The sequence below is a fragment of the Canis lupus genome, chromosome 1 (genome assembly GCF_048164855.1).
Source record: "Canis lupus baileyi chromosome 1, mCanLup2.hap1, whole genome shotgun sequence".
In the NCBI taxonomy this organism is placed as follows: domain Eukaryota; kingdom Metazoa; phylum Chordata; class Mammalia; order Carnivora; family Canidae; genus Canis; species Canis lupus.
This window is the reverse complement of record NC_132838.1, coordinates 3,042,214-3,109,653: the sequence shown is the minus strand read 5'-3', so window position 1 is coordinate 3,109,653 and position 67,440 is coordinate 3,042,214. Positions and strand designations below refer to the sequence as shown.

The 67,440-nt window shown below is 41.9% G+C and overlaps 3 long non-coding RNA genes across 3 annotated transcripts; 1 reads left to right on the top strand and 2 right to left on the bottom strand.

The window, feature by feature from the left end:
* Positions 1-20,208: 20,208 nt before the first annotated feature.
* LOC140610538 (uncharacterized) lies at positions 20,209-29,708 on the bottom strand. The gene is made up of 4 exons (XR_012012159.1): positions 29,366-29,708; positions 22,588-22,667; positions 22,301-22,441; positions 20,209-21,871 (listed from the first exon to the last, which is right to left on the bottom strand). It is a non-coding gene; the product is annotated as an uncharacterized lncRNA (long non-coding RNA).
* Positions 29,709-33,868: 4,160 nt separating this feature from the next.
* LOC140629096 (uncharacterized) lies at positions 33,869-35,279 on the top strand. The gene is made up of 3 exons (XR_012026981.1): positions 33,869-34,405; positions 34,683-34,875; positions 34,996-35,279. It is a non-coding gene; the product is annotated as an uncharacterized lncRNA (long non-coding RNA).
* On the bottom strand, positions 35,002-36,270 carry LOC140629126 (uncharacterized). Its single transcript, XR_012027001.1, has 3 exons — positions 36,052-36,270; positions 35,700-35,843; positions 35,002-35,241 (listed from the first exon to the last, which is right to left on the bottom strand). It is a non-coding gene; the product is annotated as an uncharacterized lncRNA (long non-coding RNA).
* Between the last annotated feature and the right edge of the window lie 31,170 nt (positions 36,271-67,440).

The following is a 67,440-nucleotide window of genomic DNA, read 5'->3' as shown; positions in this document are numbered from 1 at the left end:
TGAAATAAGTCAATCAGAGAAACAATTATAGGATCTCACTCATATGTGGAATTTAAGAAAAAAAAAAAAAACAGAAGATCACAGGAGAAGAGAGGAAAAAAATAAAACAAGATGAAATTAGAGAAGGAGACAAACCACAAGAGACTGTTAACCATAGGAAACAAACTAAGGGTCCCTGGAGGGGAGAGGATGAGGGATAGGGTGACTGGGGGATGGGCATGAAGGAGGGCATGTGATGGGATAGCACTCGGTGTTATAAAAGACTGATGAATCACTGACCTCTACCTCTGAAACCAATAACACATTATATGTTAATTAATTGAATTTAAATAAAATTTAAAAATAAAAAAAAGGTGGGAAAAAAGAAGTAATCCAGCATAAATACAATGTAGTATATAACCTACAAGGAATGTTACTACAATATAGACGAATGAACTTCAAAACACTATGTTAAGTGAAAAAGGTCAAAAATAAAAGACCACGATACTATACGTATCCATTTTTGTGCAATGTCAAAAAAGACAAATCTGTAGAAATAGAAAGTAGATTAGTGGTTTCCTACAGCTAAGAGTGAAAATGGAAATGACTACAAATGAACACCATGTTTCTTTTTGAAGTGATAGAAACATTCTAAAATTTGATTTGGTGATGATTGCACAATTCTGTAAATATAGTAAAAATCACTTAAAATGGGTGAATTATAAGGCATGTAAATTATATCTCAATAAAGCTGTTAAAATAAGTAAAAAAAAAAAAAAGCCTAATTTTCTGCAGATTCAGGTTTGGTGGCCACTAGAGGGCCCTGTGGATAAGAGAAAATTCTTAAAATCATAGCTTTTGAAGCTGTTTCAAACATATGCCATTTTGCCAATTATAATCTCTTGGAGATTTTGGCTTAATACTCAGAGATAACTTATTTTTATGGAACTAAGCTGTAGTAAAGTCTAAATATTTACAGATACTATGTTTGTTCTTATTTCTTGCCTGATTGTTAATAGTTACTCTGAAAAATGTTTACACTAAAATAAATCTTTGTCCTTTTCTTTATTAGGAGTTACAATCTAATTATTCTTAGATTTGAAATTTTTTGATGAATCAATGCCTTGTTGATAGTTCAAACCTCAGATCTTTCATAATTCAATACTAATCCAAGATGACTTTGAAAGACATTAATAGCAGCGTATGACACACAGAATATGAATTTAGATGGGATCTGCACCCAGTCCTACAAATTTCAATATTGACTTCTCATATAATTTTAGATGGCAGAGGAAAATGTGGAGTGAATTTCAGAGGTATTTGTTTTTTACATAAACATCAGCATATGTTTATATCCATCAATGTATTTAAACAAGAAGGATTTTGAATTTTTAGTGTTGATGTTACGAGTTCCACGGAAAGAAGAGAGGAGCCATCACCCAGTATCACTACCATATATTCTCTAAAACATCAAGTTTTCAATTACAAGTATGAGGCATACAAAGAAACAGCCCCTCCTAGACACAGGGAAGGGCTGAAGCATATTGCCTGGGACAGCGATCTGACTCCAGATTTCAGAGACAAAGATTTCCAAGCAGAACTTATAAATATATCCCAATAACTTAAGATATTAAAAAAATTAAAAAAGAAACATATGATGGCAATGATAATCAAATGGAGAATACCAATATAAGGAGATATAAGTTATATAAAAAACATAAGAGATGGAAATACCAGATTTCGGAAGCACAATAACTGAGTTGAAAAATTCACTAAGGGGCTTAACGGTAGATTCGAATTAGAAAAAAAAAAAAAAAAAGAATCAGCAAACTTGAGGATAGATCAATAGGTATAGAATCCAAAGAAAAGGAGAGGAAAATGGATGAAGCCTCAGAGACACATGGGGCATGGTTAGTGCAGCAACATCATGTACTAGCAGCACCAGAAGGAGAGCTGAGAGGAGAGGTTGCAGAAAAAATATTGAAAAAGAAATAATGGAAGCCTGACCTGGAAGCCTGGCCAGACCGACCAATCAAGGCATAGAGTCAGGCCAGTGGCATCTCTCAACTTCAGACAAAATTGGAAGAGGAACCAAACACTGTTCTGGAGCCCAAGAATGCAATGACTGATATGAAGAATTCAACAGAGAGCTTCAGGCTTGGCCAAGCAGTGGAGAGGACCAGTGAAATTGAAGAAAACTCATAAAGAAAACCAATCAAAGAAGCAAAAAGAAGAAAGAATGAAAAAAGTGAAGAAAGTCTACAGACACCAATAAAAGAAACGATTTACTTATTGTTAGAATTCCAGGGCCGGAGTGGGGGAGAAAGGGATAGAAAGCATAATTGAAGAAAGAAGGGTGGAGTGGCACCTGGGTGGTTTAATCTGTTAAGCAGCCTGACTCTTGATTTCAGCTTTGGCCGTGATCTCAGGGTCATGAGATTGGGCCCCACATAGGATTCCATGCTCAGCACAGAGTTGGCTTGTCTCTCTCCCTCCCTCTCTGCCCCCTCCCATGTACACTGTCTCTGCTGCTTTCTCTTTCAAATAAATAAATAAAATATTAGAAAAGAGAAGTAATGATGTAGAATGTCCTAAATATGGGGAGACCTCAAAAAGTTTCAATCCCAAAAAATCTTCTCCAAGGCACATTATGACATAGCATCCAAAATCAAAGAAAAAAAATTTAAAAGCAGCAACAGAAAAATTAATTTCTCACATACAAGGGAACACCCAAAGGGTATTAGCAGATGTCTCAGCAGAAACTTTGCAGGTGGGAGGGAGAAGGACAATGTCTTCAACGTGCTAAAATAAACAAACAAAAAAACCTGCCAACCAAGAATATTTTACCTGGCAAAGTAATATTTCAAAATGAAGAAAAGACTTTCTTAGACAAATGGAAGCTAAAGGAGTTTGTCATGAGACTTGCCCTACAGGAAATGCTTCAAGGGGCTCTTCCAGTTGAAATGAAAGGATGCTGACCAGTGACATGAAAACGTATTAGACATACAACACACTGGTAAAGTGAGTACAAAGTCACATTCACAACACTCCAATAATGCCATATGGCAGTGTGGTAATCACTTATGCCTAGCGTAAAGGTTAAAGAACAAGAGTATTAAAAAAAACTATAGCTGCAGTAACTTTAATAGATATGCAACATAAAAAGATGTAAACTGTGATAAAAGATAGGGGGCATAAATGGGTTGCATCGTTGTATGCAAAGTTGTTACCAGCTTAAAATAGACTGGTATTTCTATAAGATGCTTTATGTAAGACTCATAGCAGCCGCAAAGGAAAAGGTCAAGGAGACATGAGAAAGATAGAAGGGCACCAAAGCATGCACACCGTGATGGAAAATCACCAAATCACAAACAGGAAAAGCAAAAGAGGAAGAAAGGAATAAGGGAACCAACTGCAGGACTGCCAGACAACAATAAGACGCAGTAGGAGTTCCTTCCCTATCAGTTATTTTACATGTAAATAGATTAAATTCTTCAATCAAAAGGCAGAATGCTAAGTGGATAAAAACGAGATCCAACTCTTGCTGCCTACAAGGGAGTCACTTAGGCTTCAAGGATCATAGGCTCAGAGTGAAGGGATAGGAAATGATAGCCCTCTCAAGAGAAGCCAAAAGGGAGCAGGAGTAGCTATACTTACACCAGAGAAAATAGACTTTGAGTAAAAAACTGTAACCAGAGGCAATAATGGTCTTTGTATAATAATGAAGAACTCAGTTCATCAAAAGCATATAACAATTAAAAATGTGTGTACATAATGTCAAAGCACCTAAATACATTAAGCAAATAATAGCAAATCTAAAGCAAGAAATAAGACAATATAATAATAGTAGGTAACCTTAACATCCAACTTTCAACAAAGGAAGGCCATCCAAGCAAAAAATCAATAAGGAAATTTTGGACTTGAGCTATACTTTAGACCAAGCAGAGCCACCTGGCATACATAGAATATCTCATCTAACAGCAACAGGATACATATTCTCCTCATGTGCAGATGGAATGTTAACTGGGATAGATCAAATGTTAGAGCACAAAACAATTTGTAATGATTTTAGTAAGATTATCTTATTATTTAATAGTTTATCTTATTATTTAATAAGATTTAATAAGAAATCTTATCAAGTATTTTTTCTGATCACAACAGTCTGAAACTAGAAATCAGTAACAGGAAGAAAACTGTAAAATTCACAAATACATAGAAATTAAACAGCCCACTCCTTAATAACCAATGGTTCAAAGATGAAATTAAATGAGAAATTAAAAATCATCTTGAAATAAGTAATAATGAAAACAAAGTGTAACAAAACTGATAAGATGCAGCAACTGCAGTTGTAGGAAGTTTAGTGTTATAGATATCTACCTACATCAAGAAAAAAGGAAGATCTCAAATAAATGATGTAACTTTACACCTAAAGAACTAGAAAAAGAGGAACAAATACAGTTACAATTTGCAGAAAGAAGGAAAAAACAAAGATCAAAGAGGAAATAAGTGAAACAGAACATAGGAAAACAAAATATTAATGAAACTAAGAGTTGGATTTTTGAAAAAAATAAGTGAAATTGACAAACTTCTAGCTTGACTTACCAAGAAAAAAAAAAACCCAAAGAATTCAAATGAATAAAACCATAAATGAAAGAGAAGACATTATAATTGACACGACAGAGAGACAAGGGGTCATAAGAGACTATTCTGAAAAATATATACAAGCCAACCAACTGGATAATGTGGAAGAAATGAATAAATTCCTGGAAAATCCAGGAATTAATTATCCACTAATAAGTGGATAATTCCATGAATCATAAAGAAATGGAAAACCTGAACAGACCAATACCAAGAAAGGAGATTGAATCATTATTAGAAGCATCTCAACAAGAAAAGCCAAGATCAGTTGGCTTCACAGGTGAATTCTACCAAACATTTAATGAAGAATGACAATCCTTCTCAAACTCTTTCCAAATATTGAAGGAGAAGGAACACCTCCAACCTCATTTTATGAAGCCAACCACCAAAGATGAACAGAGAAGGATCTCAAGGTTTAAAAAATGGGTGCTTGGCAGAGTGAGGTAGGCCAGTGAGGAATGAGAACTAGAGACCCTATCTCTCTAAAGAGAGCCCTTTATCTGAGGCTCTTATTTATGAAGAATATTCCTCAGCCATTAGAAATGACAAATACCCACCATTTGCTTCAACGTGGATGGACCTGGAGGGTATTATGCTGAGTGAGGTAAGTCAATTGGAGAAGGACAAACATTATATGGTCTCTTTCATTTGGGGAATATAAAAAATAATGAAAGGGAATAAAGGGGAAAGGAGAGAAAATGAGTGGAAAATATCAGAGAGGGAGACAGTACATGAGAGACTCCTAACTCTGGGAAATAAACAAAGGGTAGTGGAAGAGGTGGATGGGGGGATGGGGTGACTGGGTGACAGGCACTGAGGAGGTCATTTGATGGGATGAACACTGGTGGTATTCTATACGTTGGCAAATCGAATTCCAATAAAAAATATACAAAAAAAAATGAAGGGTGTTTTAGGGTCTAGTAGGAGAGAGAGGGAGAATAAAATAAAATCAATAAAAAAATTTAAAATGCTAATTAGTTGACTCTATTATAGGACTAAAAAATTATAACAATCCTTAAATACCAGGATCCAAATATAGATCCAGTTCCTGAAATGGCTGCTAATTGACAGTCTGGGTTTTCTAGAATTTACTGGATGCTGAACTATATGGATAGCAGTACTGGATATGTTAGTATAAAAATTTGGAATACATGTTTTAATTTTGTACCTTCTGTTTTTAAATTTGGAGATAACACATTGTAGACTACTTGGTCTGGCACCAGATGAGTGCATTATAGTCTATTCTAGCTGTGGCTCATCTGTGTGCCTTGGAGTGATTTCAAGTTTCACAGAATCTCTGTGTGCTGAAAATACTCGTGTCTCCCTTGTGGATCAGATGAAACAATGTTTATGAGATATATCTTTTGTAAGTCTGTGTACAAAATAAATGTCCTTCTATTGCCTAGTTGATTTCTTTGGACCATCTCTCTTATTTTTCATCCATTTGTGTTGTGTGTGTGCTAACGTTTCAATTTTTACAACCCCTGTCTCTGTCTGTCTTTCTCTCTCTCTTTCTTTGGCTCATAGGTTGTCCTCTCTTTTACAGCCTTTGGATATGAAGCCAACTTGATATTTTCTCTAGACTTTTTACCATCAGCTTTTAGGAAAGTCTAATGCTCATGTACTTGTGTTACATGTATAACTAATAGTTGGGGAACATCGTCAATTTCTTCCAAGTCTCTTGTGGCTATCATATCACCAAACACTACTTGGTTATTATTTTTCCAAGAGTAACAATAGTCTTCTGTGTTATTGTCTTCTGAGAGTTCCTGGTTATCTTAATTGGTCCATTAAATCTGCTTCTCAGAAGTACTATTTGGGTAAAATTCTTCTTTTCTTTCTGATTTCAGTTTAAACATGTATATACCCAACAACCATGTGAATGTTTTTTATGTGCCAGGAACTTTCTGGGGAGCTTCTGCCAATATTTCTTTTGCCCTTCAAGTAAGAAAAGGTATCGTCATTCCCATATGTTTCATGGGAGAAACCTGGGCCCTGAGAATCTTGGCCACATGCCCACAGCGGTCACAGACAGACCATGGATGGGAATTTGGTCATCTGATTCCAGCACCACTCTTTCCCTCTACATGATCACATAAGAGATGGAAAGTTAACAGCAAAATGTAATGTTTCTGAAAGTATGAAGTGACCAAAAGTAAATACAGAGGCTTATTTTCATTAAAGCTAATTTGCAAGCCCTTAGAGCATACAGAACAGAGATGATACAAATATTTTAACTCACTGGACATTATTGACCTTTAAGTAAAATGGCATATATCATCTGGTGACCAGGTACTTAACATTGTCATTTCTTTCTTCCTTATGGTATTATGGATCATTGGATCATATGTAATTACCCATGAAATTGCCGGTGTTGTTTCATGACAGATACTCAATAAAACCCCTGTGGTTGCCTAGAAAATGATTAACCTCTTCATGGAACCACTTGGATGTGATATTTAATATATGTGACACAATATATGCATATATAATGCTAGTGTGGGACATTAAAAAATATTCTATTTATAGGTCAAGGTGTGTCCAGTATGACCTCAATGACTAATTCCATTAGTTTAAAATTTCAGGCCAAAATAAAATAGTTATCTAAAATTATATAGCTTTTATCCACTGTACCACATGGATATTCATACCACCCCTCTATAAATGTTTGGTCCAGATCTTTCTTCCATTTAATGAAGTTTGACAATTTGTGACAGGGTAGAAAGGAAATTCATTATATTTAGTAATAGAAAACCTATTTCTCATTTTTCACGAACCAAGCAGCTACAATGAAATTGCCTAAACCACTATATCACAATTCTCCACCTTTGTGGTTCTTAAGGTCACCCTCAAAGGTCTTCAATTTCCTTATGTTCACAGCTTGGCATCTGGTAATTTTCAGTATCAGAAAATATAAGGGGGCTATATATTCTTTCCTAAGAAGAAATATTTCTGATTCGAAAAGAAATAAATCTGTCAAGAGGAAAATATTAAAAATAAAAAGCACGACTGTAATAATCACATTGGTGTCACAGCCAATTTTGCTTATCCAACTCGGTGAAGGAAACTTCCCTGCCCCCCAAAGGAACTGTCAATGTAAGAGAAATGGATTTTTTTTATTTCAATAACCACTGTGGTTTAAGGGTAATTTATGTATAAGGAAGCACAACAGCCTCAAGAATCAAATTTCCTTAAAATATTATTTTGTATTCTCTCTGCTACAAAGCTTACTGAAATTGATAGATCAAAGTGGAAGAATGACTAAATCTGCTTCTCCAACTTATAATTCAGCACACACTAGGCGCTGCTCAGATCACTTGCAAACATGTAAGATTTTGCATCTGGTGTAGGAATTGTACTTATAAAGTCACATTGCCTCAAATTAAATAATCCTTCTAATTTTAATATTAAAACAAGAAAAAAAAACTTAGTTCCATTTGACCTCACTTATGAAGGGTAGCAAATCTTCTATGGCACATACCCCACCTTCAGTCATAAATTCTTTGGCTCTGTCACTATTATTTTCAACAATAATAAATAACACTACATGTCATTTAAGTTGCTTTTTAAATGAAAGTCTCCCCAGAGAAGGTAGAAAGGATGTTCAAACATCCAAAAAATCAAATTTAAATTCTTACTTCTTTCTAGAATGGTCTGTGGCCATACCCACAACTATCTGCCTTTAGAATTAAGAAAATGAAGGAATAAGAATATATAAAGCAACTAAATCAAAGGCTTCTTTTTTACTCAGTTCCAGGAAATAGCCATCACTCTCTTGGGGGTAATTCTTTCCCATCATGACCTCTAAGTCAGGATGCATTTGCTGAATTTGTGGTTGTGAACGTGTCATCAATCTGCAAGTGCATCTCATGCTCATCTACCTTCCCCACCCATCTTTTGCTAATTAGTACATTTTTTTTGAGGTGCTCTATTTGGCCTTAGCACTATGGGATTGTAGGGTCCTCCTTCTGCACATGTAATACTTTTTCATGACAAATACCATTATCCAAAGTTATTGAAGACTGGTAACCACTTAAATATAATACATTCCCAGCAAGTACTCAGGATTTTCCCACATTTAGAAAAAAAGCAACTTTTGGAAAGGCAGATAACAAACTTTTGCTAATTTGTAGGTGCCAGGCAACTTTAATTCTAAAACAGATGACAAAAAAATCCCCCACAACAACCCAGCTTTCATAACTGTGATAAGAAGAGATTAAAAGAAAGAATACCTTTTTGAACTTCATTTATGACTACCTCAGTTACCACTGAGGTTACGTATTTGATTATATTTTACTTTGAGGAGAAGGACTCATGCGATATTAATACATATAAAACAATCATCTGTTAGCTCTAAACATTTTTTTAAAACATATTCTGCTCTTTATTAATCTCAGGAGATCAGAACATGAGCCTGACGTTCATGCTCCCCTGATACTGGTTTGATATCTGATCTCATTTCTCAGTATTGACTTCTATCAAAACATAGAAAGGATAATCCTCCTCAGATAGGCTGTAGCTCAAATACACACATGTAGAGCCACTAGAGACCACTCCGCTCAGGGTTAAGGATATAATGAGAAAGAAACCATAGTCTCTGTCCTCAAGGTGGCTACAATCCTCAAGACCAGTAAAGGAGCAGAGAGCTATTGATATAAAATGAAAGCTTCGGTTCTCTGGTAGGAGCATATTATACTCACATGGTTTTTGAAAACTTAGTTTCCTTGGGCGCTCTTAAACCAGGCAAAGAAAGTGACATATTTTCCCTCTAAAATTAAAATAAATAAAAAATAACTCTTAAAAGAAATGTAGAAACCATGACAAGGGGAAATATCAGAACTGGATGACACTCGTAGCCTGGAAATGTGGAGATTCAGTACCATGTCATGAACACAATAGGTACACAAATAAGAATCCCTGAGCCAAGCAACCAAGTCTGCTTTTAGGAAGAACCATTATCAGTGCAATTTATAAAGTCTGAGATTTTCCCTATCTTCCCTTCCTCATATCTCCTCTGTCACAGGAAATGGCTCAAAGGTAAGTAGTAGGAAAAAGGCAGACCAGAAACAGCAATGCAAAATTCAGATAACTTATGTTTGGGTCCTACCTATAGTTTTACTCACAGAACTGACCTTACACTGTCCAAATATCAAATTATTTCAAAACATTTATATTATTTTCTCAGCTGTATCAAGTAAGATAAAAATCTCAGAAACACTCGAAAGAAAATGAAAAAATTGCCTTGTACAAATTAGTCATTAAAACATGTACTGATATTATTAATAATTATATCTTCTTATTTATAGAAGAGAGAAAGGCAGAGACTTTAACATCCGACTGTATCAGCTTAGGTGCCAGCTGCTGTTTACAAGCTACAGGTGATACTACATTTAAAATTGGGATAGAAATGGTACTTGGACTCCAGTGGGGAGTGTGTGTGTATGTGTGTGTGTGTTTGTATATACACATATCACATGCATTTCATATATGTTTCCTATGCAAGTTTACCGGAACCACGATGGCTTGTCTGATCTACAGAAATGGGTGCTCAAATTTCTCTCAGAACTTATTTTGAACAAAAACTAACCAATGTTGGGCTTTTAGCCCCTGCAAGGCTCTGTCCCAAGGGCTTGTCATGGATGAACTCATCTAGTCTTTCCCAAACCATGAAGTAGCTCCTGCTATAGTCCCCGTTTGAGAGATGAAGATTGAGACCCAGCAGAGTGGAATCACTTGCTAGGATCATAAAACCTTGGGCTTTCTTTACCCTGTTGGCTGTCTTTCGACTGTTGAACAACCCTACACACACACACACACACACACACACACACACACTCTCACACTCACACTCATACAATTCTCTCAGCTCAAAGGATCCAAAATCATATCAAAAATGTGTTTGATTGCTTGTAATTGTTGCACCTTGGGGAGCATGAGGGGTCTCCTTTTCTTTGCTCTCCGTGTAACGCTAGACTAGAAGCTCTGAGAGAATGTGCTTCAGGCGGTCTCCAGCAAGAGGCTATGTGTGACCCAGTGCAAGGAGCGATGGGGGTGCTCGGTGCTGAGTGAGTGAAGTGGGGTCCATGGGAACAGCCTGCAAGGGTGAGCTGAGCAGCAGATGGCTGCACTCAAATCTTGATAAACACAGGTTAAAATGAAGCAGTTAATACAATCCACATCTCTGCTTATTCTTAAGTCCCTGTCCCTTAAATTCAGTTGTACATCCATCCATCAGGTTCTTGACAAAATGTCCTCCAATTCCTTTTTCAAGGAATAATTTCCTTCCCTGGACATCAGGGACTCAATCAATTTCTCTCTCCTTACATTTTGGCTATTGTGGCCATTTATTAAAACTACAATCAGAATGCTATACTTACCATGGTGAAGAACACTCCCTAGGTTTATCTATCTATGGACATTTCTCACATTTTTTCACCCATGGACATGTAACTTCCTGTCCACACTGCTTGTTCTTCAACCAGCAGGTGTTCCCCTCCACCCATGTTCCATCCCCTGTGGCAGCTGCTGCCACCATCATGCCCAGCACTGTGCTTTGTTCTTACTTATCACTTTCCTCCAACGATCTAAAATAATCTACTTTTATGAAGTCTCAGTGAATCGCACCTCCTTCTAGCAACTTTTCTGCCTAATCAAATAGCTGGAATTTGCCTAAAAACACAAATCAAAGAGGCCCTGAGTCTTTATTTCTCGCCCACACCAACACCTAACACAATTCTGGTGTGTCAGTCTGAACACACTAATCCACAGTTGCTGCGCAAATTCATGAAGGTCACGGTTCTGGAATTTCTGTATAGGTTGGCCTTCAAGACAAGTGATATTGTTCAACTAGGTGACTGTTGAAACACAGCTTATTTTTAAACTCTGTTTGTATAACCCTTTATGTAAAAATAGAGTCCACATACAAAGGGACTCCTCCAACAATTGTCCTACTGACAATCACATGTTGGTTTAGATTGTGTCTTAGTGAAGAAAGTCCCTATAAACACACTTTATATAAAGGATCCAGGGAAAAGATGCTGGGCTCATGTGTGAGTGCACAGACAAGTGTTTCTTAATATCATGAGATGCAATTGCAAGAAAGTAGAGTGAAGAGTCCTGGTCTTGGCATCAAAGCAGGTGGAGTTCCATGCCAACCTGAGATATCACAGCTCTGAGTTATTGGTGTGCACCTATTCTTTGAGTCCAGCTGATTTCCCGTAAAATCATATCCTACATAGAGTCACTATGTGAAGTGCATACACTGCTTGGTATTAGGAGTATAGATAATAAATGTCATGTTGCCACTCCCAGTATCCACAGCGGACCTTTTCTGATAGACTTGCTGGGAGCTGTTCTACGTGGAGAGTAGCGTAGATCACAAAAACTATTCAGAGCAGTTTGCAGTCAGGTAAGAAGGGTATGGATGGATATGTGAGCAGTCTACTCATGTGATTAAAAGAAGGTGATTTCAAAATACAGGAGGAGGAAGATATTTGCCTCTCTCCACATATCCCCACACACATCGAGACCTATTCTAGCCATGAATGTGCTACTCAGAGGTGCCATGCCTCATCGCTACACACCTGGGCCCTCCAGCCAGAGTCCTTGGGCTCAGGTTCAGATGCACAGCCTTTGGGTTGTATGACCTTCAGGGAAGCACAGATGTAGCTGGTGCTTCGGTGCCTTGTCTGGAGGCAGTGATGATGATAATGGTACTTTCCCAGTGTGGCTACGAGAGGTCAGCGAGGTGATGTGTAACAATGCCAGATTATTAAGAATGCTCATTGCTGTTACCCCAATCACAGGAGCCTTTTATCTGTACTCCTCCAAATTCACCTGTTCCTGTGTAAAATTATATCATTTGTAAGTTTACTTCAGCTTTTCATGAGTCAATTCCACTAATTGATGTGCTCAGAAGCCTTTTGAGGTTTTCCCTCCCTCCATGCCCCACCGGATCTTGCACTCCATGCTTGTGGAAAATGCTGAATTTCAACACAATGAATGCTATGTTTTGGGAGTTCATTGTTTTTGAGGTAAAGTATTAAGTTATAGATTTTCAAAGAATAAAGAAAAAGTGAATAAATTGTATAAATTACATGGTAAAACTGTATTTTTAAGTATTTTCAGATGTTAGACATCCACTTAGCCATGCTACTGATTTAGGATAAAATATATATTTTACTATTTTAGATTCATTTTATGAAAACTATGTTTATGGATTATTAAAATTCGAAGGTTAGCTGATTTAGAAAGTTTTAAAGACAAATACATGATTTTACTCATGTGTGGAATTTAAGAAACCAAACAGATGAATATCGGGGAAGAGAAAGAAAATAAACTAAAAGGAGATCAGAGGAGGAGACAAACCAGGAGAGACTCTGAACTCTAGGAAACAAACTGAGGGTCGATGGAGGGGTGGGGGTGGGAAATGGAGTCACTGGGTGGCGGGCATGAAGGAGGGCATGGGATGGGATGAGCACTGGGTGTGATATGCAATTGATGAATCACTAAATTCTACCTCTGAAACTAATAATACACTCTATGTTAATTAAATTGAATTTTAAATAAATTTTTTTTAAAAATATTTTAAACATTTTCTCAGGGGAAAATAAGTAAAACAGACAAGCAACAGAGTATGCAATGTGCAGAACGTGTCCTGGAGGGCTCTGGCTGTGGCGGACCCTGGGTGAACTCCTTCCTGAGACAGAGCCCTTCACTGCAGCCCTGTCCAGGGAGGGCCCACACCCCTGCAGGAGGGCTGCCCTGCGTCTCTTCAGGCCAGCACGATGCAGGAGGAGATAGCTTGGGTCTGGAGAAACTTACTTTTTCTGTTCAAAAAGAATCCCAGTTAGGCAGATGATCTTGTCTTGAGAAAAAAGAAGTAGGAGGGTCACATCCTGGGGGGTAAAAATGCTACCTCCTGCTTCTATCGCTTCAAAAATGCAAAGAACATGGCAATTTGGGTTACATTTTATTCAGAAGGAATTTCTGATAAGAGTAAGGAAGAAAAATTAAACATACAAATTACATGACAAAACACAAACTAAAGACATTTGTGCTTATGCAGCTGAATTAGAGCCTGTACCCTCACTCAGGGAACTTGTAAGGAAACGCAGGTCGAGAGAAGTCTGTGCGGGGACCATCTGCATGCAGGTAATAAATTGGAGAAGTTTCCAACCTCTTTTCCCTTGCCACCGTGTATAATGATAACTCAATGAACAAAGGCCTCCTATCAGTCTGTTAAAATATTCCTCGACATAGGAAAGAAAAGACAAAGGTGAACTTGCATCATTCCAGGCTGGCCACATCATTTCCGCGACTCACAAGAAGCAGGACAAGAAGGTGAAAGCTTAAATGCATGCGCGGTGACAATCAACCATATCACAGTCGCATTTGACCCAGTTAATTATCCACTCTCACTTTTTTACTTAGTGTTTTTTGTTTGTTTGTTTTTTGTTTTTTGTGCAAAAGCCGTGAAAAGCAAACCTCATCTATGTGGAAACCCAGAGCTTTTGAAGCATCAGTGAGGAGCAGAGCTGGGCCCCTGGTACCAGCAGAGGGGAGAAGCGGGAGCAAGGGGAGCTCATGGGTCACAGTGGAAGGACCCCACCTGACATAGCTCACCCTCAGGGGTGCTGGGCACCTGGCTTTGTCAAAGTGTAGCCTTCTTCGGGGGCAGAGCTCCTTACCTCAATGTGACCCTTTAACTGGCCCTAGTTATGTGGATGAGCTGCTCAGTTCCTGTAAGAGAAAGATTTTTCAGAAGCAATTTCAATGTATTTTCCCAGTGTCCTGCAACATATTAAGGGAAACTTGATGACACATGACTCCTTTTGTTTATTTGATAGAAAAATTGTTTCCTATGGTTTTTCCCCCTCTCCCCCTGCGCACATGCAATGCACACACACTGTAGTGCCATCTGCAATACACATGAGATACTTGTTATGATTAACAAGTTAATTGTGGAAAGGAATCATGAAGGTAAGTACCCTGTATAGACCCGAAAAATATCAGCACGTGTATTTGTGCAGTTTCTGTAAATTTTGAGTATCTCTACAGATAGCGTGTCTTATCTTCAAAGCAGCCTCAGGCAGGAGCTGTATTCTTGCTCCATGTCACAGACACAGGGTCCAGTGGCCCTGTCCTCCACCTGGCACCGTCGCCAGGTCCCTGCAGTGCAGCGCTGGGTATAGAGTCCCAGCTCTGAGTCCCTTTCGCCCTCCGTGTCCGGGAGCCGTGAGCCAGCAGTGGATAGAGAAGCAGTCAGCTGAAAGGGGTCCCTGCGCTGCAGGAATAAGGAAAGGGTGCTTTGCAGAGAACGTGAACACAGTATGAAACCGCCTTCACGTCGGCCGAGCAGCTTTTCCCACAACAGGTCAGGCCTCCCTGAGTGCCATCAGAGGTGCCATCCTCCCTGCAGGGTGCGACATGCCTCTGCCCCACCTGTGTGCGGGCTGTCACATGCTTGTCCGGAAAGGTGAGGAGCACACCAGAAGATACGTCTTGTTTTCCCGTGATCTAGCCTTCTGTCCCTCTTGGGAGTAACATCAGAAAAGCCATTCATTTAACTAAATTACCAGTCTTATCTACATGTTCAACACGAATTATTATTCGTCTGGGACGATAGATAAGTGGCCTCATCCAAAGTTGATTGTGTGCAATAAATGCCACATTAATATTAATAACTTTATAATAATGAAGTATTCATAGAATGTGTGTAAAGCTGGGAAATACTCATTTTCAAGTGATCTTTGACCAGGATGGGGAATTCCTTGGGAGCAAGCCCGGTCCTATTTGGGAATTACACTGAGAAGGGATGAGAAAGCACATGATATGCAAGATACCAACCCTTCTTGTCCCCCTTACCAAACAATGCCAACAAATCATTTGTTCAAGTAAACTCTGAATTCCCTCTTTCACTGGGGTAAGGGCTACCTTTGTAACTCTTTACAACTGGGAATGGAGAAAACTAATTTATTGCATTTTCTAGAATTTAATTTAGTGCAATACTTTCAGGGAGGAGACGCAAAGTGAAGTCTCCATTGTGAGTAGATAGATACCCAAGGCCTCTAGATAATCTTTGAAAGGAGATGTAGGAGTGACCTCTTCCTAGTTGATTTTATAGGAGAGAGACTGCCATATGCAGTTTGGGACCGGTCCACATGTTAGCAGATCAGTGAGCTTGAGAGCAGGTACCTTTAGATCCAAATCCAAGTGTCTAAATAAAGCACACAGACAGTGTGAAATGAGCCAAGCACACCTATTGTGAACCTTCTAGAGGAGACACACATCCACCCTAGTCAGTCACATGCAGAAATGAGGGTCTAATGTTGCCAGATGACCTGACTGTTTTCAAAGAAAGCAGAAGTCCAAATTTAACTGTGGAATCTTTCTCTCTCTCCTTTTTAAAATATTTTTTCCAGCTTTACTGAGGTGTAGTGGACATCTAACATAGTGCCGTTTAAGGTGTGCATGCTGTGATTTTACGCACAGGCATATTGCAGAAGGATCATTGCCATGAGGTTATAGGTACGTCCCTCACCTGGGAGGTTCCAGTTTGTTGATGTGTGTGCTGAGAACTTGGAAAATCTACTCCCTTAGCAACTCTGAAATGTGAAAGCAGTAATTGTAACTACAGCCACCACACTGCACGTGGCATCCCCAGAACTTACCCACCCTACAACTGGAAGTTTGTGCCTTCTGACCCGCTCCACCCATTCCCCCCACCGCCCACCCTGGCCTCCAGCAGCCACCAACTAATGCTCTGTTTTTATGCATTTTGTTTTTTTAGATTCCCACGTATAAATGAGATCACACGGCAATTGTCTTTCTCTGAGTGACTTATTTCACTTAGCCCAATGCCCTTAAATTTTATCTACATTGTTGCAAATAGCAGGATTTCCTTCTTTGTTTATGGCTGAGTAATATTTCATTGTATACGTATTCTGCTCTGTCTTTATCCATTCATCTGTCAAAGGCCACTTAAGATGTTTTCCAGTTCTTGGCTATTGTGAATAATGCTGCAATGATCATGAGAGGGCCCATGTCTCTTTGAGATCTTGTTTCCTTTGCATAAATACACAGAAGTGAAATTGCTGGATCAAAGAGCATTCTTAAAGGAGGATAATTAGCATCACAGAAGCATAGGAATGTGTAAAACTCAGTGGTAAAAGTGAATATAGAGTCTAAGGCAGATTCTCTAATATCATAATAGTGCTGTGCAATTCACTTGCAGCTCCAGATTAGAAGTCAAAAAACAAATATACATTAGGGGCACCTGGGTGGCTCAGTTGGTGCAGCGTTTGCCTTAGGCACAGGTCATGGTCCCGGGGACCCTGCTCAGCAGGGAGTCTGCTTCTCCCTCTGCCATCCTCGCTCTGCTCCTGATCTCTCTGTCTCTCTCAAATAAATAAAACAAATCTTTTTTAAAAAGAAACCCAACTGTATAATCTTCACCCCTAAACATTGTTTGTTTGTTAGTTTGTTTTTTTAATAAAAAGATCTATGCAGGCCAAACAAAACGTATTTGTGAGCTGACAATTTTTACATCTCTTTCCTTAGCTCTTTCACAGAATAAATCTGAGGTCCTCAACATAACCTCGGCACACGATTAGTTTTCTTTCACGTGGCAATATTTTGTGTGCTCTGGAAATGTGCATACTGAACATCGGTTTGCATGTAATGAGTGATTTTGCCAGTGATCCGTGGAGAGGAGAGACAGGCAACACACAGGAGGGGCCCTGGCCATCTTGCTGGTCCCCTGTGAGCACGGCCTCCAGGAGTGAAGAGAGGGAAATTCCTGGGCACTGTCACTCCTCATCCTCGGTGCCTCTGCTCGTCTTCATTGGGACGCCCTGCTTTTTGAACAAATCTGCTGTGTGTGTCATGGATGAGGACATCACCTTTTCTCCACTTACAAAATATCCTCAGCCCTCCCTCGAGTCTGTGGATGGGCAAAGCGCCCGAAGGTGTGATTCTCTGTGCACAACCAAGGGCAGGCAGGATGTGGGGATTAGGAGGCTCGGGACTGTGACAACCCTGCTTCTCCACGCCTAGGACAAAGAAATCCAAGGCCCCTCATGACACCAGCTCCCCCTCCCCGCCACTTTCTGTACAGATGTGAGGTCCCAGATGCCGCCTACAAACGGGGGCTAAATTCAGATTGTAACCCTGTTCTGCCGGCATGAATTTGTGTATATAATAAAAGCTGTGTCTATACAAAGGATCAAGTCAATCACTGTACTTCAATGACTAATTAAATGAGAAAAAAACGCAGTCACATTGATTGATTGGATTCTCCAGGCCTGTGTCTGGATTGACTGAACTCATTTGAAATGCCTCACGGAGAGCTCTGTGTAGACACAACTCATATCTCGTTTTGCTTTTTAAACCTTTGGAAAGGGTTAGCTTCCTGAACCATCTTAGGGAAGTATGACCATAGACCCCAGGCGAATGCACTTCTGAATTCTGCATTGTTGTTAGCTCATTAGTAAAAACGGGCCAGAAAGGGGGAAAAAACATGCCCAGAGAAGCACCTGTCCTCAGTGTTTCTGGTTAGCAAGAAGAAGGAGCCCCACCACCGACTAGGAAAACGGTGTTTAACCTTTATTCTGAGCATAAATCACGAGGCTCATTTTTCAGGCTATTCTTATAGAATTAAATTAAAGGTCAGATTTGTAATGGAGATCCTAATTATTAATGTGTTGCTATTTTAATTATTTATAAGCTGAAATATTTGCATAATGGATAAAGAAATAGCCCAAGAACAACTTTGGTAGCATCTGAAGACTCTTCAAGATGTTTTACCCATATGCCTTTTATGGCTTTATATAATTCATTTTTAAAACACACTTTTTCAAAATACTAGAAGGGTAAAACCACTGTCAACCACCATGCAACAATATTAACCAAATGATACTTAATCATGGCTCTGAAAGATTTAAGAGGTAATTTGTATAGAAGTCATCAAAGAAGAATTGCATAGTTTTTGTTATGTATATAATCCTAACTTACTAAGTTCTAGAAAATAATTTGGTTTAAGATTTATTTTAGCCAGGATCAATGTTATTCTACTTCATCCTGCAAAAATATTGAACAGAAGCCTCTGAATGAGGGTCTGAACATGCAGAAACAAGTCATATGTGAAAGTCTTAACTCTATGCTATTGGTATTAGCTTTTCTAAATACAACTCATCAGAACTTAGGAATATCTATTCTGATATAAATAATAAATGCCCTGGTAAAACCAGGAAGCAAGGAGATGATTGATATTATAATGTTACCTGTAAGTTAATTCAAACATCAACTCAGAGGAAAGGTCTTCCCTAGTCTTTTTTTTTTTTTTTTAAAGATGGCATTATGATAAGGAACACATTTTCCTCAAGATTTAAAGTGTCATTTTAAAAACTCATTATCAATGTAATTAGATTCATATAGAATTATAACTAAATGATGTGACCTCAAATATTGAGAATCATTTCATGTTATTTATACAAACATGTAAAAGTTATTGGTGGTGAGAATCAATCAATGACCCTTTTTACAGGAGAAAATAGAGCAAGAATCTTTCACTTCAGAGAAATAATTTATGCAGATGTTTGAGGGCAGGATTAGTGATACTGACTAAAATGAACTTTTCAACAGCTAATGTGATATTTATTAGGGTTCGGTTTAACCAATGTTAGTAATTATAAGAGACACAAAATTCACTATTAATTAGTTCATCATCAATTATTTATAATAGACTTTTAAAGGATGGCCACTCTCAAGCCTGTTATCTATGTTTGGTCTGGAATTCTTTGCTACTTTTCTTCCCTTCAATTTCTTTGCACTTGGTAAAAATTTCATTTTCCTTGTTTATTAGAACTGCTAGCTTAGAATGTTTTGTTCTCTGGAGGATTGATATCAGATGATGTGCTCATAATTTGGGGGAATATGTTTCAAAATTTAGTACAAGAGACTCTATTTTGAAAGAGAAAGGATCTTTTTTAATTCTAAAAGTTTAAAATATCTTTCTTTTGATGAAAATAGAGTACATGATTTCTGGAGCAAGAATCTCCAGCAAACCTTCAGCTTTAAAATATGACTTAATAGTAGGAAGTAACAGCACAATGAGCTCTTCTAACCTGGTGCTAAAGAACATATTTAGAGATTTTTCTTTCTTGTGAATAATCGTAACCAAATAAAACATGGACGAGTGTTTGCATCAGGAGGACGTCTATTTGATTTAACTGTGCTCACATAGTTTACTTTTTTTCCAGCATTTTCTCAGTTTTATTGACATGTAACATTGTCTTAGCTTGTGTCAGCATATTGATTTCATATGTGTAGATATTGCAAATTGGTCACCAAAATAAGTTTAATTAGAACCCATCAACTCACATTGTTTTGTTTTCTTGTGTGTGATGAAAACTTTTAAGAACCACTCTCTGAGCAGATTTCAGATATAAATACAGTATCATTAACTACAGTCACCAAGCTGAACATTACATTCCCAGGACTTCTTTATCCTTTAACTGAAAGTTTTTAACCTTTTGACCCCTTTACCCGTTACCCCCAACCCCTCCCCATGCTTCTAAGTAATCACCACCTTGTTCCATTCCTATGAGTTTGATTTCTTTTTAGATTCCACAAAATAACTAAGAGTATACAATATTTGTCTCTTTTGCTGACCTATCTCATGTAGCATGATGCCCTCAAGGGCTACCCACATCGCAAATGACAGGACTTCCTTCTTTTTTATTTTTTATGGCTGAATAATATTCCATTATCTCTCTCTGTTTATATATCTATATAAATACACACACACACACACACACATATATATATACTCATACATATAACATATACATGTATCTGTACATCTACACATAGATTTATATGCTGTGTTTTCTCCATCCATTCACCCATCAATGCACACAGGTTGTTTCCACTCTTTGGCTGTTTTTTGACAATCTCGCAATGATCATGGGAATGCAGATACCTCTTTGAGACAGAGATTTTGTTTCCTCTGAATAAATACTCAGAAGAATTGCTGGATTGTAGGGTAGTTCCATCTTTAATTATTTGAGGAACCTCCACTCTGTTTCCAGAGTGGCTGTGCCAGTTTGCTCTCCCACCAGCAGTTGTGCTTACAGAGTCTGAAATCTGTATCATCTACTAATGTCTTCATTCATTCCTTCACCCCCTTCATCACAAGCCCCTTTACAACAAATAGCAATAATAACAATAACAAAACTAGACACTATTTCAAGTTTCAAGGAGAGAATAAACACAAGAGGGGATAAGATGAGCATAGTGAGCAGAAAGTCCTGGTAAAAAGATACAATCTTTTCTCATTAGATTTTTTATTGATTGAATTTATTTATTTATTTATTTATTTATTTATTTATCAAAAGAGCTCATTTATTCTTATCTGGATAGATTTTAAAAAATAATATAGCACACCAGGCCATATGTAATTGGAAAGCCTGAGTGAAATCAATGAGCACGTCCATGATTCTTCCCATTTGTGACTAGTGACTCCCAGGAATGTTTGCATTTGGGGCCACCAATGTCCATGTTTTCCATGTAACTGCCCCATGCATGCTGGTTGCACAGGATTTCTTTCTTTCTTTCTTTCTTTCTTTCTTTCTTTCTTTCTTTCTTTCTTTCTTTTTTTTTTTTTTTTCACAGGATTTCTTAAAATTGTGCACACCGAAGTCTCTGCACCTTGCCTCAAAGGTCAGTGATGCTTCTGTCTTTCAGTTGTTAAAATATAAGGAGACTTTATTTCAGTCAACATCAAATAACTGGAACCATAATCAAGGCCTGAGATTATCTCACAGCAATAGTTTCCATGGAGTCAGGGGAGATTTCGCCACGAGATAAGGCGAGACTTCTTACTTATTACAGATGTGCAATAACAAAGCATGTAGGTTGTATGTTGAGGGCCCTCAGCACATTTCAGTTTTTCCACTCATGTTTTCTTATTCACAATGACAAAAATGCAGACCAAAGAGCTTGTGTGAAGCCTATCTTTTATGAATCCAAGCATGCCATTAGCACCGGAGAAATGCACTGGCTTACAGCCACGCAGGAGATCAGGTTCTGTGGTTAGTACAACCACAGACCACAGGTGTCCTTAAATACCAAGGTCTGTGTAGAGGTCAAGGTCAAGATGAGAAGCATTAGTTCAGGAAGGTAGAAATGCTTCTCCAAAGAGATGCTCTTCTTGGTTGGTTTAATAGCAGCTGTAGAATTCAACAAATTCCATCTCGAGTTGTTTGGGGGGAGAAAAGGAAACAATATGAAAACACAAAACCAGAATAAGGTCTCAGAGGATGATGTAGTCTCACCAATTGTATGATTCAATTTAAAAGTGTTTAGTTTAATTTCAGAAAGATGATAAAAGGAAGGAAGAAATTAAAGAAGTGCCACCATGTTCTGAGAATTCTCATTTGTTCTATGACAGCCACAGTGACAGTCTCTCCATCCCGAGGATATCCTCTATGTGTCTAAGGGATCTGGGATCTGTATTTATCTTACAATTGAGGACACACTTACTGTGATATATCCTCCCTTTATGAACCCTGTCATTAATTTAGTGACTTATCCCATACTCGACTGTTCTGTAAATCCCAGGAAACATGAACATGATGGGCAACATTCGTGGTGTGTGGGTTAGCAGGCTTGTGCTACTCACATGGGCGCCATCTGTGCAGGAAGCACCCGTAGCTTTCTGTTTTTACTGTGATGCAACTTCATACAGTTTCCATATGCTCTGATCAAAGTTTGTTGGCTGCAAGCTGCAGAAGTCCATTGCACCTAGCTGGCATTTGGAAACCTAGAAGGGCAGAGGTAGGTGGATGCTGGGTGGCATCACGTCCCTAAAGAGGAAGTGCAGGCACCCCAGGCCTGGAAACCCTGAGGCTGCTCCCTCCATTGCCATGTTTTCTTCCCTCTTCCCTCTCTGTGTCCATTTATCCTTACCTTCTTTCTGCTTCTTTTTAAAGAAAACCATGACTCCTCCTTCTCTCACTTTGGATCCCAGTAACTGTCCTCCATGTCACCTTAGAAGAATTGAGGAAGAGATTTTGCATCTGGGACTCACAAGGATGGTGTGAGGTATGACTGCATAGAATTCTGGAATTCAGAGAAACTTTGAAATCATCCAGATAACATCTCTTTTACTTTACAGCCGAAGATAGGACAGTCAAATAGTTTAAAGGAATAACCCAAGATCTCCTTGATAACCACTGTGTGACCAAGAGAGACACCAGAGGTTTTGTCACTGTCTCCTGGTGAGGATGAGTAGTTTTTTGAAGGTGGGTTAAAATGGTGAATTAAATTAACTTGCCTTAATAAGACAATATGTAAAGGAAAATAGTACTGAATTAGGAACTTCTAAATTATAGGCTAGTTTCAGAAATAGCTAATTATTATCAAATATAAACAAAGTCATGCTAACCACATTGTTTGATAGCTGTTTGACATTAATAAATACAAAAGAGGTAATTTATAGATTTTTTTATTTGCTCTACTTCTGAAAGCAAACTACTTTCTTTATGTTTTGAAATATCATTACCATTTAAGATAATAACAGGGATTATGTATCAGCTTTGTTTCACTAAAGAAAACTTTGGAATGAGTAGATTCCAGATGAATTATGCTCCATTTTGATAAGGACTGAATTTAATATTCTATTCTCTCCAGTTCAGCTCTTTCACCCAATGTAGTAGCTGTGGAGACTTGGTGCACTTCCCTCTCTGTGTGTCTGTGTGAAAATGCACGTGTGGTTGGACTTCTCACACAAATACAAAATCAGTCTTAAAATATTCCAGTGGAAAGCTTAATTCTAAGAATGCTTTGGAAAAGTGACCAGGACACTTAACCTCTAGCTTCTCTCTTGTAAAGCTTCTCATGGCCCTGCTGAGAATATAAATGGCAAGTTGTGCTTCGCAGCTGGAGCTCCTTGGAAGATAAGTATTAATTCGAGATATTTTGTTCAGTGAAGCATGATGCCTGTTTATGATGCCCCAGAGAATAATTTTTTAACACAAAGAAGAAGGCATATCCTTGCCTATTCCATAAAGACCAGGTTATTGAATAAAATTAAATAGAGGTAACATTAGTGTCTAGGAAATATATAAATATTCTGGAAAACAATGTTATACAAAAAAGTCAATGTCATTGGTACAGAAATTGATGTATAGAAAAAACTGTAATGTTGTCAAACTTTTACAGCCACACACAGTCACTACACTTGTGCATGAGTAGTTCAGGATGCTTGAAAAATGTCTATGCTTTGTGGACACATTCTCATCTCAATAAAGCCAATAAAACACCTTGAAATATGATAAATTAGGAAAAAGAAAAAAATTAAGATTTTTAAATAAAAATGTACATTTATTTATTTATTTTTAAGAAAAATGTACATTTAATGCAGCACACTGAATAAATTCATTCTCCCCTAAGCCAACCTCCCCTTATTTAAGTGTTTAACTCACACTGGATTTTAAAAATAAACACTGATTTTTAAAACTGGCAAATAATATGACTTCATATTTGAAAAATAGGGAGAAATTAAGATCAATTACAAAGCTTTCACCATCGAAAACAAAAGAATGAGTGAACTCTTCACATAATTTTCCCATTTTCTTGTTTTATATAAGAAATATATAAATGCTTCTTATAAACATTGACACAGTTTCCTAAAAAGAAACATTACTTGTAAAGACAGGATGTAAAAATAAATAAATAAGTAAAATGTTAAATAAATTACAAGTATTTTTATTAAAAATTAATTCAAAAATTAAAGTGTCCTGAAATCTTTCATCATGTGCCTTTCTTTACGTGAGGAGATGTAGTTATCATTTCACCACTTAATAACAGAAAAATACATTGTGTGAAGTAGTAGAAATATATTTTTAAAAAGTATTTGTAAAATTAATTAACTACAAAATATGTTGTGAAAATTAAAGGCATTTTAAAGTCTCCTTCCTGATGTTGGATAGATATTTGGATACTTGGGAAACCATCTTCAAAAGTGAAAATGACCTTTTAAGACATTTGCGGGCATTGATTTATTTGAACATCACTTAGCATTGAATGAGGGAAGTTACCACATAGAAATATCTTGTGAGAAATTAAGAAGCAAATTATAGTTATCTTTTTTTCCCTATTCCTATATATAAACCAATTATGAAATATAGTTTGAACTGAAAGAGAAAAAAAATGCATTTGAGTTAAGACCTTTCTTCCTGATGTTGCATTCTCTGGAAAAGAAAACAGGCTCCTGATTCCTATTAAAGTAAGATAAAATAAAACAAAATAGTAAAGAACCCCTCAAAAAAAGCAAGAACTTCCACAGATTGCATTTCATGGCTTTATCAATGATGTAGTGGATGATGGGAAATCATGAACAACCTCTAAGATCAGTTGTCACCTGTCACTTACGACGATGTGAGCTGACCTAAGAAGTGAGAAGTCCTGAAGCATGTATTTTGGTGTAAGCTATGGGCATTAAATTACTAGGTTTGGGAAGAAGTCATCCAAATATCCTGAAGAAACAGAAATTGAAGGAAGTAGATCTGCATTTCCAAGAATAGCAACTGCTTCTCAAGAATGGAAAGACACCAACATGGTACCCAGTCATAAGGAAAGACCTCCATAATTACAGATCACTGAGCCAGGAAACTGACATAGTATAATTAAGGACAGAATAATCTAACTCTTGTATAAAGTACAAATTAATAGGGCCATGTCCCCAAAACACAGCTAAGATTAAAAACCCCAGAGAAGGTCAATGGAGGCAGTTATAGGAATCGCCAGGGAGAAGTTTCATTTAACTTGAAAACAAAAAGGCTGCGAGGGCCAGGGAAATGATTAAAATGTGCATTTAGTTAAATGGAAGCTGTCAAGTCAGTCTCAGATGATCAACAAAACAAAATAAAAGCTATCAAACTCTAAATATTAGAGTTATCTAAGAATATTGATTGTGTATGGATGTGTACCATCCTTCTATTTTTAGACTTACATACATACACACCTGGAACTTACTGAACTAATTCGTCATGCACTCAGGTCTTCATCATAAGGAAGGTACTATTAATTATCATTTTTTTAAAGTCAGAATTTCAATACAACAAATTTAGGGCATGGATTTCAATGTGAAAAATTAAATCATTTCTAGGATACCTGCTCGACTACTTGTGCATCTGCACCATGTCCTAAATCTGGACCATAAATCTTGACATAGATCTAGTGTGATTGATGAGTCTACAAACACATCCGATCCCATTAAACTAATCAGACAAGAAGCAGCTCAGATAACATTAAAGTACCTATTTTTCTCTAACTTATCCATTATGCTACTTAAAACAGTTTTTATTTAGCTAGCAGAACACTTTTCCCCCCCATAATTAGGCAGTGTGTCATTTAAAATAGGGTTTTTGATTTGGACCAATGAATTTTTTTATCCATCAACAAGTTGAAAAAAATTAATAAAGTAGAATTGTGCTGTCAAGACAGCTAAAAGGGCCCATCATAGATGGCTTCCATTTTGAGCAAAGTGCAGTGATTTTTACTAATGAGAAAAATCAAAGGAAAATAGTTTGTGGAGGTATCCCGTGGCCTGGAAAAGATATTTTCATCTTTTACAAAAATGTTATCATCAGCCTATAGTTGACTCTTGACTTTCTTAAAGTCACTTGAGAAGTGATTGGTAAAACTACAGTAAAAGTTTACATATTTTAACAATTTACTGAAGTATCAATTGAAACGCCCAAACCTTAAACATGTAGACTTAAGATATCATAGGAGGTTTTGAGTGTCTCTTAAGTCCTTTGCCATATTTTCTGCATTGTTGGGTTAGTGGGAAGATACACACTTGCTTATGGCTTTCATAAAAGCTATTAAAGGAGTGTGTGAAGATGCTTTATCTCAGAGGAAATGGGGTTAACCAAATTTAGAAAACACTAAAGAAAAGAGGCACAGTGTCCTTAAAGGCATATACATCTTGAAGCTGACCTTTAATATTGTTCGGGGAAAGAAGTGCTTTCATAACAGGGACCTACACCGAAGAGGGCACAGCTAAAATAATGATAAGACTTATGCTGAGTTGAAATCGTCACTACTATAAAACGAAAATTTGGAAAACAGAAACAAGGCAGCTTCTTTCCTGCATGCCTTGCCTGCTCCATTAATTGCACAAAGACACTGATACACCTGCATGAATTTGTAGGATACGGATTACAAAACTCAGGTAAACCCAGAGCATCTGCTAGGAATCTGAGCCACTTGTGAGTGCACGGATATCTCTGATGTGGGAACATGCAAGGCTCTCAGCCCAGGTGATTCCAACACAATCGGGCATGACCCCACATTTGCACACATGCAGCCTGAATGCTGGAGAAAAGGGGAGCACTGCCCCCAGCCCACTGTGAAGACACAGGACACAGGATAGACCAGGATTCAGTGCTGTAACCCATCTGACCTACGCTGAGAGGTGAGTGTGGAGGTTTCAAACGATACATTAAAAAAACACACACACACACACACACACTCAACTTCAAACTACATTAGTTCTCCTGAGGAGAACAGGAAGGAGGTCTCTGGATAACAGGTGAGAATATGGGAACAGGTGGGAATATGGCCAGGACGTTGAGAGCTGGACACTGGACTGGTCTGTCTGGGAATCTTCTTCTTCAGAGTTTAAAAATAATGACGGGATTCTGAGCTGTGATCCAGCTTGACCCAGTCAAAGCCAAGAGCTGGAATGAGAACAGCTTTTGTGGACCACGGTGTGGACGGTTTAAGTGCATGAAGATCCCTGAGTTGACCACATGGGAGACTCAAGTGTTGCGTTCCCCTCTTCCAATCGAAGACTAGGGTATCACAGGGAATGTGGATCTTGAGGACACTGCTTATGCTCATTGTTGTACGTATTTTACATGCAGATGACACTGACATGGAACACACGGCGTGACAATGGTCTGCAAATCAGCACTCTGAGTTCTAATTTGGGGACCCGCATTGACTGTCCTCACCATGTGCCGAGTCATAAACTCTTAAGTGTGTGAACCAGGGACTCACTGCTGTCTCACAGGGTCACTCCAGAAATAAAAGTAGAAATTTGACTCATTGTGAAGCTTTGAAGTCATAATTAAGTTAACAAATAAGGCCAGCAATATTATAATGATGGTATAAATATACAAGTGCTGCTAAAGAATTGACAGAAAAAAAATGGTCAGTCGAAATTTACAAAAGTGGCGAACGTTGAAAAGGCCTTATACAGTGGAGGTAATGAACGTGGGAAATAATGAGGTTGTACATAATAGTTTGGCACCGTGAGAGGCTCCGGAGTTTTAGGAAGTGCTATTAAAGTGAACAAGGAAATTAGCATAAACAAAACAGAGAAGTAGGAACAGCTAAGAAAAGATGAACTGTCCCCAAATTACCAAATTGACCATAAATGAAGTATGTAGGCAGGAGGACGAGTCCTGAGAGAGAAACATTTTAACACTGATGTTTAACTGTCAAAGTCACTCTAAATTGCACACAATCAAGAAGCTGCTTTGTTTGGGGAGCTAATTTTGCCTTTTGCTTCTGATGCAAGAAATGATCACACATCTGGAAGGGAAAATGCTATTGATAACAGCATCAAGGCACACTGCCATCTTGTCGCACCTGCTCGTCGTGCCGGCTCGCAAGCCGGCCTCCGCTGATCCGTACCTTTCGGGAAGAGAAGTGAATAAGGTCACAGAAACTCTGATAAATATGCTACCTTGACCCTAATGCCGACATCTTGTAGGTGAAAAAACAATTATTTCTGCACAAGAATTACTCCATCAGAGCACTTCAATAATTAAGAATGGGAACCTTCTAGAGGCACCTGTATGGCTTAGTCGGTGAGTGTCTGCCTTCTGCTCAGGTCATGATCTCGGGGTCCTGGGATTGAGTCTCACATCGGGCTCCCTGCTCCGTGAGGAGTCTGCTTCTCACTCTCCCTCTGCCCCTCCCCATGCATGAACCATGAAAATGGTATATCTGTGTTGTTAGGCTTAGATCTAGATTCTAGGCTATCTGTGCCCATATTTCTAGAATATTCCAATAAATCACTATTGCACAAACCATACATCTATTCTACGATATGTCCACATTTGGGTTTTTGCATTGATTTGATTCTTGGCTCTTACATTTCCATCATTAAAACATTCACATATAGAGACAGAAATGCGAACATACACACAACTAAACAAAATATATACCCTCATCCACATCTGTGTCTATATCTAAGAAAGAAGAGAAATTGCAAAGTTCTAGACCTTCATTTTTGTCAAATGATGCCAAGTGATTATCCAAAGTGGTTGTATTTTACTGGTGAATTGATCAGACTATAACAATTCTTCAACATTACCGGAACTCCCAATACATCTGAGGGTCATCCACAGACATGGACCCTCAATACACCTCTCAGGCGCTCTCTCATATTTATGTGGGCAATGTGCTTTCCTCGATTTATCTGTACCTCACACCTTTCCCATGGGCCTCAGACTGTACACTCGATGACTGTTAGGACATCCTCATCCCATCCTCTTGGAGGAAACTCAAAGTCAACAGCCAAATCTGAGCAGAGAGCCCCTTCATATCTGGTATTGTCTCCCCCTTGCTGCTTTGAACTTGTCATCCAAGCCAGAAATGTGAGAGCTCTTCCTCCATCTCCTTGTCCCGCACCCAGGACGCCCACCCCACGGGTGCCATCTCCTACCTGCCCAGAGCCCATCGCAGACAGTCCTTCGGCAAGACCCTCTATGTCCACGCAACAGACAAGGTGATCCTCTGCCAAGTGCAAAGGCCACCAACATGCCCCTCTGTTGACCTGCAGACTGGAAACAGCCCTGTTCCCTGTGCCCTCAGACTGAGGATCGAGTCCTGCTCAGGACCTACGAGGTCACGCTTCTAGTCCTCCTTCCCTCTGTGCTTCCTGCCTCTGCCCAGTCAGCTTGCATTTAGCTCCTTCTGCATACGCTGTCCTCCCAGCACAGCACCTCTCAGCCAACTCTTCCCTCCTAACAAATGTTTTTACCTGTCCACCCTACCTGCAGATCCCGGGCACACTTCTCAGGCTATCTTAACTGTCCACAACACCTGTAGACCCAGGCACACTTCTCAAGCTGTGTTACCTGTCCACCAATCTGCAGATCCTGGGCACACATCTCATGCTATCTTAACCTGCCTACCACACCTGCAGATCTCGGGCATACTTCCCAAGCTGGGCTCTGGGGCCCTCCTGAACTCTGCTCCTTCCCTTAGGGCACTTATCTCACAGGGTGTTTATAGGTCACTGGAGGGATTATTATTTAATGCTTTCTTAAACTATTAACAGACTGACATAAATTTCCCTATTTGTCCTGTACCTATTGTGTGTTTTAAATGTGATCCTGCCATGGGAAGGCGTTGGTGTAACCTCAAGGTATGTAAAAACCAATGGGAAGATAAACACTGCACTTAAAGATTTATATGCTGGTGAGAGAGATGTCAAATTTCAGGAGGGTGTGAGAGTGCCATCAGGGACGCCCAGGTGTCGGGGAAACCAGGCGGCAAGGGCCAGCATCCTGGAGGCACAGCCAGCCTCCCAGGTGAGGCTGACCTGAAGTGCAAGTGGGGACATCACAAGTCCTGGCAGGGCCAGAGGATGGTGCTGGGCCCAGTGGCAGCCAGTTGATGGCCCAAAGACAGGCAAGAGGGAGCATCGTGGACCCCACGTAGCTCAATAAGGCAGGAATGGATGCAGATAGGTCAGTAGACACGCAATAGAAGAGCTGGTGGAGAAAAGGAGGTGGGATTGGGATCAAAGCTGAAAAGAGGAGAAGGATCCAGCATTTACTGAGAAGTCACTCTGATTCCTTGGCTTTGCCAGGCTCTCTACTTGCAGCATGTAGTTTAGTCATCATGGAAACTTCTTCCAACTACAAAGTCTAATGTTGCCACAAGTCAGTGCTGTTGTGTATGCCTGACAGCCTTAGGCAGTCCCTTGCATAGCCGTTGTCTTGGCAATGCCGCTAATGGGAACACCACATGGGAGTCACGGGAGGTCATGTCTAATTTACCTACAAGTGCAAAGGGTCCTCTGACCCTGTAAGGTGAGGTGCTCTGCTAGCCAGTCCTATTTCACATGGTCTTCTCCAAATGCTGCCCCTGGTGCTGCAAGAGCCCGTACCTGAGTCATGCCCAGGAAGGCTGCCCTCCACTGGCTGTGCCTGGATAGCCGTGGCCCTTCAGGGCGGAATCCGGAGGTGATGCTGCAGCGTCACCTTCTGCAGGAGAACTTCCCAGGATCCAATGGATTCCCTGATCCATCTAGTGCTTACTGAGACAGGTTCTGTCCATGAAATCCCCCAAACTACCCATGTGCAGATCCGGACACACAGGTCCTTTAAATAGGGGAACTTTTGGGAGCCTCTGGGGGCTCCATTGGTGAAGCATCTGCCTTCAGCTCAGGTCATGATCCCGGGGTCCTGGGACTGAGTCCTGCACCCGGTTCTGCTTCTTCTGTCCCTCCCCACCACTCGTTCTCTCTCTCTCTCTCTTAAATAAATAAAAACACAAAATTCTTATAAATATGGATCTTTTTTGTTTTCTAGTCTTCTCTGAGCCTGGATCCTCTGGGTCTTGTTTAGGAAAGCATGTTACCCAGATAAATATGAGAGAGTGCCTGTGAGGGCTGTTGAGGGTCCATGTCTGTGGATAACTCACAGATGTATCGGAAATTCCAATAATGTTGAAGAATTGTTATAGTCTGATCAATTCACCAGTAAAATACAACCACTTTGGATAATCACTTGGCATCATTTGGTAAAAATGAGGGTCTAGAACTTTGCAATTTCTCTTCTATCTTAGATCTAGACACGGATGTGGATGAGGGTATATATTTTGTATAGTTGTGTGTTTGTGCACATGTCTCCATCTCTATACATGAATGTTTTAATTTAATGACAGAAATATAAAAGCCAAGAATCAAATCAATGCAAAAACCCAAATGTGGACATATCGTAGAACAGACGTATGGTTTGTGGAATAGTGATTTATTGGAATATTCTAGAAATATGGACACAGATAGCCTAGAATCTAGATCTAGGCCTTACAATAGATGAACCATGAAAATGGTATTTGCAAACTAAGGGAGGCACCGAGTAATGCAGTAGAGTTCTGTTCATGTCAAGTTAAGAAACAGGAGAAAGCTAAATTGCCTTGTCTCCTTTGCTCTCTCCTCTTAGCAAGAAAGAGTCTTGGTGGCTTGAGAGATGCTCAGTCCTCTTCCCAAAGCAGTCATCTTTGTGTAGCTTTGTGTAAGAATTAAGAGAAAAAAAGGAATGCTTCTGAGGAAGAGTTAAATCAAAGGTGTTGGGAACATATTTACAAGGTGCTGGATCCTTGGTATATAGTTATCTTCTCTCATTTTTAATGAATAAAATGAAAATTTTCAGAGGTCATGTGGTATTGCATTTTAAATATTTTCCCCAGAATGATTTATTGTATTAAACATAGTTTACGTAGCATCGGGGCTTCTGTCCTTTTGCTAAAAAGATGATCCTAATACAGTCAGGGTACCCTTCTCGGGAACTGTCAGCAGAAAGGCAGTGTCCTCTGTAGATGCCTCCAAAGCATGTAACACATGTAAGGAGAAAGGTGAACCCACCCTCCACCTGCAGAGAGAATAGGGCACAGAGCAAAAGGTGCACAGAGGGCAAACTGTAGGTCCAGCCCAAACTCAGGGCTCACCTGGGTGGCAGGTGCCTGCGGCTGCACTTCAGGGAACAGCCACCAGAGGGCATTGGGCCCAAGAGAAGCGGAGGGAGGATCCCGACCCGAAGGCGTCTAAATACTTAGGATAATTTACCCGGATGGTTGCCAAGGTGCTGGTATGCAGAGTTGCAAAGCCAGAAATTACCACGATTTCTTTATTCTTTTTAGCATGCTTGAATAGAGGCCACTAAATACCAGCTTCTTTTCCTTTATAATAATGTTGCATTTCGAGGAAGAATGTTACATTTGCATTTTTAGATATAAAGTTATTTTCGTAGGTACTGATACCTGTAAAGAGGGGAAAAAACACCCCACAAATTGATATTTTTCCTGGGAACGGTTGCATGAGTGTGTTGACGGAGGCTTGTAAATGTTGTTTGTGCACTTGGAGCCATCTAAATATAAATGCTGGAGGAAACAAAGGAATGCTCAAGTCTAAATAAAGCAGCCCAGGTGTACCTCCCAATCAGGCACGAAAAGCTCAGCAAGAGGCCTGGCCCCTTTGTCCCTGCCCCTTCATGCCGGACCTTTCACAGCAGGGATGGAAGGGGATTAGGAAAACTGCAGAATGCTCACTTCATTTCCCAGGGGTCTGGCGCAAAGTTATTATTTAATAGTTATCACTGGTGTTTCTGCCATGGAAACTTCCACTTGTCCAATGCCATGGAAAAAGCTGATGCGTGGTGGCCTCGGGCGTCCAGCTGTGCAGTGATGGCCAGGTGACAGGCCCAGGGGGAGGTGCTGGCCTGGCCACGTGCACAGGGACCCTCTTCCCAGCATCTTCCAGAAGGGCTGACCACACCTGGGAGATGGGTCACCGAAGGACACAGATGCGGGAGGGAGGGGAGGTGCAGACACTGTGGAGGTCAGTTCTGACGGGCACATCGTCCTGCGTGTTTTTAACTAAACATTTATTTTCTTGCTCAAAGCTGTGTTGACTCATGGTAAAAGTCTTGGAGCACAGAGACAAACCAACAGAAAATGGAAATCAGGTGTGATTTTAGTGCCCACAATAACCTTCGTAAAATGTGTTATAGAATCTTCTCCTCTTTTAGATTCCTACCGTCTAGATTGATTTTTTTTTTTTTTTAATGTATTGAGTTTGACGTCGTGGACCATGGCTTTCATGCAGGCAGAAACCAGCAGGAAACCCGCCCTCTCCCAGCAGCTCCACGGGGAAAGGCAGAGGAGGCCGACTCAAACCACAAGCCGAGAGGCATCGGGACCCTCCTGTTTGCAGGCTCTGCGCTCGCGCTCAGGACACTGCACTTCCTCACGCTCATGCTTTCCAGACAGGAGGGCAGGCATTTCTGCATCCCAGGGCTTCTCCATCCAGCAGGACGCAGCGTGTGGAAACAGTAGCCCAACCGATTCAGAAAGTGGAGCCTCTCATTACTGAATTCGGATGCTCTCTTTCCTCCTTTGGAGACGACTGGGCGAAACTCCGCGCTATCCTGAGAGAACACAACCCACTGCGTCTCTACCACAGTACACCGACGTCATAGACGCCTTCCCCCTAGCAGAAGCCTGGGGCAGGAAGTGTCTCGGGAGGCTGAGGCTGAAACCTGCCAATCCCGCCCAATTGCGGAGAGAGGTCGTCGTACTTGGGGGCGCGTTACTCATCACTCACTTTAATGGGCCCTTTTGGGACATTTTATCTGCAATATGTAACAGTTCATGTGGATCCTATCAAAGAATTTCCAGCAAGGTCACCCTATGTAAGCGTCGTGACTGCGGCTGGGAGGGCAAGACGCTCTCCTGGCTCCCCTAGCACTGGACTTACCCTGGGGGTGGGGGTGGGGCGAGGAGGGACTTTGAAAACCCCCAGGAGAGGAAGAAACAGCAAGACTGAGCAAAGACCCAGGGCACACAGGACCGAGGGCCGAGGCCGCGCGAGCGCAACCAGGGAAGTTCTGGTCCTCGGTGCCCGGCAAACAGCCTCTCGTGCCTGTTCCCCCAGAATCCTGGGACGTGGCCTCATATGACAATGCGGTCCCTGCAGGTATGCCTGGATCAGGGTGGGCCGCGGAGACAGGGAGGTGAGCACCCCCCGGAGCCCCCCGAGCCCGGGAACCCCTCCCACCGATGCCCCGAGAGGAACCAACCCTCTGGATACCTGGACCCCAGACGTCGGGCTCCCCGACGGGCATTTGTCGGGCAGCCGCGGCCCCTCATGTGGACGCTTGCTGCGCTCTCGCGGAGGGCTGGGGGTTATGTGGGCCCCCGTCGGCCCGGATCCCCAGGAACCCGCTGAGATGGACGTGGTGTCTCTCGCATAGAAGCTGTTTAGACCGCCTACAACTGGATGCCATTTGAAAGGGATCTTTTATAGCCACCTACCCAGTGGGTTCTTGAAGATGTTCAACAGACTGCATGGTAGGGATCCTTGGAGACATCCGCCTGGGCCCATATGGAGGGTGGAACCCAGGAATGTTCTGGAGAGCAGCCAAGGAACCCAAAGGAAGGAAGCCGGTGGGTTTTAGCACTTTTTTTTTTTTTTTTTTTTTTTTTTTTTTTTGTGGGCAAAGTATAGGTTTTTTTTTTCTTAAAGATTTTATTTTGACTTTTTTTTTTAATATTTATTCATGACAGACAGAGACAGAGAGAGGCAGAGACACAGGCAGAAGGAGAAGCAGGCTCCGTGCAGGGAGCCCGATGTGGGACTCGATTCCAGGACCCCGAGATCAGGCCCTGGGCTGAAGGCAGACGCTCAACCACCAGGCCGCAGGCGCCGCCGGAGAGCTGTCTGCGAGGAGCTGCTGTGTGCCCTGGAGCACGCGGCCAGGTGCTGTGCACATCCACCGGGCGACACTATTGTCACTGGAAGGATGGTGACGTCTGTGATACACATTTTCCTGTAATTAACTTGTGGTCTTTGGTTCTTTATAATAAAGTCATTTTTCAAATGGCATTAGGTCCCTACTGTACTAAGAAAAAGGAAGTGGTTGTTTCCCCCCTCGTGATGAGAGCAGCCACGGGAGAACGAGGCCGCGGGTGCGCAGCGGGGAGGAGCACCTGCCGCAGCACCACCGGGGTCCCCGGGGCAGGTGACGGGCGGGGCGGGCCGCGGGGCGGGGGGTGTCCCGGGGCAGGAAGGGCAGCCTGCGGCCCGGCCTCCGTGCGCTTCAGGACCCGCGCCAGCCCGCGGCCGTGCGCTCCTCCCGGGGCGAGGCAGGGGGTGCTTGGCTGGCCTGGGCCCAGAGGACGGGGCGGCCCGCGGACACGCTGCACCCCCAAGGCCCCGGAGCTGCTCCTGGGGGCTCTGCGTTTGAGGGCAAACCGGGTGTTCCACGTACGAGGCCTCAGGGGCAGAGAAGGAACGGCCAGAGCGCCGAGGCCGACGGCAGCGGCTTCAGGTGGGCAGGGGCCTCGGAGGGTTCCGTCTGTGCCCCTGTGGGTACGCGCGGCCCGAGTTCACAGGAGGGGGAGCAGGCGTTCTTCTACTGCCAACCGGATGCGGTCAGTTCAGCTCAGCCGCGGGGCAGCGGCCGCTCCCGCCCCGGCCCGGCCTCCCTCCCTCCCTCCCTCCCTCTCTCCGCCCGGGCGCAGGAGGGCCCCGAAGGAGCGCGGGTGACGACGGGGCTGCGGGTCGCCGGGCCACCTCCGTGCCGGCCCCGCCGGGCGCTCCCGCTCCTTCCAAGCTCTTACCAAAATGCCGCGGACACAAAGGTGGCGCCGGCGCAGAATCAGAACCCCCAGTCCCGTCGTGGCCCGCAGCACATGGAGGGATTCGGGCCTCGTGCGCGTCAGTCGCAGTTCTTGGCTGGGGCGGCGGGTAAGAGCTTCGCGGTGAGGCGGGCGGGCGGCCCGGGGACCGGGGACCGCGGGGCTGGGGCGGAGGCGCCCTCGGAGCCCGGAGCCCGGAGCCCGGAGCCGCTGCGTGTGCGCCCGAGCCTGGGCCCGAGGCAGGGCTAGGCCGCGCGCCGCCCCCGCCGCCCCGGGGCACCCAGCCCAGGTAGCCGGTACCCCTGGTTACACCTGGGTCGGTCGTGCTCATGCGTCACATCCCCCGCGGGGCCCAGCCTGCCCCTGGACGCGCTGACTTAGTTTTGCCTCCCCTAGGGAGGCTGTACCCGTGTGTTCCCTCAGGACCTCCTCCGACAACACTCAAGGCTGCGGCTAAAATTAGTCGGGCGTAGAGCTAAGTAGGGTAATAGCACCACGTTTCCTGCCTTTCAGAGAAGGGAAGTGATGTCCGAAGAGAGATGGGGTTTTTTTGGGGCCAAGTGACCAACCCCAAAGCTGGCCAAACCTCGGGCCAGGTCACAGGACGTCCCAGGGCAGACCAAGCACATGATAGACTGTCTTTCCACCATGGCTTTCCCATCAGAAGCCCAAAGGTAGGGCACTTTCCTGGACTTATGAATAAAAATACAAGAAGCCCTCAAGTCACACAAACAAACAAATGTGAAGTGAGGAGATAAAGCTGCTATGACTAAGAACCGCGACTGAACAACGGAATGCAAACCTCCAGTGTTCTCCAAACTGTATCTACCCATCTTTATGATTTATCGCCCAAATGCTATTTTGTCCATCAACCTCTTTTAAATTTTGGAGTCACCTCTCCCACCCTGTCTAACCTTCTTTGTGGCATCACGGGAGGATCGCTAAAGTTTCCCAGGAGGCCAATGGAGAGAGCACCCCACACACGTCAGTGGACTCTATCCATCCAGGAGAAAAGAACGTCATCTCATACCCGAGTAATGATGGTCGTAACATGATTAAGGTCGTCTCTTCTGGTGAGGCTATATCCTCAAATTGTTATTAAAACAAACATTCTCCCAAACCACAAGGAGCAGGGAGCCCGTGGAGCTTGCAGACGCCTCACCGTGTCCATGGGGTCTCCATCTGAGGCTCCCTGACCCCTGCACGGGGCCCATTCCAGACCTGGTGCTGCTCAGCCCCCTCCACCTGTCGGGTCCCCGGGGACCAGTCTCCTGGGGCGTCAGGGCTTCCGAGCTCCTTGGCTTATCTTGTCCTCTGTCTGGCCATAAGCCTTGCTTTAATGCATTTGTTCTGCATTAATAATATGGACCCGCAAGCAAGAGGTTGATTAGCCGTATTTGTTTTGCATTGGCAATTATTTTAAATTGGATGTGGGGCATTTTTTTTTTTAATTAGAGCTGCTTACTGTGAACAAAAGGGAAGACATACTGTATGATGTTGACTACTTTACACTCACAACAAATAATAATAATACACGTGATGATAAAATCGGCCTGTCGCAGCCCCAGAGATTCCTATCTTAATTATGGCAGAGAGTGACTGCCTCGTGTCTGAATGAGGGACTTGAGGCTGTTTACTTCACCGAATGTAGGACATGGCCTGTGACATCGGGAAACCTTATATATGTTTGCAAATGGAGATGGTCTAGGGCGTGCATCCACCATGTAACTCAATTCACATTGCCCATTATGGGAATGAGATGTGAAAAATAATTTCCTGTATCTCAGAGCATCACAGCACTAAGTGGATTGCTGGCTCGGGCCCATGGAAAATAATAAGGTGATATCACCCACACAGCCACGTTCGGCAGGAATGCCCGTGCGGCCTCGCTCCCAGCTGATAGGGCGCAGCTAGCTTTCGCTTCCACCGAAGCCACCATTCCACTTCAGTGAAACAAAATATAATGAGTCCTTATGACAATATTGTGTTTTAAGTGGTAGCTTTTAGCTCTTCAAAATTATGTCCACTAATTAGAGGCGTGGGATCCTCTCCGTTATCTCCCAGCTATAAATTATCACATATATTCATAGTTACAGGAATTTCACCTTCTGCGAAGCAGCCCTTATGCAAACACTCATAGTTGGTATGTCATTGGAGCATATCAGCAATTAATTCTCACAATGATCAATGGGAAGAACGTCCTTTCCCCCGTATCTGGTTTATTTATGTGCTCCCATTAATTATGCCTAATTTTCTGTTGGCACTTTTCTTCCTAATGTAATTCAATTTAAGCATATCTTTCTAGAGACTTATTAATAGGTAGGGTCATTTATATTGTGTAGCACAAATATTTTATAATCCACTAATCTTGACAAAAAGGCAATGCCTTCCTAATAAAAAATGCATGGGGAGTAATGGGTCCCTATTAATAACTTATTAGGTCAGATCGCACAGTTTGAAGTGTCTATTACGCTTTAATTTTATCAGATCTCTTCCTTTGGAATTTGCCACACTTTCTTTACCTTTTGATTTCAGCTGCTCTCAGTACCGCCCTGCCTATGTGACTGCCAGCAGTCCTCTGGGACTTTGCAACGGGGATGCAGGGGGGACATGTGGGTGCCCCAGGGCTTACTCACCCATTGCCCCAGTGCTGTGTCCCAGCGCCCTCTCTTCCTTACAATGGATGTTCGTAATCCAGAGATCCTTAATCATTTTGGCGCACACACCCTTTCAGATATTTCATAATGGTGACTCAACCAGTCCTCAGGAGCACATTGTCACATGGACTGATCACATCTCAGCTCAGAGGACTTATTGAAATCCCCAAATTAATCCATGAACTTATTAGGAATCAAAGTGACACAGTTCAGGACCTTTGGTGAAAACCCACCATATGTTAATGATTTGGAGATACTTCAACTAATAACCAACTTAACTCGGATAAATATGACTTTCTAAAGCCTGTGCGTCCTTGCTGTGGTTGGATGCAACCACATTCGATCTGCCCTTTTATCTTCTTTGATCCAAACCTAGCAACATTTCCAGTGAGCTGCACAGGCCTTTGTGAGGTCCTGGGGAGATGACCTCAGCCACAGCCCTGCCCTCAAGTAACCATCTAGAGAGAAAGACAAAACGTGCAGGAAAATAGTGATGGATTTTCGCAAGCAAAACAATGAAACTTAACCAGACTTCTGTCTTCTCATCTGTAGAGTGAGGACGTGAACAAACTCACTTAAAAGGCCCCTTCCTACTCTGACTTTTCATGGCTAAGGATCAGATCAAATGCTATGAATGTGTAAAAGTGGAAAGCTAGACTACTATGAAGAGTGTTCCAGCAGGTGGATGCAGACAGAAATAGTTTATGTGAGACAGGATCCAACTCACCTCAGTCCTGCAACTATGTTTCTGATGGTCTGTGTTATTTTAAATATAACGTGTATGCAAAAGTATAGTTCTGGATAAGAGGACGACTAGGTCGTTTTGCTCAAAATGAGATCTTCATTCAGTAGACGTATGCCTTGAGTGCTAACTGCATTTGAAGGTACTCAGATGTGGTTACCAGTGACTCCAATGGACTTTGAGGCTTCGGGGATGATGAAAGGTTAAGAACCCCCAAATCAGGTTAAAGTGAAAATACCGCACTTGTGCATATAGTTAGCAGCTCTTTCCGGAGCACTGTCATTGAGGGGAACACAGGTATGAAACTTCCTTATGAAAACATATTCAACTTTACACCATTACCAAATTAGGTCTGATTTTTAATAAAAATCATTAAAGCACTTATATATCCTTAATCTCAAATGTCAAATGTAACTATAAAGAGGCTAATAGGCTAAGTGAAGGTCAAATCCCCTATTGTTTGGAGCTAAAGCTTATACTTTGCTTATTTTTTAACATGTTTATTATTTTTGCCTTTGTTATAAATATCAGCATCTACCTATGAATCTTATGGTGTTCTGAAAACTCATTTGAATGGGAGAAATGTGGATAATGTGATATTACATATTACTACTGTTCTATGCATTACATACCCATTAAGTCGAGTGTGAGTAACTGTGTGAGTGTGTATGTGCGTGTATGTGTATGTATTTTCTCCCCAAACAATCTTAAGTTCATCACTTAGGGAAAAACACCTAGACTGATGCACCTACTAAAATTTAATTCCTTTGGATTGTGCTCATGATCACATTCAGTAGACATGTAGTCAATACACATGCACTGTGCTGGGGCCAGGTGATAGGGACGCAGAGAGAAGCACATTAACACAGGTTCTCGTTCCTGAGAAAAGGAAAGGGAGCACAGCTCATAAACTCGTACTTTGTGCTGAAGTAACATCCGTTCATCCCTGTGGGTAACATCCGTTCATCCCTCCATAACACCAGGAAGTTATACGCTCTTTTGCTGTAGATTTGGAAAGGGAACTGAATGGGGTCAAGTCATCCACTCAACTTCCTGCAAATAATAAATAATGAAGCCAGACTCCAAACCCAGATCTGCCATGATTGAATAATCCCACTCCTCTTTTAAAAAAAATAGAATAATTAAAAGCCGTAAAGACAATAATACACAACTGGATGGCAAGAGGGTGATTTAGATAGCTGTAGTAGATTCTCGGGACAGATTGCTGTGGGCTGAAGTGATCTGAGCATGCGTCATGAAGAAGGCTAATCTGAGGGAAGCATCCACGTGGGTGCAAGACTTCTTTTTCCCCTTAGGTGAATGTGCTCTGCATTTAATTTTAAAACTAGACCAAATGTTCCACTGATACAATAGCAATGTATTCATGTACGTTCATGTATCTAATATTCACTTGATGATTTTTTAAACTGAAGAATAGTTCACAATATAATATGTTAGTTTCAGGTGTACAACATAGTGATATGGCAATTCTACACAGTGCTCAACCGCAGTAAGTGTGGTCGCCGGCAGTAACCACACATCATTACTACGATCTTACAGACATTTCCTATACTGCACTTTCCCTCTCTGTGACTTATTTATTTTATACCTGCTGTCTGTATGTCTCAATCCCCTTCACCTATTTTGCCCATCCCTCCATCCTTGTCCCCTGTGGCAACCACCATTTATCTTCTCTGTTTAATATCTATTTATTTTTTGTTTGTTTTGTAGACTCCACACATAAATGAATACAGTATTTGTACGATTTACTTGTTAGCATAATACCTTTCAGGTACAACTATGTCACAAATGACAAGGTTTTATCCCCTTTTCTGTGGCTGGATGATATTCCATTGTACACGTATGCCACATCTTTATCCATTCACGTATCAGTGGGATTTGCTTGAGCAAAAGAAAGAGATAGCAGTGCATTAGGTCCATTCTGGGGCAAAAAGAAGGCTTTGTTAAGATGTAATGAGAAGTAAAGGTGTAATGTTTGTAGAGGACTTCCTGAGCTCGGAGACTCATAAAATTTTCCCTGTAAGGACTTAGTTTTATAGGGTTTTTCCCAACCAGGTTATTACATGGTCATACCACGATGTGAAGGGGGGATTGATTTCCGGTGATCTTCAGAACGAGCCAGAGAGTAGTTAAGATGATATCCAAACAGCAGAGGTAGGGATCTGTGGAAGACCAGACATAGTCACTCATGGCCTCTGTGGGAAGCACGGGGCACCTGGAACCCTTGTGAAGAAACAGTCTCTGTGGGGCTTCATAGGGGACGAGGGGCATGGAAAAGAAAAGAAGCATGGCTGATGGACGTTTACACCCGTGTGGTTGATGGGAAGTTGAAACTTGCTCTGAAATTAAAGGGTTTGGAATAAGAGTTGGTGTTCAGGATGAGATCAAGAGTCTGGTTTTGACACATGGAGCCTGGGAGGCGGGCATCTGCTCTCCAGTGTGAGAATCGGGTCCCACGGACACCAAGGGGACGGTGTAAGCTTCGGGGTAGGAGGCTTCCTCCTACCAAGAGAGGAGCATATACATGAGTGGGCTTTGGGCATGCTCGGGCCTGGAGCATTGAAGAGGGTGGGGGCAGCGGGGACAGCGGCTGTGGGCCCCACGGCCTAGGGGTCAGGGTGGAGGCTGCAAGAGGCCATAGCCTTGACCTGGCAAGGCTACAGAGAAGCCAAGAAGTGTAGGAATTGAGAAAGACAGTGTGCTCTCTGTGCAATCTGGTGACCTCTGGGAGGAGACACTAAGAGAAAGACCCAGAGCCAGGCTGCATGAAGTCAAGGACCCCTGGCTGGTGTGTGAGTGGAAAGCACAGGATTGGCCCTTTGTCTGCAACAACTGCTGGGCAAAGGGAGGAGCAAGATCAATAGGATCTCAGGATCAATAGGGGTAAGAAAAAAGGTTTTCTGAACTTCCCCTGGAGCGTGCAAGATGGAGCTTTGAAGGCAAATATAACACGGGGAAGCTGATGGGACAGAACCAGAGGATCAGTTTCTCACCATGGGATGAAGAGGGAAGGAGCCAAAGCCCGCAGAGGAGACCACGTCTATGCACATAGCGGCCTTTGGAATAAAGACAATCATTCTTTAGCCAAGGCTGATAAAAGGGTGAAAGGCCCGGCTGGTGCCTAGACCGACTTTGCTGTGGCGTGGGGGTGATTGGGGTGCTCAGCATGGCTTCCTGTGGGCCAGGGAGTGAGGCACCAGGGAGAGGGAGCGAGTGCCTTGTGCCTCAGCCGCCTGCAAAGGCCTACCATGTGCAGCAGATGGCTCGGGGCTGGAGAAGGTGTTCGGGGTCATAGCAGGTGTAGCCAAGGACCACTGTGCATGGTACACATGTCGGCGGGGTCCTGGCCCCTGGTCCAGATGCGGAATGGGGAGCTGAGACACTAAACACTGGCCAGTTGTTAAGGCATTGATTTAGTAAACAGGACAAAAGTCAAGTGGGCCCAGGAGTCTCGGACATTATCTGGGATATTATTTAAGTAGTTGATTACAACATCTGATTGGTGAAGAATCTATTATTTTAGTGAGTGCTTTAGAGTTTATAAAGCACTTATATATCCTTAATCTCAAAATGTCAAATGTAACTATAAAGAGGCTAATAGGCCAAGTGAAGTCAGCTGGATTTGGTAATTTGAGATCACGGTGGAAACAGTAGATTCATAAGAAGAGTCAATTAAGGGGCTGTGCTCGGAGACAGGAAGCCTTGAGTTTGAGGTTGAGTGGACTGACTAATCCAACTCAGGACCCAGCAGGCGGGCTGGACAAGATTTGGACTTATGGGTCCTTTTGTGGAAGTCACCTGCAGCTGAGGAGGGCAAACCTGCCAAGCCACAGGCAAGCACATTGGGAAGTGGAGTAGGAGGTACCAGAACCCATCAGGATTCACCCTACGTCCTTGGGCCCTACCTGTGGGCGTGAGCATGAAGGTGGAGCTCGGGCCTGAAACCAGAGGCAGGCTCTCCAGATAGACGGGAAAAGCAGGTGCACAGGTGGGGTTGGTATGGTCCGTCAGTCCCTGCCCTCTGGTGCCAGCACTCACTAGGTACCCCAGGCAGCTCCGGGTACAGGACCAGCCTGGAGCCTCCCGGATGGAGCTCCTCCAGCAGCAGCTGCTGCCCTACGTGTCATTCTCAGTGGGAGGGGCCCCAAGGACAGTTCCTGGGATAGTGAGTGACCTCAGTGGACAGGAGGGGGCCGTGTAGAGAGTCAGCAGAAACCCCACAAGCACCGACTCCTCTGTACAGTCTCATCACAGGCTGAAATTTAATTTTGCCTCTTTTACTCTGCTCCTGTCCATGTTCATAGTCTGAACACCGACGTGTTAAAGTTTACCTGTTCAGATTGCTCAAAGGACCATCGTGTTGAACGAGCAGGAAAGAAATGGTGAGAAATGACTGTGGGAAGCAGAGAAGCACACATCTCAAGGAGAAAGGAAATAGCACGGAGCCTGTAGCAACCATGCACAGAGGCAGACAGTCTTCGGGATGGTCTTCCAACCCAGGGACTGTCTTTGACTTTCCAAATCCATGAATATTATTAATCAAACCAGGAATTGCAAAGAATCCACGATTCCTGAGCACATCACTCCCCCAACACGTTTAACATGGAAAGAGGTAAACTCCTTCTTATCATTAAGAGGCTCATTCTGGTTTTTTTTTTTTTAATATTTTAAAGTAAATTTTGAAAATGGGGGTTTAAAATATGAAGTCACTTCCTCACATTTTAAGGATGAGGTGATTTTCCTAATAACATTTACACAATTAGTAATTTTACCAGATTAATAGATGCCTATAAGCCTGTATTGCTAATCTCCATTACAGGGATTTTAAACTCAAATGCACGAACACCATACAATAAAATACGGAACTAGAGGCCAAAGCTCTCAGTGCCAGAGAAAGCTGTTCAGGAGGCCGCGTGACTCACACATGCAGAGCTTCTCCAGCACGCCGCTCCCTCGGAGCACAGCGCTCTCTGCGGAAATCCTCCGCGATTATCTGCGGTTCATTATTAAATTCCAAGCTGGTTGTTTGGGCAAGTGTGGGACATCAACAAAATATTGTTCCCTCCACGACTCCCTTGACCCTCCGCACTCCATCTTGACACTATTCCAGCCATAAGAACCTGGCAGCCATAGAATATCATTCTGGAAAAACGTCACCTCTTCCTCCCTATTGTAAGAATATCTAATAGAAAATGTAAACAACAATCTAGAAATGATGGCATGAAACGGCCCTCCCATGACATAGTAGGTGGAACAAAAGCCCTTTTCTGGCGTTTGCACCATCAGCAGCTGCAGGCTGATGCATTTGGCTTTCTGTTAAATAGAGGTTGGAGTATAAAAATAGACACTGGCATTTATTGGAAGCTGAGGTCTGTTGAAGTTTTACAGATTTAGAAAGTTCACTAATCGCCATCAATTAAAACCTCTGCCTTGCTGTTGCATGAATTATTCACAATAGTGTACACAATAGCAGGGCTCTTGGAAATACTTATTACAGCCAAATGTAGAACAAATAGTGAAATTCAAACTGATAAAGGTAAAAAAAAAAAAAAGTGTTTCAATTTGTAAATACAAAGAAAAGAGGCATCCTGGCAGACTTTGATGGACAGATCTGTATTGGGAAAGCATCTCTGACCCCTGGTATACTTGTAGCAGATTGGATGATGTTTTCTATTAGTCTATACTTTAAAAAATTAAAGAAATATTACTTTAATCAAAAAGGTGGTCCAGGAGTGCCTGGGTGGCTCTGTTGGTTAAGGGCCTGGCTCTTGATTTTGGCTCAGATCATGATCTCAGGGGTTTGGGATCAAGCCCCGAACTGGGCTCCATGCTCAGTGGGGAGTCTGCTGGAGATTCTCTCATTCTGCTGCCACCCCCACTCACACTCTCACTCTCTCTCTCTCTCTTACAGTCTATTACAGACATAAATATGCAAATGTATGCATACACACACGTATGATTATATAGGTAACTGCACACTTATTACTATTAATTACTTTGTGTAGCCCACATGTTTACCAAAAATAAGAATTAGAAAGACCAAAACTAGCCAGATGCTCTTTCTGAATCTAAGAAATACTGTCATCATATTTGTTTTCAGACCTGTTGTGTGCTTCTGGCCACCATTCTGTGTGTGGCCACAGGATTGGCTATGCCCCGGCATCATGCCTTGGCCCCATCCCCACTGAAGGTTTGTCCTGGGATCTAGCTGGAGCCTGCCCCAGGGGCAAGAGCCCTGGTGCTCCGTGCCGCACCCCCTCACCCCCCTCATGCTGCATTGCACCTGCTTTGGTGTAGGAAACCTAGAGATCACCACTTCCTTACCCTTCCCACCCCCCTCCCCCCAGTACCAGGGGAGGGGCTGAGGGGAAAGGCAGACAGAAGAGCGCATCCCACAATGACAATAACGCTCGCATTAAAGATTGATGGGGGCTCAATGAGAGCAGGTTCCCAATCTTGAGCGACTCCAGCCCTCTGCCTCGTGATCTAGAGCTCAGCAATAAAGATAAAAGGTCATTACCATCTATTGAATCCAATCATGACAAGTCCATTCACCTGATGGGGGCATGTATTACATACAAAAAGCTAAATTAAAATAACATTATGGGCTGGTTCAAATCCACATGGAAAAGGAAATCTCAGATGAAGGACAGAACAAATCACAGGCTATGAATAATTTGATTTATGGTTTCTTTTTTTTTATTGGTGCAAAAATACTTCCTCTGTTGCCCATATGCTTGACACCACCGCCTTTGAGGGGGGGCTGCACTTTCCTCTCAACCATGTACTTGGGGAATGTAATGGCAATATCAGATACCTAAGAATAGACTTAAAGATATACCATCTACCAAAACAATTCAATAATTCTTGTCTAGGCATAAATAGTATTCGTACAGTTATGAAAACATATGGCAGACGTTATCATTTAAAACATTTTAAGAATAGTGTTGAAAATTATGTAAATAGAAGATAAAACATTTTGTGATCTATCACAACCAATTTTAATGTCTTACATATTGTATTTTTGACTGGAAATTTAAACCTACGTATGTTGAAAAAGCAAGTCCACACATAAAAGGATGTGTGTTTACACTGATAGGTCTCTACGTCTACCCCTCTACATGGCCTCTGGAAGTCATGGGATGTACGTTCTGTCCCAATACCATTTATATTCGTTTTATTTCCCAAAAGTCTCTCAAATCTAAGTTATCAATAATGAGTATATCTTCATCCTTTGTTACTAAATGAATAAAATGCACATTGTTGAGATCAAAGAGTTAATGAGTAAGTTTCTTACAGAGAAAAGTTGATGGCTCTATTCTGAGATAAATTCTAAAGGAAAGCAGCCTTGGTATTAAAGTTTGTTTAGTTACTGTTTTTTTGAAAGGCTTTACTGTCCTGAGCACGAACAGAACAATAGGAGCCATGAGTCCCCGTGACCTTCTAAATGCAAAGGTCTCAGCACCGCTGCAATAATTCCCACACCTGTGCTTGCTCGACTGCATCTCAAGCATGAGCACTTTGTAACTAACCTGGCAGTGGACTATGAAGACAGTGTCTACCGTGATTTCTTGCGTCTCTTCTGCATCACAATTAATAATTTATTGCTGTCCTCCCATAAGGATGTTCCTGCTATTGTTACCTTGACCTGCAGCATCTGCCCTGAATTCCTGCCCAACGCCGCGGGGGGTGAGCTCAGGCCCTGAATTCCCTGGAATCTGTCCCAGGGGCGTCTCACTAGCACCCCATTGTAGCTTCCATGTTCTCACTCCGGAAAAGGTGGGCCTGGTATGTGCACATACAATATACACCTTGACCCCTCACATGATGCCTTCCTCATCCCCTAAGATATCGGAAGGAATGTGTCTTCATCAGCCCGACTTGCTTCTCTGCTGAAGATGATGCATGTGCACACACGCACGTGTGCACTCCTATGCATCGGTGTCTTTGGGTGTTAAATATCCCTTTTATATAGGAAATTGGTCTTTCTGAAAACACATTAGGGGTGGACTGCGTGCAATGACTGTACCATGTGGTGGCAGCATTGCACCAACGTGAGAGGCTTCAGCCCGCACGCTTCACCTGCCAGAGCAGTGGGTCTGGGTTCCTGGGAGAGCATCATGGGTACACGCAGGACGATTCCATGAAAACCGTGCAGAGCTACATCCATGGCATTTTTTTTTTACAACACACACTTAATCGTCGAGATGTGATTTAACTGGAGTCTTATTTCTACCTACTAATGTAAATGTGCAACCTGTGAGTTGCACTATGAGCAAAAAATCAAAAATCACAATTTTATTCATATCCATCTTTTAATTCATAGATTTTCCTTTTTATATTTCAAAGACCTCATAGATGTTTAAATACAACAAAAATATAGCAGTCCTTCATCTTTATCTCTTCGTTACCACCATGAGAAAGGTGACATAAACCAACATAGAGCTTCAATAATACTGAATTTACATTCTGGAAATCCTCACCCTCATGTTTCCTGCTTGACAGGAATAATAGGTATTATCTGGGAATTAGTTCTATATGAAACAATGAAAAAATGTGTTTATAAAAACTTGAAGATGTACATCCTCCAAGTAAAAGTGAAGTTTTATGACCTAAACTGGAAAGCTCAAGTTACCTGTTGAAACAGAGGGACACTTTTGATTAAACATGCTCCATAATTAATGAAGCAAGGTGAAAAAAAGGATATATCTCAGAGTTTCTCTCCTGTGCATGATACATTTTTAGACGTAATGGGGGCAAGATAACTGTTACTAAAATAGTCGCCGAAGTACAATATTCTAGGATATTTTGACTGTACACATTTATTTTCAAAAACAGTATTTTCTCAGACCTCGTCAGTTACAATTGCCAACTGTAAATAATTAAATCCTAGTGGAAAATGTTCTTTAGGTGGAGCAAACTGCTGGCGGGATTGAAGCCAGCTCCGAAAGAGGCCAGGTGTGTGTGGGGGTGGCCCCCTCCCACCAGCCCCCCTCTGACACCCCCTGAGCCACCTTGAGGCAGGAGGTCACAGCGCCGACCATCCTGCTCTCTGCTACTCTGTCCCCTCCCTCCTGTTATTTACCACCTTTTCCAGATTCTCTGTAAAAAGGGAGAAAGAGAACATTTTTCAAAGCAGAATTCTTCAAACAAAGCCTGGAACAAGCCTGAGGACGGCAAGGGGCAACCCGAGACCCGTGAAGTGGGTCCAGATCCCACCCTCTGGGTCCCTAGAATACTTCGCATGCTCACTGGCTCAGTGATCTCATCTAAGATGGCATTTATTCATGGAATCACCATTTCTTTCAAAAATACAGACTAGATACCATATTTCTAGCAGATCATAGAATTTCAGTCAAAATAGAATAAGGTTCAGTTCCGTTAAAGTCTAACAGTGATTTGTCCTTCAATGGAATCTGTGTTTTGAGCATTCAAATGATAGAAAGAAATTGGAAGAAAAAATAGAAGCATCTGAGTCAGCTCCTGTTATAAAAAATATATATATACTTTTACAAATTCTAAGTCCTTGATCCACTCACTAGGGTTTAATTTAAAAAAAATTAAGTAAGCAAAATCATTCTGACTGTAACTCACAGAAAATTCTTAGAGATGGAGCTATATAAAAACTCAAGCCCTTCTTACCACAGAGAAGGCATTGGTGGAAAATGCAGAGGAATCAGAGCAAACGCAGAAGTGAGCACAGATTTGTTACTGGTGCTTCTGGGGGGTGGCTGGCATAGGGGAGGGACAGGGGGATGTGAAGGACCCATGCTCTCTGGGGCACCTGGCTGGCTGCTCAGGTGACAGTGTGGAGGGTACCACGTGTGCCAACCCCGCTTACCACTGTGACCCCTGTGGGCTGTTCCTGCCCTGGGGGTTCTGTCCCTACATTCACATCTTAACTGCACAGTGAGCTAATACAGGCGTTTGAGAGAAAGCAGGAGGCTTTCACATTTTCTACGTCATGTAAACTTTACCTTGTCCTTTTGGCTACGGGAGCCAGGACTGGGCTGTGCGGGTCCCCGATTCACCCAGATTGCTGGAACTTCCCAATAGCCCCATTCATCCCATTCATCCTGATTGCTCTTAAGGACAAACATGATTGGTTATGAGCTATCACGCTGAAGACTTTTCAAACTTGACTCACTATATGATTATTCCTAGACCTGTGAGTCTTGCAAATTCATATTTTCTAGACTAGGTGTGGAAGATAAGTAAATAAATGAAATACAAATAAAAATCAGTGATGTTTACATAGAATAATGTGTGATACCTACAGATATGTCTAATATATAATAGGTTATATACACACATACCCAAAGATATATAAAAACCTATCATAGTATACATACTAACAAAGAGTATGTTCTACAAGTAGTACACATACAGACAGATACAGTATACACATCATGTGGCTGCACAAACCCTACACTATATGTACATTTATATACTCACAGTATATAACACATTGCATATAATATTAAATATGTTATTCAATAAAATGTTATAGTATTACAACTATATGAAGGAAGGGGAATAAGGCTACATGAGATTTGAGTATTTGGGAAAAAAATGGGGCACCCAGGTGGCTCAGGGTTTGAGCATCTGCCTTCGGCTCAGGGTGTGATCCTAGGGTCCTGGGATCGAGTCCCACATTGGGCTCCTCACATGGAGCCTGCTTCTCCCTCTGCCTGTGTCTCTGCCTCTCTCTCTGTGTCTCTCATGAATAAGTAAATACAATCTTAAAAAAAAAAGAGAGAAATATTTGGAGAAAGAATGTGAGGACTCATTGATCCCATTCCTTTGTTCAGCAAGTCAGTACGGAGTGTCTATCCTTTCTCGGTCCTTGAATTGAAAGCTGGGGACACAAAAAAAATAAGTGGTCCCTGAACTCATGGAGCTGAAAATGTAGAGAAGCAAATGAGTACCAAATAATTCTAAAAAAAATACTTAAATTATATTTGTAGTGGCATAATAGTAACTATTATATAGGTAAGAATCCTTTTGTATTAGTAGCAGATTGGCAATACACGATTTCATTCTTTAGTTTGGATGAATTTCTCAAGAACACCCATCTGGATAAGGTCAGTAGAAAAAAAAAGGCCATGTTTGTGATAAAAGGAACAAAGGTAATTTTATTTTTTCCACATATATGATGCAGTATCTGCATGAAATTCTAAAGCTGCTCTCAGTGAACAGAATGCCTCCAATTCCAAGAATATTGGGTGGACTTGAACATGTGGTGACCCAGTGAGGACTTTCTTTTCTGTAGGTATATGAAACCGTCTGTCATAATCACTTACCCATGCAATAGTTTAAAGATATGTACTTTATTAAATCTACAGTGTTCTTTTTCTATTCCTTGCTAAAGCCTGTTCCTGTGTTTCCCTGTTTTATATCCTTCCTTTTCACCTGCCTCCTCGACCAGAGTAAAGATCCTACGCAGAGATAGGACATTTGGGGGCTTAATCTTCACACGTATTTAGCATTAAAATCATGTTGACCTGAATTCTAAATTACCGTTATCTTCCCTGACACACCAAATCCCCTTTTGAGAACTATTTTTTGGTAGTGAGCTGTTCCTAGTGTCCAGATCCTAATTGCATGACCATCAGGAGAGTGATATACAGTATATTTAAAGATCACATGTTGCTGTAAATCTAGGGCACAGTGACGTGGTTTATAAGGCAAATTACCACTCTATCTGAGCCTTTTAAAGCGATTAAGATTGTTCTTCTTGTTGACTCTTTTTGGCCACTGTAGGCAATGATAAAAAACAAAAAACAAGTGTAGATAAAAAATAAGTAACAATGGAGTAAAAAGAGTTCTAAGATTGAGAGACACAGGCATCTTCCTTTGAGGTTGCTGACTTTACACAGAAAATCAAAGGTTCTTGACTGAGGCTTTCCCTCACTCGTGCCCCTGACATCCTGGACGTGGTGGTCGTGCCTTACAGGGTCCCCTGCCCGAGCGACTCCTCTTCTCCGCTCCCGCCCACCACACTTGTTGATAATAGAACTTGGATCTGGTTTTCAAATGTTAAGTCTCAAAAGCAAATTCCAGGACCACCGAAACCCCCCAGGCACGTGTGTGTTTGCTCTCCTCAGAGATGCTCCCTCTTCCATGGAATCCCTCAGGGGACCAGTCACAGTCTTTGCAAATTCAGTACCGGGAGCAAAGGAGTGCTCGCATGTGGGCTGCTAACCCTGCGGATATCTATACAATATTTACTATCCCTCTGGCCTACGTTTGTCATAATGTACTCAGGGGGACCCGAAACTACTCCGAGAACTTCCTGTATGCAGGGCCAACGTGGTTTCCTTTGACCCCAGGTCCTAACATGCACGCCCTCCTCAGCCATAGCAGATAGTCACTGCTATTTCTGGATTGCCTACGATGCTTTTCCATCAGATCTTGGCATTTCTGAGCTGTGCATATTTTAAAATTTGCTGTTTCCGTGATGAGCAAATAGGATACAGGAGATTTTACGTCATGTTCTTACCTATCTGAAAAATAATCCATTCTATGGATTTTCTATTTGGAGGCCACTAAATGCAATTTGCATAAAAAAGGTTGCCTCAAAAAAAAAGGTTGCCTCATTTTTAAAAATTTGAGATAGCTATGTAATTTTTGTCAATAAGTATTTTTTAAATCCTATTTAAATCTGGCTTTTGAAATCGGAGAATACGACGTAGAATATTAACCTTTAAAGGTAACAAATATTAATCTTTAATGGTAACAAATAGTCCTTAACCTGATGATCAAGGGATATTTGTTACCCTTAATTATTAGCTTTAGGTAACAGGTGGGTAAATTAATATTGTCTCTATCCTATACCATTTGATAAAAAGGGGCAAAAGGAGATTATTTCAATGAACAGAAATAGTAATAGTAATATTCATCCATTAAAAAAATATGTCCATATAAAAATGAGCAATGAGCATGCCATGGGTTTGCAACACTAAAATCTCAGTCCCCTTTAATTCATTAGTAACATGTTCTACAAAATTTCTTGATTTCTGTTAATTTTCCATTTCTACTCAAAATGAAAAATTCAATGATAATTGACCAGTTCAGTAAACAATGGACGGGGGGATCTCAGAATGGTGATCAATACTAACAGTCCTCTCCATCAGTTTTCCTGGAGCCCCTGTAGAATAACTAATACAATTAGATATTGATGGGACGCCACGTGCTGTTTATGATGGGCAAGGAGCTCCAATACGACACTCCCTCCTCGGAGTGTGTGTCTACTTTACAAGATCAGATCCAGCTCATTGTTCACCTCAACTTGGCAGCTTTCTTACAATTTCACTTGCTTCTTATTCCCTTGATTCAAATAACATCACGAGACTGAAATTATTATAGCTTAACTCTTGATGTTTATTTTTTGAAAAATTTTATTTATTTATTCATGAGAGACACAGAGAGAGAGAGAGAGGCAGAGACACAAGCAGAGGGAGAAGCAGGCTCCATGCAGGGAGCCTGACATGGGACTTAATCCTGGGTCTCCAGGATCAGGCCCTGGACTGAAGGCAGCTCTAAACTGCTGAGCCACCTGGGCTGCCCAACTCTTGATGTTTAACCTCAGTTCTCACTTTTCAGGGACGGGCCATTTGGACACCATTTAGCAATGTGGTTGTAACCACAGATGCCTGCCTTAGAGCGCATCCCCATCTTAGCATCTAAGGTGGGTGGTGTGTTCGTGACATTTCTGCGACATCCATCCTGCGGACACCCATGTGCTCAAATCTACCTGGTCCTAAAGTACCACTATACACAGCCCTGCTTTTTTGGTACTGTAATGTAGGCCTGAAATCATCAGACCTCCTAAAAACTTCAGGAGTAAACTGGGTTTCCTATGAAGGCCAGGGTTTCTCATTGCAAATATTCAACCAATAATTCAAAATTTTGAGCTTTGATGAAGTCAATAATCTCTGCAGCTGGATTGGAGTTAGAATTGCCTCTTCTAACTCTACATCCCACAGTGGGATCATCCACAATCTGGTTTCTAGGAAGAAGGCAGCCAAAACAGTCTCCTTGTGGCCAGACAGTGTGTGTTGCCTCTGTAAATATATTTAAATGTATGGCTTCCACATCCTTCTGAAGAATTTCCCTTTACCATTTCCCATGTCAAAGCTGAATACATGAAAAACATGTTTCATGTTCACTAGATACACCAAAGAGCTTAGAAATGAGCAGTGCTTGATAATTGTAACCCCAAAATGACAATAAATGTGTGCAGGTTTGCACTTAAAAATACAGAATTCACATACTTTTAGAAGGAAGTAGTTCACATCTAGGGTTGGCATACATCTGGCATCCAGTGCCAGGATCCCTGGGACGAGGTTTGCATCCGATCAACACTGTCACCTCTGTGCTTTCTTGGCTCTCGGTCCATCTGCATGCAACAGAAAGCAGTATTGCTTTGCGGGAAGCTCGTTGGAGGCAGCTGGCTGCACAGCTCGTTCTCCAAAACTGGGATCACCAAAGTCAAGTCTCAACAAGGACAAATCCCATCACTGTGTTAATGTTAATCAAAAGCATTATGGGAAAAAATTAAAATAAAAATAAAAAAAGAATTATGGGGCAGATTTCACACACAACTGTATTTCCTCAGGGCATAGCGCACAGCCTCTCATCCCACCGAAGAAGCACCAACCTGGGGAGTGACGCAGTTGCTTCTTACTCAGAGAGAGTGTGTGGGTCTGGACCTGGCCAGGACACAGGACACAGGGCCCAGGCCATGATTGGTGGGAAAATTTAACACAAAGAACGGTTAACTGTAATAGGAGGTCCAAGTGACTAGGAGAAAGGTGGGGATGGCAAATGCAGAGAGCGGTGGCTGCCCCAGGGCTGAGACTGAGCTGCATCCAGGCAGCAGAATGGGGTGCTGCGGGACTCACCAGGTGGCATCGAGTCGCAGCAGTACCCTGCTGCCGAGACTTGCAGGAAACTCACTCTCCGATGCTGATGGAAATCTGCCTCTAAAAGTGGCCATCTCGAGTGCCGGGCAGGGGAACTGGACAGGGAGACCCTTCCCGGCAAGACCTCTGGAAGTGGGTGCCCGGGTCACCAAGGGCAGCAGGTGACTGCACCTACTGCCCCAAGCTCGGGATCCCGAGAACCGAACATGCTGGAACCACGAAGGCTCTTCCGCCTGCAAGATCTTTCCAGCAGCTTCTACTGACAAACCTGAACTTGGTGCAACCGGCGAAGAAAACTATGTAGAGGGTCCCCTCATCTACACAGAGCAGCCAGCGGACATAGGTTTATAGCAGAGTAGCAGAAAATGGGCAACTAGCACTAACGATAAACTAACTCATCACTCATTGTCTCCAAGCTTCCGCAATATAATCGATATCTTCTGATAACCGACCTGTGATGAGTACCTACTGGGTGTCACGCACCAAGCGGGCACCGAGGGCAGAGATGTAGATGGGGACTTATGTCCCCTGAGCTTGTGGCGTGGGCAGGGTAGCAATCTGGGGTGCAAGGCCAGCCACCCAAGGAAGTGCTGGGGGCCTCCTCCCACTCAGGAGAAGGAAGATTCAGCGCCAGGCATCAAGGCCTCCAGGACACAGTGACCCAGGTCTGAGCTGCGACAGGAAGGATAAATAGGGCACATCTGGGCAGAGAGTAGGACGTCACGGCTGTGGGGACCCCTGGAGTCGCCGTCCAGACTGCAGGAGCAGGTGCTGGATTCCAGGAACTGAGGCAGCTGGGCCGGTGGGTGAGGCAGGCACCTGGACCCTCCCACCTGGAGACCTTTGTCGGAACAAACAGTGTTGCCACAATATGTGCTTTCTAGCTCTTCGCTTCTAGACCAGCTACAGGGAGACTCTGCTTCCGTGCTGAAGAACTGGAAGGAAGGCAAGGCAAAAATAGCGGGCTTAATATATTGATTCTCTTCTTCTATCAGCTTACCTACTGTGTCCAGTGGCCTTATACAGGGCATTGGCCATTTGCCTGCAGCATCCTGACTAAGGCCACACTTCCTCTACCCAGAAGGGCAGGTGGGATCAGCTCTTATCACCTTTGAATTACAGTGTTTTGGGTGAAAGGCTGGGTTCTACATGGCTATAAATCTTATTTATTTATTTATTTATTTATTTATTTATTTTTCATGGTTATAATTTTTAAAGGCTGACAGATATCAGATATATATATATATTCAGGTAACTTCAATTTTTCCATTGCAAAAATGTTCAACATCTAGCTATTGCCTTTTCTTTGGGAAACTGACTTTGTAAACATATGCTGCATGTGCTCATCTTTACCAGGATGAAGCTTTACCGTACCCCTCCCCCCCGGAACTTCCTACAGCAGTGGGAACCTTGGACATCTGCGCTGCCCCAAACTACCATCGTCCCATGCTGTCCTCCAAAACAAATATTCTGCATGTAAGGTCAGCATCTGTCTGGTCTGTTGATGCTTCCTAGGCCCCCTGGAAAACAGTTGGTGTGCAGCCTTGCACATAACAATTCCACGATCACCAGTCACAGGATTGAGCATGCAGCCACCATGTTAATTCTCCATATTTAGTTGAAAGTGGGAATTATAGAATTTTGAGTGTGTTTTCTTAAATAGCCATTCCCGATTTCCAATCATTCATTTAAAAACTATGCTTTTTGAGCACCTATTTTGTTTCTAGACAGAGGCTATGCCTTAAATTTTAATATAAAGGAAATATTCATCAATATATTTTTGATTTTGAAAGAAATAGATGAAAAAATATATTATTAGTTAATGAGTTTTCTTATTAGTTCTGGCTATGAAAATGACACTGATCTCTTAAAGAATCAAGAGATAGGAAGCTACTCTTACTGGACAGTGATGAGAATAGTATGACCTGTCTCAGGGGGGCAGACATGTGTGGTAGTCTATTGCAATCTTCAGGACTACCATGGATCTCTGATGGGCCCTTGGTACCCTAGCCTTAGATTTTTTGGCCGTGCACATGGGCATTGGTCATTTGTGTATCTGTGCTTGAGTTCTAAATTCCAATGCTTCTGCGATATTTGTTCTTCTTCCATATTCAGCTTTGTAGACTAATGTGGATGAGTTTATTTGCTTTTCTTCTGATCAGCTTCTTAAACACAGTGTTATTACTCCCATTGACTGAACTTTGAGATTTCATCCCACTGTTTCCATATGTTGATGATCGCCTTGTGATTGACATCAGGAGACACATCTCCACATGATCCATTTTGGGTTTCTCTACTGGAAATCTGTTTAGGAACTGGGAGTAAGACTTTTAGGAAGATGGGTCTTCTTAAATAATGAGAATATCACTGATTATTCTAAATTCTCTCCAGAATTAAAATAGAATGTGTACATTTATTTCCCTTATGGATGGAGTCATTGGGTTTACTGCACCCAATAAGTACAGTGATGTAGCTCCCCTTGCACAATGGTGAGGGCCCTGCCTCTTGCACTCCTGAGGGTGCCCCCCAGGGATGCCTCCATGTGACTGGATCTACCTACAAAGGGCTCCTTTGGCAGAGAAAATGAGCATTTTCTTTCTTCCATGCAGAGGTATGATAAAAACATATGGTGACTGAACTCTTCACTGGGTCATATGATATTAGAAGACACTTAGGGGTGATCCTAACAGAGGTGATAGCCAGTCTGTCAAATAATTATATAGGATGCAAGATCCTAGCTAAGTTTATGTTGTACTTCACCAAAATTTGTTTCCATTTGAAGTTCTTGTTGATGGTAAATTTGTTAAATAATTGTTTTGAACCTTTATTCCCCCTCCCTGTATCTTGTAATTTCCCAATATTTTAACCATCTCAAATTGTATAAAAATACTTCTGTCATTTATTCAGATTGAATCCAACATAGAATCCTAGAAAATTCATATACATGAGGTCCAGGTATCTGTAGATCTATATTTGTATGTCTATTTCTATAGCTCTGCATATTTATATCTCATATATCTGTACCTGTATAACTCTAGATATATTCTGGTCTTAGTAGAGAGATTAAAGTTGACACAAGGGACTTGATAAATTTTGTGAAATCTATTTCTAAATCCAGATGTATGCAGACAAATTTATTATTTTATTATTTCATAAGTTCCAATACTATTTCACAATATATTCTTATACAATTATTTCATACTAAGCTGTAGCATTGTATTTATTTTTGAGTTTAGGTGTTTGTTTGCATATTTGCTTGCTTCCAACTTAAATTTTAGTCAGCTCAGCTGTGTATTCCCCTTTCTTGAGTAACCACAATATGATGCTCAAAACGAAGTGAAGAAAAGGTCAACATTTGTGACTTATGGCTCCTGGTTCAGGAAGAACTAAACAGTCTCCCTCCAAGGAAACTACCTTGAGTGGTTTGTGGAGTATAGCCATGGGAAAGGGATGAAGTAAACTGACTTTCTAAGGAGCACTTGCCAAGTGTAGGGGTGTGCTGGGTGTCAGGGTGTGTGGCCTACCCAACCCTTGCACCAACCCACAGCTCACAGTGTGTTGATACCCTGCCACCGGCACGGGTAAGATTTGTATTCCTGCTGCAGCATGATGCATTCCAGTGTGTCACTCTACTACTATTTCATGGGTTTGTCCTTCAATATACATTTTGATTCATTTAAGTTAGCTTATTGATGACTTCACAAATGATAGAAGTGCTATTTTCAGAAGAGTCGTGATCTATTAGAGAAGTGAACAGACTATGAGATTAAACATGATAAATCCAAGGGTAGATGATATTCAATGATAATGCAATGAATGGCCATTCTTCCAGCTTGGGCCTGCAGATGGAAGTTACCACTGTGCTACGTCCAAAGGAAAGCTGTGAGTTGCTCACTTGAAGAAGGGATATGGTGAGGAAGGTAAGAGAGGAAGAAAGTTCTCCTCTTCCCACATAATCTAAATTGTACATGTAGAAATGAAGAAGAGTGTGGTGTGTCAAGAAATCACAAAGAGGTTATGGTTGTTATAACATAAAGTAAAAGTAAAGAGAAGAAAGTGAAGGATATGAGGATGGAGAGGACAGCATGGACTGATCAATATCTCATCTTGATCGTGAGTGGACCAATTTATGTCTGATCTTGACCATGGGAGAACTAATTCAAGTCTGGTGTTGACCATGGGTGGACTCTTTAATGTCTGATCTTGACCATGGATGGACTACTTCATGTCTGATCTTGATCATGGGTGGACTGATTCATGTCTGATCTTGACCATAGGAGGACTAACTCATGTCTGATCTTGACCATGGGTAGACTACTTAATGTCAGATCTTGATCATGAGTGGACTAATTCATGTCTGATTTGACCAAGGGAGGAATAACTCTGATCTTGACCATGGATAAACTGATTCACATATGATCTTGACCATGGGTGGACTGATTCAAATCTTATCTTCATCATGGGTGTATGCTTTAATTTGGAAGAGGCAGGAGGCCTTGGAGAGTGGCTGGAAGTGAGATGACAGATTCTCATCTAGGTGGACTCTTCTGGCTGTATGGCGGCTGTTTTAGGAATCCCTTAGTTGATAATGGATTAAACTGTGGTGGTACCTTTGGAAGAAAAAGAACAAGACAGTCTGTTTAAAAATTCAGAAAGTAAAACTTGGGGGATTTAGTTACTAATTCGCTATAGGGGATTTAAAAAATTGCTTATAAATATCCGTTCTCAAGTTTAAGGGAATGGGTAGATCATAGAAGCCAACCAAGAACAGTAGAGGAGGGCAAGACAAGCCAAGGGATAAGGAACTCATCAAAGGGAAAATATATGCTCAAGTTGAATTTGTTGAGTTTGCAATAATTGTAAGTATCTAGATGACAGGAACAAGCCATTATACAGGTGGAGGAGTCTGACTCTTGAAGGAAGGTCTGGGCTGAGTTTGTGAGTAATCACTAAACTGAGGAAGACAGACCCCACTAGGGTGAGTGAGTGAGTGGAAGAGCTTACCCATGGAAAGCATACAGCAGAAGGTCAAGGGTCAGGGGAAGTAATGGGGAGAATAACAAGGGTCCATAGTACACCAAAGGTCCAAAACATAGAGGTACAATGAAAAATAGTATCATCAGGCCATAGTTGGTGACGTAAGAAAATAATGTAAAATGTCATTCCAGAATCATCCATTAGAGGCTAATGTACCAACATGGTGGAAATAACTTTAGTCAAGTGGTGGAGTTGGAAGTTGGGTGACAGGATACAGAGAGATGAATGAGCCATCTCCAAAGTGAGGAAGAGCTCAGCCTTGGAGAAGTTTGGTTGGACAAAGAGGAGAGAAACTGCTAAGTAGAGTGCTCTGTGCAATGCAGGAAAGTTTTCTTTGATTCAGCTGGAGAGATCTCAACATGTAGAGTAAAATCACAAAGGAAGGGAATATGGATCATAGACATGGGAGTTTTAGAGAGATCCTTCTCAGGACCTGGGTTTGGAAGCAATGATATGAAGGCAAAGCCTGCTGTAAGGTTACATATTTATCTCCGAGTCCAGAGGGAAGAAGGTGAACGCTACAGATACAGCCACATTTGTTGGGGAAACATAAGTGGGAGTTCGGGTGATAGTCTGATGGCTTCCCTTCCTTCAATTAAGTAAAAGACAAATTGTTTTCTGAAAACGAGTGATGGAGAGAGTGTGTAAGGGGCTTCCGGAGAGTGTTGAAACTTGGATTAATCCAGAGAAAAATGAGTTAGCTAACCCATGCTAGGACACTGAAAGGGCTAAGGGTAAAATGGAAAGCTCACTGATGTGGATGATTCAGTTCATAGGTGGTACAGATGGTACCTGGTTCAGGGTGTTCTCTAGCACGTGGGGCAGAATTGGGGCCCTCAGAAGAGATTGGCCTAACCCCTCAGTGTGTTGAATTATCATTCCTGTGAATAAGTCACCTTGAAAGGCAAAGGGATTTTATGTATATAACTGAGGTTATTATCAATTGACCCTACAATTGGATATCATCCCAGATTATGTGGTGGACCCAATGTAACCACACAAGCCCTAAAGGAGAGGCATAAAAGAAAGTCAGAAAGGTGCCACAGGAGGAGAAGCCAGAGAGATCTGAAGCCTGAGGCAGACTGCACAATGGCTTCTAGGGGAAGGATCCCACAAACAAGGAAAGCGTAGGCATAAGAGGCTGCAGAGGACCCAGCTGACCGGAGTTTCACAACCACATGGGCACAAATACTGCCCACAACCTGAATAAGGCCAGAAGCAGATTCTCCCCTAGGGACTCCAGATCTGTGTCCAGTCTGGCGGCCTCTGTGACTTTGGCCTTTCAAGACCTTGAGCAGAGAACCTTCTAGTCCATGCTGGACCTCTGACTTGCAGAAGCTGCAAGATAACCAACATGTTTTGCACTGCTATGTTTGTAGTGATTGTTAGAGCAGCAAGAGAAAACTAATGCAATCCCTTTCATGGAAATGAGTGACTATTATGTTCATATTGTGTTGAAGCTTTTCTGAGGGGGGTTGTCCAATGAACAAATAGGCATAAATAAATTGCAAGTGCCACTGGATGAGGTGAGAAGAATCAGACTGTGGTCTGGGTTATGGAGTGAGGGAAGATGTGGCAGCCTTGGGAATGTAAGGAATTGGGTGTCTTAGGGGCACTGAAAACCTGTTCTAGCAGCACCTAGATCACCTTTCCTCCAAAGCCAGCTCCTGTTTGAAAATATTCATTGACTCTTAGTTTTTGCCAAATCATGTTTTCATGATTTATCCAGACACTAAATGTTTTTCAATATCTGCTTTTAAACAATCTTAGTGACAGCACATTGACTACCCCTCATATTAATGTTCCCCCAGCCAAGCCAGCTGTGATGGGGAGAATAATTGCTCCTAAATCTTTCCTCCTCTGAAATAGTGTTATAGGTCCACATGTTTGCCTTGGTGCCTTGGTGGCAGAATGTATTTTAGGCTCAGATATGTGACTCGATTTGGCCATAGGCATATTGGCAGATACAGATAGCACAATGTTGGAAATGTGTTTCTGCTGTTGGGCTTGCCTTCTTGAACTGCTTTTGCCATTAAATAGAAATGCTTAAGCAACCACTCCCACCGCCTTCTAGACATGGGGTCCAGGATGAAGCAAAGCCACCTCAACCGGCTGTCTTTATCACTTTGATCTTGGACTTCCCAGCCTCCAGAACTGTAGGGCTGTTGTTTACAGGCTACTCAGTTAAATGGCATTTTGTTACAACAGCCCAAACAGATGAAGACACGTCTTCTATGAATAGATTATTTTCTTTAGCTAGAAAATCTTAGCATTCTTCTTATTGCAGATGACATCTCTGATCACTCTCTTGAAAGCCATTTTATCCCTAGAATCCAAAGAAAATGCCTCTGACTGAGTATTTTGTTTCTCCTATAGAATTAATCCTTATGCATGATCTCATTTGACCATGAAACCGATTCTACGGGGATAAGTGGGTCAGATACCATTACCTTGACTTTGTAAATAATGAGAAAATTAGTGCTCACACAAGTTGAGTCACTAAATCCTATTGGCACAGCCAATCAGGAACATAGATGGAGTCTTAGTCCAGAATGGACTGTCTCCTTGCTGAGCATCCACACACTTTATGGAATGTCTCCAGCCAAATCATAAGCTCCTACAAGGCTCAGCCTAAGTATGCTTATTTCTCATAATATTCAGCCTAGGGCTTGCATAGAGCAGATGTTTATTAGGTGCTCATTTACTGAAATAACATGAATGAAAGTTAATTTAATTAGATGCAAATAGCTCAGCAGAGTCTTTTTATCATCCCCACTCAATGTAGGCTCTAGGACACGGGTTTCTCCACTCGGCTTGCAAATATTGAACCTGATTTTCTCCTTCCTGACAGGAGCACACCCAGTGTTCCCTGGAAAAGGTTCACTTCAGATTTCCATGAAGCTGTATTATTGCCAACAATGAAGAGGCTGCAGGTTGGGTGATTTTTGTCTACCTGCTTTCCATACGATATTAACTACACAGATTAATCATCATCAGTCACTATTATGTGCTGTCTTGTGAATTCCTCATCTGAATTCCATGTACTTGATGGGGGTTCAATAGTTATTACCTGTTGGCTGACAGATTGACCTGCTGACATTACCTAATTTTGAACTGTGAATTTTAGGGACTGCAGAAAATGTTTCCTCTGATATGTTGTGCTACGTAGAGAAATGAGAAACACCCCCACTAGCACCAAAGAATATCAGCGTTCATTGATGTTACACCTATTTGTGTCAGAAAAGTGTCCCATTTGTCCTTAGTTTCTTTTACTCATGGTTTTATTGAGATATTGCTCAAATCCCATAAAGTTCCCTGATTTAGAGTGTCCAGCTGAGTGATTGTCAGCACATTCACAGAGTTGGGCAACCATTACCAATATCTAATTCCAGAACATTTTTATCACCCCAAAGAACCATTGTCTGTTAACTGTCACTCTTCATTTCCACCCCTGATTGCCCTGGCCAACCACTAATCTGTTTTCTGTCTTTATGATTTGCCTATTCTGGACATTTCTAGTACATGGAACTGCACAAAATGGGGCCTTTTCTATCTGTTCTTTCTCACTCAGCCTCATGTTTTCAAGGCTTATCCAGGCTGTCCCATGGCTCACTGCCTTGTAACTTTCCTTTGCTGGGAAACATTCATTCGTAAGAGCATACTATATTTTGTTTAGACACTCATCAGTGGACGGATATCTCAGCTTCCAGCTTCCAATATGATGTTAGTATGAATATGCTGCTAGGAACATCTGTGTGCAAGAGTTCTTGTGGTGGTATGTTTTCATTTCTCTTGATTACATACCTGGAGTGGAATTGCAGGATCACTTGGTAGCTCTCTCTTAAGCATTTTGAGAAACTGCCTTTTCTCAAGTGGCTGCATTAATTTTGACATGCATGAGGATTCTTAGTTGCTTTTTGTCTTTGGTTTCATTGATATCCTTTGGCAATCAAATATTTTGATTATTGACTGTTAAACTAATTAAGAAGTCGCTGTTCTGAAAGCAATGATGAGGAAGAGAGGTCATGTAAATTCTCCCAAATCCCAGTTGAAGCCAATGCTAATTATTAGATTTATCCATTTATTTACGAATTTAGAGTAAATGCATTAATAGTAAAGAGTGAGGAAACCTTTAAAGTCCACACATCTCCTTGGCTACTCTGTTCTAAAAATAATTAGTATGGTAGGCAGAACATGTTTTTTGTTCTGTTTTGTTTTTGTTTTTTTGAACATGGGGTTTGATTGCAAGAACTTTTATTTAGTGAATCGTCTTCTTGAGAAAAAAAAAAAAAAACATGCCAGGAAAAACCATCAGAGTCATTTTTGCAGGTCTTTCGAGGTTCCAGATACCACATTTGAAAATTGATTAAGTTGCCCTTTTTAATTACAGAACCCTTCCCTGAAAATACAGAGGAAGCCACACTATGTCCAGAAATCACATCTGCTACTATTCTGTGTCACTGACATTTGAACAATAAAAAGGGCTGATGGCCAAAACAGCTGGACATAAAAAGAATAAGATCTCCTACAGCGTCTGTGATAGGGTTCTTTGCTGCCAGATACCTTTGTAGAGATATGATTTAAAGGACCACCTACTATATTTCTTATATAAATCTTTTTTTTTCTTATATAAATCTCATTTTAGGCTAACATCTCCTTTACATTCCTATAAGAGTTTCACTTTCTAAAGCAAGTGAACACATTTCACATTTGTATTGTCAGTTAGATGGAAGTGACCACTGACGGTAAATGAGAGAGAGAGAGGGAGAGAGAGAGAGAGAGAGGAGTTATGTGAATAAAAAAGGCATTTAAATACTGAGAAGAGAATCTCAAGGAGTAAAAACAATCAGACACAGTAACATCTCTCAGATGGGTCTGTGGGACCCAATAGATTTCTCGGTTCAATTCAGGGAACCTAGGTTGGTGAGAAATCTCAACGGTGGTCACTCAGTTTAATTCCCTTATAAAGGGGGCACCTGGGTGGCTCAGCGGTTGAGCGTCTGCCTTTGCCTCGGGGCGTGATCCCGGGGTCCTGGGATCGAGTCCCACATCGGGCTCCCCGCAGGGAGCCTGCTTCTCCCTCTGCCTGTGTCTCTGCCTATATCTCTGTGTCTCTCATGAAAAAATAAATAAAATCTTAAAAAAAAATTCCCTTATAAAGACGTGTAAGAAGGTAATGATATTTGATGAACACATCAGACCTCCCCGCCAGGGTCAAAGTTTTGGGGTAAATGAGGAATGTTAGAGCTGCTATCCCAGTAACTACCGCTCACCATATTCCCACCTTCCATTCTGTCTCTTCTAAGGAGAGTCTTGCCTCTTTCCCACTCTTTCTCTTTCAGTTCATCATTCTGTGGGGTGCTTCCTGTGTGCCATTGACCTGAGCCCCTAGTAATAAGCAATGCAGAGTCCCTTCACATGAACATGGCACTTGTGTAAAAGGGTTCTTCCTGACATGGCTGACCCTATTTCTCACTAAATAGAATGTATTTTCTTATTTTTTTTTCTTCCCCCTCTTTTTTCCTTGCAGGCACACAGAATGCAAGAGAAACACATTTTGCTATATTTGCATGTCATGTGAAGCATTCATTTCTATTCCTTCTGGCTAGCAGCACTTTCTGTTCAATTAGAGAGAGAACGACAATGCACAAAGAGAGGAGAATTCCCTTCCAGAACTTGGGGAAAGAGCTTACAAATCGCTCTGTCAAGCCTAGTACATCTGGCAGGTTCCTCTTTTCTCAGAGAAGGGCAGGAAGGTAACATATGATATAATACTTTCTTAAAAATCCTGAGTGAATAAAGTAGTCTTGAGAGAAAGTTCCCAGATATGGATTACCTATAAAAAGAATAAAAGGAATGAACATTGAAGATTTTTCATCACCGTAAACAAATAATTTGTGATCGCTCTACACTCAACCCACAAATAGGACCAAGAATTAGAAGTGCCCCTAGCTGACCGGCATATACATATATCATTGGTCTGGTGTAATGAAGATTACCTGATAAAGATCACAATATGACAGTTTTCCTTTTGCATTGGCTGCTGAACAGCCAGAAACGGTTTTCTGCGGCCGGCAAGCTATTGATCCAGCTCTCTCCTGTCAGTGATGCAGTTAATGGGAATTCCACAGGCAAATAAAAGCTACATTTTGTCTTCATTTTCATCTGAAATATGAGCTGGTCCTTTGTACTCTAGACAGTCATTTATTACTCATTTTCCTTTATTGATGTTTATGAGCTGAAGCATAAAATGATTCTCCAATGCAGTTTAACTCAGGCAGCAGTTGACACTGTGCCCATGATTACTGATGCCCCATCAGCTGCATGAAGTCCATGAATCAAGGTTTGCTTTTCATTGGTCTTGGAGGCAGCACACAGTAGAGAGTATCCTTAAAAAGCAACCGAGCTGGAGCTGAAGAAATATGTCGATTTATCTTCATAGGGAGTGAGGGGAAAAAGAATGCCCCCATCCCTGACGGCACCCACACCGCGGCGAAGGGCTTCTGGTCCTCGACATTCGAGGGGTGGCTGTTCCCTATGCATGGGGGGGACTTCTCCCAAATTGGTTCATTATTCTAAAAACATTTGGAGCGAAATTATTATTGTGAAAATCTTCTCAGTGAAATTAGGAGTCCTGAAAAAGCACAGGTGCATGTGCCGCCGGACCCAGAATACACAGCCTCACACAGCGACCGGGGCAGCCCGGTCACTCAATTCATTCGTAAAATGGTAAGAACAATCAATACTGTGGAGAAGTATTTTTTTATATGCAGTTATTAACTCATAAGCTACAGTATATCTCATCTCATTTCGACAACAGCTGAGGTCTCCACCTGCCCCTGGAGACCCCTGCAGGTCCCATTATGAGAATCATAAATAATATGTGCTAATGAGATATGAATTGATTATGTTGGAAAAGCTGACATTTTCATCCATCATTCTAAATGATGTTTAACAATGGATTACCAGCCAGTAATTCCTCTGATATGAGATTAAATAAAATAGCCGGCTGTTTCAGCAGGCTAGCTCAAGGAGATGGCAATAAATCTGCTCAATTACTGTATTACCAATCCGTTTTTCACTGCTAAGGATATTATTATTTCATTTAGACTTGTTCATGCATCATAGATTATTTTATTTCAGGCAGTCAATGGGAGAAACCACAGCGTTTTATTCAGTGAGCTGCGCGGCAGCGGGCTTCGCCCGAGTACAGTAAATGCCCCTCTGCGGGCCCCAAACACACCCAGGAGAGGTTGCCCGGCTGCCCCAGGCTGAGCGGGCGGCCGAGCCGCATCTTAGAAAGACGCATTTTGCTTTCAACCTAATTTTCTTTACTTATCTGAAAAGTCTCCACCAAAGGATACCGCCTAAGAAACTGATCGATCGAAACGAGATTATTAGACCCTCTAAGATGATTTGGTCTTCATCTCAATCCTGTAGCAGATTGAGAATTAGGTCACAGAGACTATTCTTTGGCCTGGCAAATTAGATTAGCAGCCACTGCAGTACAAAGGGTGGCCCTTCTCCTCGTGCCAAGCACACAGACAACACGCACACTTTATTGATGAGAAACCTGGATCGGCAGGAAGCATTTCCCTGGCGTTCCCAGGATCACTCATCATTGCTAACAGCTGTAATCAAGTTTTGGGCCTGAGCTCAACGATTGTCTATGATAGCAAAATAAAAGCAGGAAGAATTACCCTTCAATGAAGAACTCGTCGATCCCGCGCATCATTCCCGTGACCACCTCTGTATTAATTGACTTAATGGAGTCAGGATGGGCACCTGCTAAGGGCGGGGCCCTATGCCAAGCAGTGCACAGGTACAAGAGGCCGCATGTGGTTCTGGCCTGACGGGCTGCATCGGAAGGGCCCCTGCCCAAGCTGGGAGGGCACAGGCCCACAGCGCGACCTCGGACCTCACGCATCTGCGCCTCTTGCCTCTGCGCTTCAGGGTCCCTCTACCAACACAGAGACTTGAGATGCCA